The sequence below is a fragment of the Staurois parvus genome, unplaced genomic scaffold (assembly GCF_062004578.1).
Source record: "Staurois parvus isolate SC_StPar_1 unplaced genomic scaffold, SC_StPar_1.0 ptg002020l, whole genome shotgun sequence".
NCBI lineage: Eukaryota > Metazoa > Chordata > Amphibia > Anura > Ranidae > Staurois > Staurois parvus.
In genome coordinates, this window is record NW_028319816.1 from 133,053 (window position 1) to 204,776 (window position 71,724).

Genomic DNA, 71,724 nt, shown 5'->3' on the forward strand with positions numbered 1-71,724 from the left:
CAGTAATAACCCCCAGCATTGGTGTCGGTGGACACAGTAATAACCCCCATCATTGGTGTCAGTGGACACAGTAATAACCCCCGGCATTGGTGTCGGTGGACACAGTAATAACCCCCAGCATTGGTGTCGGTGAACACAGTAATAACCCCCAGCATTGGTGTCGGTGGACACAGTAATAACCCCCAGCATTGGTGTCGGTGGACACAGTAATAACCCCTAGCATTGGTGTCAGTGGACACAGTAATAACCCCCATCATTGGTGTCAGTGGACACAGTAATAACCCCCGGCATTGGTGTCGGTGGACACAGTAATAACCCCCATCATTGGTGTCAGTGGACACAGTAATAACCCCCGGCATTGGTGTCGGTGAACACAGTAATAACCCCCGGCATTGGTGTCGGTGAACACAGTAATAACCCCCGGCATTGGTGTCGGTGAACACAGTAATAACCCCCGGCATTGGTGTCAGTGGACACAGTAATAACCCCCCAGCATTGGTGTCGGTGGACACAGTAATAACCCCGATTATTGGTGTCAGTGAACACAGTAATAACCCCCAGCATTGGTGTCAGTGGACACAGTAATAACCCCCCAGCATTGGTGTCGGTGGACACAGTAATAACCCCGATTATTGGTGTCAGTGAACACAGTAATAACCCCCATCATTGGTGTCAGTGGACACAATAATAACCCCCAGCATTGGTGTCAGTAGACACAGTAATAACCCCCAGCATTGGTGTCAGTAGACACAGTAATAACCCCCAGCATTGGTGTCGGTGGACACAGTAATAACCCCCGGCATTGGTGTCGGTGGACACAGTAATAACCCCCGGCATTGGTGTCGGTGAACACAGTAATAACCCCCATCATTGGTGTCAGTGAACACAGTGAGAACCCCCATCATTGGTGTCAGTGAACACAGTAATAACCCCCGGCATTGGTGTCGGTGGACACAGTAATAACCCCCGGCATTGGTGTCGGTGAACACAGTAATAACCCCCATCATTGGTGTCAGTGAACACAGTGAGAACCCCCAGCATTGGTGTCGGTGAATACAGTGAGAACCCCCATCATTGGTGTCAGTGAACACAGTAATAACCCCCAGCATTGGTGTTGGTGAACACAGTAATAACCCCCAGCATTGGTGTCAGTGAACACAGTAATAACCCCCATCATTGGTGTCGGTGAACACAGTGAGAACCCCCATCATTGGTGTCGGTGAACACAGTAATAACCCCCAGCATTGGTGTCAGTAGACACAGTAATAACCCCCAGCATTGGTGTCGGTGGACACAGTAATAACCCCCATCGGTGTCAGTGGACACAATAATAACCCCCAGCATTGGTGTCGGTGAACACAGTAATAACCCCCAGCATTGGTGTCGGTGAACACAGTAATAACCCCCAGCATTGGTGTCGGTGAACACAGTAATAACCCCCAGCATTGGTGTCGGTGGACACAGTAATAACCCCCAGCATTGGTGTCGGTGGACACAGTAATAACCCCCAGCATTGGTGTCAGTGGACACAGTAATAACCCCCCAGCATTGGTGTCAGTGGACACAGTAATAACCCCCCAGCATTGGTGTCAGTGGACACAGTAATAACCCCCCAGCATTGGTGTCGGTGGACACAGTAATAACCCCCAGCATTGGTGTCAGTGAACACAGTGAGAACCCCCATCATTGGTGTCGGTGAACACAGTAATAACCCCCAGCATTGGTGTCAGTGAACACAGTAATAACCCCCATCATTGGTGTCGGTGAACACAGTGAGAACCCCCATCATTGGTGTCGGTGAACACAGTAATAACCCCCAGCATTGGTGTCAGTAGACACAGTAATAACCCCCAGCATTGGTGTCGGTGGACACAGTAATAACCCCCATCGGTGTCAGTGGACACAATAATAACCCCCAGCATTGGTGTCGGTGAACACAGTAATAACCCCCAGCATTGGTGTCGGTGAACACAGTAATAACCCCCAGCATTGGTGTCGGTGAACACAGTAATAACCCCCAGCATTGGTGTCGGTGGACACAGTAATAACCCCCAGCATTGGTGTCGGTGGACACAGTAATAACCCCCAGCATTGGTGTCAGTGGACACAGTAATAACCCCCCAGCATTGGTGTCAGTGGACACAGTAATAACCCCCCAGCATTGGTGTCAGTGGACACAGTAATAACCCCCCAGCATTGGTGTCGGTGGACACAGTAATAACCCCGATTATTGGTGTCAGTGAACACAGTAATAACCCCCAGCATTGGTGTCGGTGAACACAGTAATAACCCCCAGCATTGGTGTCAGTGAACACAGTAATAACCCCCAGCATTGGTGTCGGTGGACACAGTAATAACCCCCAGCATTGGTGTCGGTGGACACAGTAATAACCCCCAGCATTGGTGTCGGTGGACACAGTAATAACCCCCATCATTGGTGTCAGTGAACACAGTAATAACCCCCATCATTGGTGTCGGTGAACACAGTAATAACCCCCATCATTGGTGTCAGTGAACACAGTAATAACCCCCATCATTGGTGTCAGTGAACACAGTAATAACCCCCATCATTGGTGTCAGTGAACACAGTAATAACCCCGATTATTGGTGTCGGTGGACACAGTAATAACCCCCATCATTGGTGTCGGTGGACACAGTAATAACCCCCATCATTGGTGTCAGTGAACACAGTAATAACCCCCATCATTGGTGTCGGTGGACACAGTAATAACCCCCATCATTGGTGTCGGTGGACACAGTAATAACCCCCATCATTGGTGTCGGTGGACACAGTAATAACCCCCATCATTGGTGTCAGTGAACACAGTAATAACCCCCATCATTGGTGTCAGTGAACACAGTAATAACCCCCATCATTGGTGTCGGTGGACACAGTGAGAACCCCCATCATTGGTGTCGGTGAACACAGTAATAACCCCCATCATTGGTGTCGGTGAATACAGTGAGAACCCCCATCATTGGTGTCGTTGAATACAGTGAGAACCCCCATCATTGGTGTTGTAGCAGTGAAAGGCGCCCAGTAGGGGGCACTGGGGGGAGATGGCGGGTCGGAGGGTCATTGCTGCCATATCTCGGGCACATACCGGGGTGGGCGGGGCTTGCTGCATTTCCCACACTTGAGCTGTGTGGCGGTGTCAGTGGTGTCTCCATGGTAACGGTTGTTTGTCTGCGGCAGGCACAGATATCCGGATCACCTCCCCGTTCCCTCGTGACTCCCGGCCTCGCCTCCTCGGCTCTCAGGGTCCCCGGGCCCCGGACGTGGCGGATCGGCCGTACTCCTGCACCGAGTGTCAGCGCAGCTTCCTGCGTAAGTCCCACCTGACCAGCCACCAGCGCAGCCACGGCGGGGAGCGTCCATACCCGTGCGAGGTGTGCGGGAAGAGCTTCCATTACCGCCACCACCTGGTGGGCCACCGACGGATCCACACCGGGGAGAAGATGTACTCCTGCGACTACTGCGGCATCAAATTCAACCACAAAGGCAACTACCAGACCCACAGCCGCCTCCACACGGGCGAGCGACCCTTCTCCTGCGCCGAGTGCGGGAAAAGCTTCAACCGCAAGGCAGACCTGATCACGCACTGCCGCATCCACACCGGGGAGCGACCTTTCACCTGCACCGAGTGCCACAAGAGCTTCAGCCGCAAGCAGCACCTGGTGATCCACCGCCGCCGGCACACCGGAGAGACCCCCTTCCCGTGCCACCAGTGCGACCAAAGCTTCGCCCACCGCAAGGCGCTAATGAGGCACCAGGAGGTGGTACACTCCGCCCAGAGGCCACACCGCTGTACCGAGTGCGGGAAAAGCTTCGCCTGCCGCTCTCACCTCCTCGCCCATCAGCGGGTCCACCAAAACGGCACGGTGGGCGGAGAGAAGCCCTTCTCCTGCGATCAGTGTCGCCGGAGCTTCGTGGCTCAGCCCCACCTGCACGCCCATCAGAAGTCGCACAGCCGTGGGAGCGGGGAGCGGCCGTTCGCCTGCGCCGAGTGCGGGAAGGGGTTCAGCAGCCGGCAGTACCTGAGCCGCCACGAGAAGATCCACACCGGGGAGCGCCCCTTCCGCTGCGATGTGTGCGGCGACAGCTTCATCCAGAAACCCAACCTGGAGCGCCACAAAGGGATCCACAGCGGGCAACGCCCCTTCCCCTGCACCGTGTGTGGCGGCAGCTTCTTCCGGAAACACAACCTGGTGCGACACCAACGCATCCACACCGGAGAACGCCTACACTTCAGCTGCAAGGTGTCACAGACGGCCACGTCTCCGCAGGGGGGGCAAGGGGCCTGCCAGAGGGCGGCGGGGCCCCTGGAAAATCCCTGCAAAAATGTCTGCTGTAACCGCACACGCTCTGAGCAATGAGGAGCCACAGAGACGGGCGGAGACACCACGCCGGAGTTTACAGTGGCAGTACGAGGCCGTGGGAGGGGGGGTCACGTGAGATGAGGTGACGAGAGAGAGGGGGTCATGTGACACAAGGCTGTGGGAGAGTGGGGGGTCATGTGACATGAGGCGACAAGAGAGGGTCATGTGACACAAGGCCGTGGGAGACGGGGGGGGGGTCACATGACACGAGCCTGTGGGAGAGAGGGGGTCATGTGATACGAGGCCGTGGGAGAGAGGGGGGGTCATGTGACATGAGGCCGCGGGAGAGAGGGTGGGTCATGTGACACGAGGCCGCGGGAGAGAGGGGGGGTCATGTGACACGAGGCCGTGGGAGAGAGGGGGGGTCATGTGACACGAGGCCGTGGGAGAGAGGGGGGGTCATGTGACACGAGGCCGTGGGAGAGAGAGGGGGTCATGTGACACGAGGCCGTGGGAGAGAGGGGGGGTCATGTGAGACGAGGCCACAAGAGATAGGGGGTCATGTGACTTAAGGCTGTGGGAGAGGGTCATGTGACAGGAGACCATGAGAAAGAGGGGTCATGTGACGCGAGGTCACAAAAGAGAGGGGGCCATGTGACACGAGACCTTTGGAGAGAGGGGGCCATGGGACACGAGACCATGCGAAAGAGGGGGTCATGTGACACGAGACCTTGGGAGAGAGGGGGGGTCACCTGACACGAGGCGATGAGAGAGAGAGGGGGGTCATGTGACAAAAGGCTGTGGGAGAGGGGGGGGTCACGTGAGATGAGTTCGTATGAGAGGGGTGTCACGTGAGACGAGGCCACACGAGAGAAGGGGGTCATGTGACACAAGGCTGTTAGACAGAGGGGGGCAACGTAGACCTGTGAACAGTGGGGGAGGGGGAGCTGTGGATATCATGGTGGATACGTGTTCTATATGATCACTCTCAGGGTTGTACATATGTGGACACTGATGGACATTCCGTGGACTGAATTGTCGGCTGGTTCTCGGCATCAGTGAACACTCTTTGTGGGCCGGCTGCCCATGGAGGATCGTTATTGGTTGGATTCTGTGTAAAATAAATGGCTGAGGTTGTGTTCCAGTGTACTGCGTCTTTATTATGGCACCATCCACATCGGGACCGTGGCCAATCAGAGCCAGGGAACAGATAGTAGCCATCCAGTCTGTGGCCATCCAAAGAGCTCACAATCCATGGTCATCCGTATAGTCCATGGTCATCCATATAGTCCACAGTCCAAGGCCATCCATAGAGTCCACAGTTCATGGCTATCCAAAGATGTTTGTAGAGCCTACAATCTATGACCATATGTAGAGTCCACAGTCCATGGTCATCCTTAGAGACAACAGTTCATAGTCATCTATACAGTACATGCTCATCCGTAGAGTCCTCAGTCTATGGCCATCCTAGGCCATCTGTAGAGCACAAAATACATGATCATATGTAGAATTCACAGTCTGGCCATCCATAGAGTCAACAGTCCATGGTCATCCGTAGAGTCAACAGTCCATGGTCATCCGTAGAGTCAACAGTCCATGGTCATCCGTAGAGTCAACAGTCCATGGTCATCCGTAGAGTCAACAGTTCATGGCCATCCGTAGAGTCAACAGTCCATGGTCATCCAAAGAGTTTCCAGTCCACGGCCATCCAAGGCTGTTTGTAGACCCCAAATCCAGGGTCATCTGTATTGTCCACAGTCCATAGTCATCCATTTAGACCATGCTCATCCATAGAGACCTTGGTCAATTGCCATCCAAGGCCATCTGTAGAGCCCACAATCAATGATCATATGTAGAAACCACAGTCTGTGGCCATCCAAGGCTGTCTGTAGAGGCCAAGATAAATGTCCATATGTAGAATCCATAGCCATCCGTACAGTCTATCAGTCCATGGCCATCCCCAACGTTCATGGACAACGGTAGAGTCCACAGTCCATGGTCATCCATAGAGTCTATGCTCATTCAGAAAGTCAACAGTCAATGGCCATCTAAGGATATCTGTACATCCCAAAGTCCATGTCAATATGTAGAGTCCATGACATCCATACAGTTCATGGCTGTCCATAGCCATCTGTGAAGTCCTTGGTCCATGGTCATCTCCAGAGTCCATAGACATCTGTAAAGTTCACAGTCCATGGTCATCCAGATAGTCAACAGTCAATGGCCATCCAAGGACATCTGTAGAGCCCAATATCCATGTCAATATGTAGAGTTCATGACATCCATACAGTTCATAGTTGTCCATGGCCATCTGTGAAGTCCTCAGTCCATAGTCATCCCCAGAGTCCATGGACATCTGTAGAGTCCACAGTCCATGGTCATCCAGACAGTCAATGGCCATCCAAGGACATCTGTAGAGCCCGATATCCATGTCAATATGTAGAGTCCATAGCCATCCATACAGTCCATGGATGGACCTGTTCTGTAATGTTGAAGACGTTTCGCGGCTTGTTCAGTTCCGAGTGTGGGGAAGGTAGGCCAGTATTTAACGGGGGACTCCTAAGTCTTCAGCTGATTGACCCCTTCAAGAATTTTAAGATTTTTAATTGACCCCCAAACATTTGTTAGATGAAAATCGTTTTTTTTATTTCAATGATTTTATAGATAGAATAATTTCATAAAAAACGGTTCAAACCCGTGAAAACCAAACAAGCCCCCTGTGCCACCATCCATGTCAGGGGTGTCCAAACTGGCCCTCCAGGTGTTCAGGAACTGCAAGTCCCATGAGGCTTTGCAAGACTCTGACATCCACAGGCAAGACACAGAGGCATGATGGGACTTGTAGTACTTCAACAGTTGGAGGGCCATAGTTTGGAAACCCCTGGTCCATGTGATTCACATCAGAGTAAACCTGGCAAATGTTCAGACGTTGCACCATCCCGAACCATTCATCCTTAGAGGGGGAAGGAGTCCCAGCCTCAGAAGTCCAGGCAGGGATGAAAGCACAGTTCCTGTGTAGTCCTTGGATCCTTTGTTCCCGAGGAATCCTTCTGTGTCCTTGGCAGTGGGTCAACGTGTCCAGACAAATGCTACCAATCAGAGGTGGCATGATCCGAGTCCAACCAAGATGCCTAGACTCTCAGATTTCAAGGGTTTCCCTCACATTGGTGGCTTTCTAGAAGTATGAAGGTGAGCTATTGTTCACCTCTGACAAAGGTCATACTTCATCCTAGTCTCCCTGATAGTTTGACCCCGGCCCATATAAGTCCCTGGGCCAAAGCTAACTTGTTTCAGTTGGTCCACCCAGTGACCTGAAAGCTTAGACCCTTTACAGAGTTACAAAAAGATACTCAAATGCCTCCTCATCAGCATTGTTTACCTACAGATACGACACTTCTCCAAGATTCCTTCCTTGACCCTAGAGAAACCTACTCTCTTCAAACCCATCTGCATTCAGGGTCCTTACCAACGGGGCCTCATTTCCTCTATAAGTTGCTCCAGGACACTTGTCCCCATTCTACTGATGCCCACCTTTATATGCGAAAGTGGCCCCCAATCCTTCAAGCCATCCCCTGAGATCAATGGGGAGCAGGATCTGGGAGGCCACCTCCACATCTATATGTGTGGTATATGAAGAAAGCACTGATGTTCTGGTACAAGACTCCTGAGGTTCTCCATGCTCGCGGTCCGAGTGTTTCTCCTGTCTGCTGGCGAGGAAACTGGCACCCTTTTCCACATTTTCTGGCTTTGCCGACACATTGCACCTTTCTGGAGAGAGGTCCTCAGCCTTTTGCAGCTACTTCTACAGGTCCATATCCCATTTGGCCCCATTCACTTCTTACTGGACCTACCCTTTCCGGGCCTCTCTAAATCTGCCAAGAAGCTACCCTCTCGTCCTCACCGCGGTCAGGAGAACCATTCCCATGCGTTGGCTGTCTACTACGCCTCCTACGCGGTCGGAATTGGTGAAGGTTCTCGCTGAGATTAGAAGAATGGAGAACCTCACTGCTACACACGCCAACTCTGTCCCCCTTTTTTGGAGCAGTTTGGGAAGCGTGGGATCTTTCCGTGTCCAATATGTCCACCCAACTGTCTGATGCCAACTAATCCACTCACACACTGACATCGTATCTTCATCCATCAGACGATTTCTTGTCTTCTTTTGTTGATTTGTGATTGTTATCTCACAGCTCTGCAGCTTTTTGTTTGTTGTACGTCCTTCAAAACCCCAAAAAACATTAAAAAAAAAGATGAGCTCCCAGCCTGGGGTGAAGGAGGGTCCTTCCTTCCCAGTTTGGAACAATCTTCCTAGATTGAGACAAGAAGTTCCGGAAGGATCCAGCAAGCTGCGGCAGTAGCCGGACCGTCTCCGTGGTTAATTCCGAGGTGGCAGTACATCCAGACACAAGTCTAATAATAGATCGTAATGTCTTCATAAAAACCATGAGATCTCCAACTGTTCTGGGGAGGGGAATGTACCCGTGTGGGGGGAGGGGGGTACTTTCACTGGGAAAATAAGCTGGTGACAACATCCAGCTGATGGACATCTCTTCAGCAGAGCCTGGGGTGACACTTTTTGTCTTGACCTGGCCTGGAGCACATCTCCGGGATGATGTGAACCCCCTCCCATCCCCCCTGGAAGGACGTACCCACCTAAGTCTGTCATCCGGGTCCCTCTGCTAGCAGGTGTGGGGACCACGAACCCAGCACTACAAATGTGCCCACGCTGGACAATTTCCTTCATGGACACTGTGACAGGAGTGACTTTGAGTGGAGGGCCCATGGAGCACAGCCCCCTTTGGAGAGGTGGGGAGACCCCTATCTTAGCTCCCCATATCCCTCTTATGTGTAAGTCCCCCTGTGCCTGTTAGAGGTACAGGGTGGAATGTCCTGATATTGTGTAGACATGTATAGGTGGGGGGGGGGGGAGGGTTGTTCATTGTTTACTGCCATGTGGTCCTATTGTTCTATTGTGTGTCTTGCTTGGGAGCAAACTATTATGGGATGTATGTGTTTGTGCATTGGCTTGGTGGGAGGTGTCTGCTGATGTGTCTCTGTTGCTAGCTTTGGTTTGCCACGCCCTGTTTCATTATGCAGGGAGGGGGGATTGTTCCGCCCTGTGTCCATATGCAGGGAGGGGTTTGTACACCTGAATGTATATATCTTGTGTCTGTGTTAAAATAAAGTAGTCTATTTTCCTGGTTTCGTTCAAGAGTGGTGTCTTGTAGTCTTGTATGGTCAGCGGTGGTGTCCGTGGTCGGTGTTCGGACAGGGAAGCGGAGTCTAACGGAAATACCCCAGTGCAGTCGGGTCCGGTTCCATTACATTGGTGCAGTCTGGGTCCGGTTCCATTACATTGGTGCAGCCGGGGTCGGTTCCGTTACATTGGTGCGGTCTGGGTCCGGTTCCATTACATTGGTGCAGTCGGGGTCGGTTCAGTTACATTGGTGCAGTCGGGGTCGGTTCCGTTACATTGGTGCAGTCGGGGTCCGGTTCCATTACATTTGTGCAGTCGGGGTCGGTTCCGTTACATTGGTGCAGTCTGGGTCGGTTCTGTTACATTGGTGCAGTCGGGGTCGGTTCCGTTACATTGGTGCAGTCTGGGTCGGTTCCGTTACATTGGTGCAGTCGGGGTCGGTTCCGTTACATTGGTGCAGTCGGGGTCGGTTCCGTTACATTGGTGCGGTCTGGGTCGGTTCCGTTACATTGGTGGCAGTGGTGGGATTGTGCTTCCAAGCTGTGAACACGTCCAAACCACCTCCGGGATCCAAGATCAGGTAAGGAGACGTCGGTCGCCCCAGTGGAGATATGGACCTGACATCAGAGTTCCCGGAGCTGCTACAGACCGTTCTTGCACCATACCCCAGGACTGTGTTTACGGATCAGTACCTGGAGCTCAGGCAGCGGATTTGGGAGGTGCTTTGGAGAGGAGCCCTCCAGGTTGCTGGTATGGACAAGGACAAGTGCTATCCAATCCCAGGGGAACGGGCCAGGGACCATCGGAAGTTACAGATGCCATTCCTGGGAGAGCGACCCCAGGAGCAATGGGTGACTGAGTTGGACAGGCTGGTCCAGCAGGCGATAGAGCTGGACAACCGATATCAGGCTCTGCAATGGTACACAGAGCAGGAATATTTCGGGGTGACAACAGAATGCTCTCCGGAGGGATATGACTTTGGTGGCCCTGGATTGCTGTGAGAGAGCCTTACAGATCATTTTGTGTTTGGTGATGAAGGAGAACCTACCCTGGAGGACCTGCGAGAAGACAGAGAGGCTATGTTCGGTCTCACAGGGGTCTCAGAGCTTGAACCAGATCTGGAATACCTTCTGAAGAAAGAACAGGATCTGGAAAGGGCATACAGGCAACTGCTAAGACATGTTCAGCAGCATGCCCAAGAATCGGCAGTGGAAATTCCAGAGACTGGGGATCTGATAGACTTCTCTGCTGAGGAGGAACCAGCCGGTGAGACTCCAGCAGAAGAGCTGGCATCAGGGCCAAACATTGCTGAGCTCTACCCAGCACTGGTAACATCTTCTGGGTTCCACGGACAGGAGATGGTGAACCCCGATCCCCAGACACCAGTTCCAGAGACTGGGGATCTGATAGACTTTTCTGCTGAGGAGGAACCAGCCGGCGAGCCTCCAGCAGAAGAGCTGGCATCAGGGCCAAACATTGCTGAGCTCTACCCAGGACCAACAGCAGCTTCAGTCCCCCTGAGAGAAGAGGTGGATGACCTTTCTCCTGCACCACCGACGGGGACATGGGATTTCCTGCCAGCAGCATCTTTGGAGGTAGAAGAAAGTTCTCCAGCTGAAGCGCTGACAACCGGACAGAGGGTCCAGGACTTCTGCCCCACACCTGTGGTAGTATCAGAGGCCCAGGGGGGGAAGGGAGAGGAGGTTGTTGTCCTCCCTCCCCCACAGTCAGCCAGAGTGGAGGAAACTGTCTTCCCTCCCAAGCCAGGATCTGTGCACCAGGAGGACAGTGACAGAGGAATGCCATCCCAGCAGCAGATCCAGAGTCTGGGAGGGGAGGAAGCCGGCCTCCCTTCCCTGCAGCAGATGTGGGGTCCCCAGCAGAAGTGCTGGCACCAGGACAGAACGCCGCTGGCCTCTGCCTAGCAACTACAGCCACCACCTGGATACCCCAGAGATGCTGGGCAGTCGGCCCAGATCCCCCACCGCATGATAGAGTCGGCCCAGATCCCCCACTGCATGATGGAGTCGGCCCAGATCCCCCACCGCATGATGGAGTCGGCCCAGATCCCCCACCGCATGATGGAGTCGGCCCAGATCCCCCACAGCATGATGGAGCCGGCCCAGATCCCCCACCGCATGATGGAGTCGGCCCAGATCCCCCACCGCATGATAGAGTCGGCCCAGATCCCCCACCGCATGATGGAGTCGGCCCAGATCCCCCACCGCATGATGGAGTCGGCCCAGATCCCCCACAGCATGATGGAGTCGGCCCAGATCCCCCACAGCATGATGGAGCCGGCCCAGATCCCCCACAGCATGATGGAGCCGGCCCAGATCCCCCACCGCATGATGGAGCCGGCCCAGATCCCCCACCGCATGATGGAGTCAGCCCAGCCACTCTGTCTTCTCTCCAGTGGCTGAGAGGACTTCAGGGAGAAGGACCAGTCCGTACTTCTCCCCAGCGGTGGGTATGTTCTACGGGAGAGGCAGAGGTTGGCTGGGTGAGGAATGCTTTGTGTGGGACAATTTGGGGTCCTGTGTGGGTGCCGGCATTGGGGGACTGGAAGTACAGAGAAACTTCAGAGTCCATCCTTCTGGGGTCTCCTCCTGCGTTAGTCTCCTGCCGATAGGGGAGATATGTGACAGGAGTGACTTTTGGGTGGGGGGCCCATGGAACACAGCTCACTTTGGGTGGGGGGCCCATGGAACACAGCTCACTTTGGGTGGGGGGCCCATGGAACACAGCTCACTTTGGAGAGGTGGGGAGACCCCTATCTCAGCTCCCCATATCCCCCTTATGTGTAAGTCCCCCTGTGCCTGTTAGGGGTAGAGGGGGATCTGTCCTAATATTGGGGGGGGGGGTTGTGGATTGTTTGGTGTCATGTGGTGCATCCCATTGTTCTATTGTGTGTCTGGCTTGGGAGCAAACTATTATGGGATGTATGTGTTTGTGTATTGGCTTGGTGGGGGGTGTCTCTGGTTACTAGATGTGGTTTGCCCCGCCCTGTGTCATTATGCAGGGAGGGGGGATTGCCCCGCCCTGTGTCATTATGCAGGGAGGGGGGATTGCCCCGCCTCGTGTCATTATGCAGGGAGGGGGGATTGCCCCGCCCTGTGTCATTATGCAGAGAGGGGGATTGCCCCGCCCTGTGTCATTATGCAGGGAGGGGGGATTGCCCCGCCCTGTGTCATTATGCAGAGAGGGGGATTGCCCCGCCCTGTGTCATTATGCAGGGAGGGGGGATTGCCCCGCCCTGTGTCATTATGCAGAGAGGGGGATTGCCCCGCCCTGTGTCATTATGCAGGGAGGGGGGATTGCCCCGCCCTGTGTCATTATGCAGGGAGGGGGGATTGCCCCGCCCTGTGTCATTATGCAGGGAGGGGGGATTGCCCCGCCTCGTGTCATTATGCAGGGAGGGGGGATTGCCCCGCCCTGTGTCATTATGCAGGGAGGGGGGATTGCCCCGCCCTGTGTCATTATGCAGAGAGGGGGATTGCCCCGCCCTGTGTCATTATGCAGGGAGGGGGGATTGCCCCGCCCTGTGTCATTATGCAGGGAGGGGGGATTGCCCCGCCTCGTGTCATTATGCAGAGAGGGGGATTGCCCCGCCTCGTGTCATTATGCAGGGAGGGGGGATTGCCCCGCCCTGTGTCATTATGCAGGGAGGGGGGATTGCCCCGCCTCGTGTCATTATGCAGAGAGGGGGATTGCCCCGCCTCGTGTCATTATGCAGGGAGGGGGGATTGCCCCGCCCTGTGTCATTATGCAGGGAGGGGGGATTGCCCCGCCCTGTGTCATTATGCAGGGAGGGGGGATTGCCCCGCCCTGTGTCATTATGCAGGGAGGGGGGATTGCCCCGCCCTGTGTCATTATGCAGGGAGGGGGGATTGCCCCGCCCTGTGTCATTATGCAGGGAGGGGGGATTGCCCCGCCCTGTGCCATTATGCAGGGAGGGGGGATTGCCCCGCCCTGTGTCATTATGCAGGGAGGAGGGATTGCCCCGCCCTGTGTCATTATGCAGGGGGGGTTGTTCCTGGAGTGTATGTATCTGTCAGGAATCCCAGAGATCACCGCGGTGCACGAATCTGCACAGGCATAGGATCCTGACAAGACATACAGGCAGGCGGGCACTAGGACCCAGGCGCGCCTGTCGGTGCCGGGCAGGCTATGTAGACCAGCTCGTGCAATGCTCACATTGGTCTTCATTTCCCTGTTCCCGGCTCGTCTGTTCCTGCGTGAGATACCTCGTTGCCGACCCTGCTTGATCCTGACCTCTGCTGACCGTCTCCTGCTCTGATCCCCGGCTCGTCTGACTATCCTTTTGCTTAGTCCTGATAACACTGTTCAACAAATTTTTATTTTTTGCCAGTTTTGGAAACAAAAGGATCCATTTCTTAATGAATTTCACATTCTGAGTTCAAATATAACAATGAAATTTGTCAATCGGCTCTAGTTTTTCTGTAAACGGAAAGTTTTCTACTATAGGCGTAATGACTACATAATGCACAATAATTCTATAGATAGATGTCTTTCCACAAATATAAAGCAAGTGATATGACTACATAACAGCCTAAATGGCATAATATATTGCATAGGATTACCAAGAAAAATGATAGCTATAAGCTAAGTTGAATCATTTTAATACTTCGGATTCTCACTAGTTTTGTCTTCAGTTTTGTGTCGGTTTTGCTTCTCTTGGCTTTTCTCTTGTATTCGAGGAAAGGGGAAGTCCTTGATCATAAAGGCAGTGATATTACCAATATTACTGTACTTGTATGTTGTATTTCCTGCTCCCGATAGAATTTTAAAAAAGATAATAAAAGAGTGTTTTTCCTTTGTATGGTCGTCGAGAATGGAGAAGCTGAAGAGAGAGAAGGTGATGAAAGTAAAAGCGAATGGAGGGAAAGGTGTGGTAAATATTGAAAGATTTTTGGTTGTAAAATACGTAAGTATGTGTGTAAGGATAAGTGGGAAGGAGAGTTTGGCAGGTTGCATGTTGAGATATGCAAGTGGGAGCGTGTTGAGAAGGTATAAGTTGTGTGAGATTGATCTGAGGAAGCCTGTAAGTTTTGGAGCGCCGTGGTTTTACGTGAGGATTGAAAGGTGTATGAGGAGGTATGAATTGCAAGAGGTGGTGAAAGAAGTATGGTGTGAGAGTAAGAAAGTTATGAAAGTGTTGGAAGAAAGAGAGGAGTTGGAGTGGATAGGGGGATTGACTGAAATGCAAAGTAGGAAGGTATGGAAGAATGTGAGTTGTAAGGAACTTGTGAATAGGCAGAAGGATGTGGCATGGATGGTGGTTCATAGATGTATGCCGACGAGAGAATTCCAGAGGAGAAGAAGGATGGTTGATAGTGAGATATGTCCGAGGGAAGGGTGTAGATGTGTTGAGAATGTGGAGCATGTGTTTTGGGAGTGTGGGTATGCAAAGGAGGTGTGGAAGTCGTTGTTGAAAATGGTGGAGGGTTTGTCTGGGGTGGGTAGAATTTTTTAAGTCCGCAAACGTGGAACTGTAACGAAAAAACCCGTAAGTGTCCGCAAAAAAGTGCAAGTGCAGAAACACACACACGAAAAACGTGCACTTAGGGGTGTGTTTGTCCTACCCCCGAAAGGGTTGGACCGTTCACCCGATCCCCCGGGGCACGAAGCTCCTGACAGGGACAAGGTTCCCATTTGGTCCTCCTGGCCAAAAGGCCTGGTGGACCACCGTTCCTTATGCCCAGCCGAAGCCGGACATCCAGTACTAGGCAAGGGGGTTCTCCCGAAGAGAAAACCCCCTAGGGATCAGGGGAGGAAGGAACCGTATGGCCACACATCCTCCCCCTAGACTTCAGGTAAGGCCCGAGGACCCACACCCTCCATCCGTGAAAAAACACACACATAAGAAAGCAAAAAGTGACAAAACGTGGGAGTGGTTTAAATAAATAGAATAAAATAAAAAAGTGGTACCGTGCCTAATAGTGCACAGACCAGGCCCTGAGGCCTGTAGCAAAAATTGCCCTGGACTTAGCCAAAAGGCCTGGTCCTTAGGGCGCTGTGCAAAAAGAGGTGAAAAACAGTGGCCATGTGTCATCTTCACACCGTGGGGTCCCACACCCAAGTGTTACTAGTGACACCCCTGAGAGCGTCTTCCCCAGGGGGCACTGAGTTTGCGGACTTTTTGCGTCCCCGACCCCAGGCCAGACCAAGGTAGCATGCTCAAACCAGGAGGTACTGGGTCTTTCCGGTCTCCCCAGAGGAATTACTCCCAAGGCCCCAGAACGAATCATGGCGCTCCCTGGTTTCTGTCCCTCCGGTACTAGCCTTCCGGACCCCCATCATACCAGTGAGGGTACTATACACCAACCATCCTCTTACCAGAATGGTCGGTAGCACCCCCACTGGACACTGATAAGAACAGATTTTTTGATTGAAAAGATACTTTTATTGCATAAGCATCAAAAACAACATGTTACGTGTAATCGGGGTACATCTCACCCTGTACTGCGACGCAGCGCACCACATAGCAATACAGTTCCAAGCATACGATAAATACAGTCAGGCAAATAAATACATTCGCTCAGCGGTATGATGCCTGACGTGATGTGCACGGAGGATGAATCCCCCGGATCACCACGTCATGCATGACGCCGCTTACCCCAAAAACTGTAGCATCCTAATACGATATACATTTCCTAGTCACTATGTCATGCACGAAAACGATAACTGAAAAGAAAAACACTGTCAACAATAGGCATCGGGTGTGTGGGGGGGGGGGGGGGGTGGAAGGGGAGGGGAGGGGGGAAACACAGGCCCGAAGCTTTATTGAAGGGACAAAGACACGCAAGGGGGAGTAGGGGGAAGGGGGAAATCTTCAGACGTCCTCTTCCTCCTTAAAGTCCAACAAGGAATAGTCTCTGAGCAGACTGAGGATCAGTCTGCGACAGTCCTCAATGGACATCCTCTCCCGCTGGAGTGTGAGGCGCTTTCTGGCGCACCATAAAGCGTCCTTGAAACAGCACAGCACCCGCCAGGCGCCGTCAATGTCCTCCAAAGAAAAAGTTCCACAGAACAGCCCATTCAAAACCCCAAAGTGAGTGATGGCTGTCTGTGGCACAAAGTCCTTGAGTTCAGGTTCCAGGGCCCCCAACAGGGCCTGAGCAAATGAGCACTCCCAGAAAACGTGATACGACGTTTCCTCATGGGTGATGCAGAAGGGGCAGTGTCTGTATCTGCTCAGGTTCCTGGCATGCATAAATGTCCTGAGAGGCAGTCCCCCCTGGATAGCCATCCATGCCAGGTCTTTGTGCCTGTTGGTGAGGATGTTAGAAGAAACATTCCTCCAGACCACCTTGCAGGTGTCTGAAGGCAGGCCTGGAACCGACTCCAAAATGTCGCTGGCTCGGATGAGCTTGTAGATGGTCTTTGGCTTCCACAAGTCCGGCTTGACTCCCTGCAGCCCTTGCTCCCTGATGAACTTGAAGGTATCCAAGTAGAACCAAGGAGTGTCCCAGTTGTAGGGGATGGAACTATCCCAGGTGTCCCACCCCAGGGACCTCCAGAGAGGCAACAGGAAGAAGCGAGACATTGCGTTCCCGCCAGAGTCCGTAGTCCGTCTTGGCAAAGTTCTGCGGACGCAGTTGCAAGCAAAGAACACCCTCAGCTGGGTGGCGATGTCGGGCACGCCCTTACCGCCCTTGAGGGGTTCCTTGAACATGACTGCCCGCTTCACTCTGTCCATCTTGGAGCCCCAGATGAAGTGAAACACCGCCCTGGTGATGGCCTTGCAGGTGTTGACCCGGGGGGGCCAGGCCTGGGCGAGGTACTGCAACACAGGGAGAATCTCGCTGCGGAGTACCAGTGTCTTCCCTTCGATGGTGAGGTCTCTGAGGCTCCAGAGTCCAAACTTTTGGCGCATCTTGGCCAGTCTCTCCTCCCAAGACTTCAGGGCTGCGCCCTCGGCACCAAACCAAACTCCCAAAATCTTCATGAAGTCTGTCTTGATGCCAAAGGGCATGGATGCAGAAGAAGGCAGGAACCACTTTCCGAAGAGCATGACTTCCGACTTCCCGCAGTTGACCTTTGCCCCCGAAGCTTGGCCGAAGTCCTCGCAGGTCTGGACGAGCAGGTCGATGGAGCGCCGGTTGGCACAGAACACCGTCACGTCGTCCATGTAGAGCGAGCACTTCACTTCCCGTCTGTCTGGTCCCGGTGCGGTGATTCCCCCGATCTCTGGATTCCGTCTGATGCATTCGGCGAAGAGCTCTATACAGCAAACAAAAAGCAGAGGTGAGAGAGGACAGCCTTGTCTGACCCCGGAGAGAACCGGGAAGGGGTCAGTCTTCCAGCCGTTCACCTGCACGGAACTACAGATGTCATTATACATGATGTCAACATATGAACAAAACATTTCCCCGAGACCAAACCTGCGCAGGGCTCTGCACATAAACCCATGGGAGACACGGTCAAAGGCCTTCTCCTGATCAAGACTGACCAGGGCCGCGTGCACACGGCGGTCCTTGATGTATTGGACCGTGTCCCGGACAAGCGCTAGGCTGTCCGCAATCCTGCGGCCAGGAATGCCACAAGTCTGATCCGGGTTGATGATCTGTCCGATGACAGCCTTCAGTCTGTTCGCCATGACCTTGGCGAGGATCTTGTAGTCCACGTTCAGAAGAGAGATGGGACGCCAATTTTTCAAGTCACATCTCTCCCCCTTACGCTTGTACAGGATCGTGATCATCCCCTCCCTCAACGAAGGAGGCATCTTGCCCTCCACCACCATCTCCTCGTACAGCTCGAGCAGGTCCGGGCCCACGAGATCCCACAGCGCTACATAGAGCTCCGCTGGGAGACCGTCGCAGCCCGGGGTCCTGCCTTGCCTAAAGGATTTAGCGGCAGAGTGCAGTTCCTCCAACGTCAAGGGGGCGTTGGTGGCCGACAAACCTGCAGGATCAATAGTGTTAGAGATACCTGACAAGAACCTGTCGGCCGCTTCCGAGTTCGTTTCTTTAGGAGAGTAGAGGTCGGAGTAGTAGTCGCTGACCACTTCCATCACGGCCTCCTTCCCCTTCTGGAGTGTTCCAGTCTTGTCACGCAGCTCCGACAGGGGTGTGTGTCCTGAGTGGAGTTTCCTGAAAAAGAAAGAGTTACACTTCTCACCTTTCTCGAGATGCTCCACTTTGGCACGGAAGACAATGTGCCTGGATTCTTCCTCAAAGTGCTTTTTCAAGCACTTCTTGGTGTCCTCCAGGTCTTGCCTCACGTCCCAGCCACAGTGGTGAAGGTCCTGCAGGGACTGCAGCTGGCGCTGCAGCCTCCTGAGTTCCTTCCTCCTGGCACACACTTGCTGGCGTCCCCTGGCCTGAAAGAAGCTGCGCAGCTTGACTTTCACGAACTCCCACCAGTCGCTGACCTTAGGAAAGAAAGCCTTCTCCTCTCGCCAGGCACCGTAGATTTCCCTGAGCTCCGCTAGCAGTTCCTCATCGCCCAGCAGGGTGCAATTCAGCTTCCAGGTGCCTGGGCCCGGGGCAAAGCCCTCTCCCAGATCACCTTGAAAGTGAATGGCCCTGTGGTCAGAGAAAAAGCAGGGAACCATGGAGAACCCGCGGTGCCTGACTGCCCTGGAGGTGAGCACAAAGTCAATCCTGGAGCGCACAGATCCATCGGGGCGGCTCCATGAGTAGTTCACGGAACCGCGCCCCACGGATCCCACTGCGTCTCGCAGGGAAGCCTCTGCAATCATCTCTCGGAGCAGCTTCGAGGTGACGTCGAGTTTTGCGTATATGCTGGAGCTGCGCCCATCCTCCTCTATCGGACAGTTAAAGTCACCGCCGATTACTACTGCTCTCGTTGTGGCGAGTTGCGTCCGCAGGGTTTGGAAAAGTTCCAGCCGCGCGTTCTTCTCCGGGGGGGCGTACACGTTGATGAGCCTAACGGGCTCCCCCGCCCACGAACCATCTATGACCAGAAGGCGGCCACAGACGAGCTCATGGACGGAGTCAACAGTGAAACGTCCTCCCCGGATAAGAACCGCAACCCCTGCGGACTTGCAATCGCCACCCCCAGACCAGTAGGAGGGACCATGGGTCCACTGGGAGGACAAATGAGTGTACCTCCTCAGAGGGGGAAGTGCGCACTCCTGAAGCATGTACACATCACTCTGCTGTGTGGAAAGAAAGGTCAGCACAGTCTGCCTCCTAGACACGTCCTTTATGCTCCTCACATTAATGGAAAAGATAGATATCTCAGCCATCATGGGAAAGAGATGAAGGGGTTAGTCGGCAGGGGCTGTGCCTACCTCCCCTGGGGAGGGGGGGCGACCTCTGTGACCTCTGCAGCCTGACAAGTGTCCTGGCCCAGACCAATCTGATTGAGGACCTCGTTGAGGACCTCATTGAAGTCGGTGGAGAGATCTGGCTCCGACTGGGTCAGAGCCATCTCTTCCTCCACCTCTTCTTCCTCCAGCGTGTCGAGGTCCTCCCCCACGGGGTCGGGGCCTGCGACATTCTGGAGGACGGCAGGTCGCTTGGTGGCAGAGGAGGTGTCCTCCGCCGCCGGGCTGGCCTGCTCCTTCTTCCTCTTCCTGTACCCCGCCGCAGAGTTGCTGACAGGGGTGACAGGGGGAAGGGGCGGGAAGTCCTCCTGGGAGGACAGGTCCGGGGGGGGTGGGACCGGGGCAGGGGCAGGGGGGCAGGGGGGGGTAGGGGCAGGGGGACCAGGGGCCGAGGGGCCGGGGGCCGGGGCAGAGGGACCAGGGGTAGGGGCAGGGGGGCCAGGGGCGGGGGGGCCAGGGGCGGGAGGACCAGGGGCAGGGGGACCAGGGGCAGGGGGACCAGGGGCAGGAGGACCAGGGGCAGGGGGACCAGGGGCAGGGGGACCAGGGGCAGGGGGACCAGGGGCAGGGGTACCTGGGGCCTGGGGGGGGTTCCTCTTACCCGGGTCCTTTGGAGGCTTTTGTGGCGCTGGTTTGGTGGCCGGGCCCTTGCTCAGGGCCCCGGCGTACGTCCTGCTTCTTTCTGGGCAGTCTCTGTAGACGTGCTCGGACCGTCCACAGAGGTTGCAGGTTCTGGACCTTGGGCAATCCTTGGTCTCGTGACCTGCAGACCTACAGAACCTACAAGAAAGCACACTGCATTCCTTACCCTCGTGCCCCGGCTGGCCGCACTTGCGGCATGACTGGGGTAGGTCCGGGTAGTGTAGGAGTCCTGATGACGATCCCAGGGAGAAGCATTGTTGCAGGTGTTGGAGATCTCCAGCGGGACGATCTCTTAGTAGCCTGCAAAACACTGCCCACTTACCAGTCCAGAAGCCGTTGGTGTCTAGTATCCGGACTGGGTCCTTCAACACGACACAAAACCTTTGGAGGTAGGTGGCTATGTCTCTGCCGGGGACGTGAGGGTTCCTCATGGACACCGTGATCCTTCTTTCGTCCCTTTGAATGGGAGAGTTCGCAGCGAACTTCCGGAAGAGGGAGTCGGGTCCAGCGGTCTTCACTGCCTCCCAGTACCTTCTGCACACCTGTAGTGAGACAAAGGTGACCAGGAACATGCCTCTCACAAAGGACTGCACCGACAGGGTCTCTGCCTTGCTGAATCCCTGCTCGAGTATCATCTTCTTGCCAAAGACTTCCGGGGTCATTTCCGGGATTCTGCCATCCACCTCTTTCAGCCGCAGCACGACTGTCTGCTTCATCCAGGGCTCCAAGGGAGGGAGACCGTCTGCAGGGCCGGAGCGGTCTGGGGTGGAGGTGGAGGCGGAGGCGGCTTCTCCCGGGGTCTTGGCGGTGGTGGCGTTCTGTGGCTTCTTCGCGGTCTGTTTCTTCCCCATCTTGGCGCAGAGGAGTTCAGAAGGGCTTCCCAGGGATCTTGGTCGGGTTCCTTCTCCTTCTTCTTCCTCGGCGGCTTCACTCTCGCTAGCTTAGCCTTTGAAAAGGCTATTGAGCGTCTACTGCCCGGAGGTAGTAACGCAGAGTGAACAAGGGGGGGGAAGATCACAAACTCGTTCTGTGTGGGGGCTAAGCCTCAAACCCAATAGCAGCAAGTAGGTGAAGCCGGATTTAACCGACGATCCTACAAGGCCGAGAAGAGGGTACCCCACACAGACCAAATGGCTTGGATAGATGCAAGTGTTTCTCAACGTCCTAGCTGGAAGCCGGGACACCCCTAAAGGCAAGGTCGATACTACACTTGATCTTAGCCAAAAGGCCGAGAAGCGATAGGTGGGTAGAATGTCGGTCGAGATTGTGAAGTTTGGGTTGTGTAATGTGGGAAAAGTGGAGGAACGAGTGCTATGGATGTTGGTAAATTGCGTGAAAGAGAGTTTATGGGATGTACGGAATATATTAATTTTTAGGAAGGAAGAGTTGAGTGTGAGGGAGTGTGTGTCCATGATCCGTGGAAGGCTTTACCTGTACGCATACTGCGATTGTAAAACTTTTGGTCTGGAGGAGGCACAGAAGATTTGGAAATTAAGTAAGTGGAGGGAATGGAGTGGGTGATGGGATGCATATATAATGAAGGGGAGTGAATATGTATATTAAGGGGAAGTGGTGGTGGTTGGGAAATTGTGTTTTTTTGGGGGTTTTTTTTTGGCTAAGTGGGGAGGAGGGAGGTTTTGTTTTCTTTGATGAAGGGTGGTGGGAGGCTAAAATACCTTTTGATGATGTGTGTTTTGTTATAAAAGTGGGAGGTGGGAGGTTTAACTGGTTCTGATGGTGGTAGAATGGTTGCTATGAGTAGGAATAGGAGGGTTTTGAATTGGGTTTGCTGTGATTGAAGGGAGGAGGGTGGTTAAAACCTTTTGGTTTTTGTGGGTTGTGGGGGAGGTGGGAGGGACAGTACTATAAGGATAGATGTGATTGTGCATGATTTTGATTTGTTTTCTTTATTTTTCAGACTGGAACGGTGAAAGGGACAGCGGTGAAGGGAAAGCACAGGATGAAAACTTGTTTAGAAGAAGGGAAAGGAATTGAGGGAGAGTTTGTTTATGTGATTTGAGGGAGGGGGGGTTTGTGTGGGATTTCTTTTGTAATATGATGTGTTTTGTTGTTATGAAATTTTTGTTGTTTGAAAATTATATTTCTGATGGAAAGAATTACTTTCATTTATGTTTGTAAATATTTTTATGACATTTTAAATAAAAGAATTAAAAAAAAATTCGAGGAAAGGGCTATCTCTTACAACTGCACGTGACGACACGCTTCAGGTTCTTCCTCACTTGACTCAACCACGAAGGATTCTGGTGCTTTCGGAATTGGTAGCCCCTCTCCATGAGGAACTGGACGTATTGCCGATGGAATATTTGGATTTTGCACAGATAACTTTTTCTTCTTATTTAGCCCTTTTACAATTGGAGGCCCCATACAAAAGTAACAATTACTAACATGATCTGTTGGCTCTCTCCAAATCATTGGCACAGCGAAAGGCATAGATGCCTTTTTCCATTCAACCATTGCTCCAGTGCCGTCCCACAAGAATTGCAGCATATATGTGGTGCCCAGCTCTTGTCCTGGTCTCCTAACTTGCAGCCAAAATACAAGTTGTAGGCTTTCTTAATCATTCCTGTTATCCTCCTTTTTTGTGAGATAAAAGTTATTTCACCGCAGATATAGCAGAAATTATCTGCTTTATTCACACAAGTTGGAGGCATTACTGAGTAGCCTATATAAGCAGAAAACCAAATGTAAAGACGAACTCCAATCAGCTACAGATACTGCAGCTTTTATGCAGTGAAGTGATGCAATTAAAGGCTAATATTGCATCATCTCAGTATACATGACATTTTCTATTGGTCACCAGTATCAATTGCGCAATATGCAGCTGAAGTTGCATCATCATTTTGAATGGCTTACGTCATTAGATGGGTGAATATATCATGGAAACTAGAGCCAATCAACATTTTTTAGGGTCATTTTCGTTTTCAGCACCCCAAAATTATGTAAGATTAGCTAATTTTATGCCCAAAACTTTTTACCTGTTGAACAGTGTAATCTGACCTCCTGTTGCTGAAACCCGACTACTCTCTGTCCGCTGCTCAGTACCGTTCTGCCTCCGCTGTTACCGACCCGGCCTGCCTGACTACTCTCTGTCCGCTGCTCAGTACCGTTCTGCCTCCGCTGTTACCGACCCAGCCTGCCTGACTACTCTCTGTCCGCTGCTCAGTACCGTTCTGCCTCCGCTGTTACCGACCCGGCCTGCCTGACTACTCTCTGTCCGCTGCTCAGTACCGTTCTGCCTCCGCTGTTACCGACCCGGCCTGCCTGACTACGCTACACGTACTCTGTCATCCATCCATCCTGCAGGGATCCGGTCATCACTGCCCAGGTCTGCCAGCCTCTTCACATCAGGCTCTCTTCCGGTACATACCTCTGGCGGTTCCCTCTACCACAGTTGGGTGCACTCGGGGGTCACGACCTGGTCTCGGGGGGCTCCAAGTCCATCCCCACCATCAGGGGCCCTGGTGAATAAGCAGATTGGGGCTTAGACCCCGCGCCCTGAGGAATCCCGTTCTGTGGGTTGCTAGAGATATCGCCGGGTGGATCATGACAGTATCTGTGTTACAATAAAGCAATCTATCTCCTGGTTTCCTTCATGTCTGGTGTGTCTCGTCCTGTATGGTCAGCGGTGGGATCCGGGGATCTGTGTTCAGACAGGGAAGGGGAGTCTAATGGGAGTACTCAGTGCAGTCGGGGTCCAGTTCCGTTACAGACACCAGTCTTCTGGTTCCTGAAAGACCCCCCCACCACTGGACGGCCAATAGAAAGTCTCCTGGAGATGGCCGAAAGAAGGGCCCCATTTCCCGCACACAGGAGAGAAGATTCTTCATTGGACCACCACTGTAATGTTGGGGGAAGGGTCATAGGAGGAGCCTGGAGGTCAGATTACATTGACCTCAATTCACCTTCCACCCAATGACCTCCCTTTGTAACCTCAACCTCTATTGGAAGTCCCCTCCCCCAATCCCGCCCCTCCTCTAGAGGAAGCACCCTCCCCTAATCACACCCCTCTATAGGTAGACCCCTCCCCTGATCCCACCCCTCTATAGGAAGTCCCCTCCCCCAATCATGCCCCTCTATAGGTAGACCCCTCCCCCGATCCCACCCCTCCTCTCTTAGTAAACCCCTCTGCCAATCCCACCCCTCCTCTATAGGTTGACCCCTCCCCTGATCCCACCCTCCTCTATAGGTAGACCCCTCCCCCGATCCCACCACTCCTCTATAGGTTGACCCCTCCCCAATCCCACCCCTCCTCTATAGGTTGACCCCTCACTTGATCCTGCCCCTCTATAGGCAGACCCCTCTCCCGATCCCATCCTTCCATAGGTAGACCCCTCTCCCGATCCTACCCCTCTATAGGCAGACCCCTCTCCCGATCCCATCCTTCCATAGGCAGACCCCTCTCCCGATCCCATCCTTCCATAGGCAGACCCCTCTCCCGATCCCATCCTTCCATAGGCAGACCCCTCTCCCGATCCCATCCTTCCATAGGCAGACCCCTCTCCCGATCCCATCCTTCCATAGGTAGACCCCTCTCCCGATCCCATCCTTCCATAGGTAGACCCCTCTCCCGATCCTACCCCTCTATAGGCAGACCCCTCTCCCGATCCCATCCTTCCATAGGCAGACCCCTCTCCCGATCCCATCCTTCCATAGGCAGACCCCTCTCCCGATCCCATCCTTCCATAGGCAGACCCCTCTCCCGATCCCATCCTTCCATAGGCAGACCCCTCTCCCGATCCCATCCTTCCATAGGTAGACCCCTCTCCCGATCCCATCCTTCCATAGGTAGACCCCTCTCCCGATCCTACCCCTCTATAGGCAGACCCCTCTCCCGATCCCATCCTTCCATAGGTAGATCCCTCCCCCGATCCCGCCCCTCCTCTATAGGTAGACCCCTCCCCTGATCCCGCCCCTCCTCTCTAGGTAGACCTACCCCGATCCCGCCTCTCCTCTCTAGGTAGACCCCTCCCATGCCCCTCCTCTATAGGTAGACCCCTCCTCCGATCCCGCCACTCCTCTATAAGTAAAGCCCTCCCCTGGTCTCACCCCTCTATAGGATGGAGATGGAGGACATAGACCCCTCCCCTGATCCCGCCCCTCTACAGGATGATGGAGGATGTAGACCCCTCCCCTCCAGTCTTGCACAGGTGTACCGGCTCCTCCCCTTCAGTCTTGCACAGGTGTAGCAGCTCCTCCCCTCCAGTCTTGCACAGGTGTACCGGCTCCTCCCCTTCAGTCTGGCACAGGTGTACCGGCTCCTCCCCTCCAGTCTTGCACAGGTGTAGCGGCTCCTCCCCTTCAGTCTTGCACAGGTGTACCGGCTCCTCCCCTTCAGTCTCGCACAGGTGTACCGGCTCCTCCCCTTCAGTCTCGCACAGGTGTACCGGCTCCTCCCCTTCAGTCTCGCACAGGTGTACCGGCTCCTCCCCTTCAGTCTTGCACAGGTGTAGCGGCTCCTCCCTTCAGTCTCGCACAGGTGTACCGGCTCCTCCCCTTTAGTCTTGCACAGGTGTACCGGCTCCTCCCCTTCAGTCTTGCACAGGTGTACTGGCTCCTCCCCTTCAGTCTTGCACAGGTGTACCTGCTCCTCCCCTTCAGTCTTGCACAGGTGTAGCAGCTCCTCCCCTCCAGTCTTGCACAGGTGTTGGCTCCTCCCCTTCAGTCTTGCACAGGTGTGTTGGCTCCTCCCCTTCAGTCTTGCACAGATGTTGGCTCCTCCCCTTCAGTCTTGCACAGGTGTATTGGCTCCTCCCCTCCAGTCTTGCACAGATGTTGGCTCCTTCCCTTCAGTCTTGCACAGGTGTATTGGCTCCTCCCCTTCATTCTTGCACAGGTGTATTGGCTCCTCCCCTCCAGTCTTGCACAGATGTTGGCTCCTCCCCTTCAGTCTTGCACAGGTGTATTGGCTCCTCTCCTTCAGTATTGCACAGGTGTATTGGCTCCTCCCCTCCAGTCTTGCACAGATGTTGGCTCCTCCCCTTCAGTCTTGCACAGGTGTACCGGCTCCTCCCCTCCAGTCTTGCACAGGTGTATTGGCTCCTCCCCTGGACTGGAATGGTTCCTCTGATGTCACTGCACACTGGGAGCTCCTCACAATGTGCATTAGAAGCTGCAGCCAGTCAGATAGAGCTCCGCCTCATTTCCTGGCTGGAGGACGTCCAGCATCATCTAGTACTTCCCTCCCCAGCCTGACTGTCCCTTACCCCGCCCCTTTTCATTCATCGGATTCCAGTTTTTTCCAACATGTAGGTTCAGCATCACCTGTGGGTGTTACCTGTGCAAATACAGCCTGCCTAGGACCGCCCACTCCTCCAGAGTGACACCCACCCATCAAGGCATTGTGTTATTTTCATAACTCCTCCCACTGCTTACATCAGGGCTGAGGGAAGCTATGTATGCCGCCCACCAGCTATGATCTGCCTGTAATGCATAGAGAAGCACAGAGACCCAGTGATGACATCACAGGGACTAAGATAAGGTAAGTTTTATAGTAGTGATGTCATTGTCATGTTGATGGGGGGGGGGGGGAACAGGGAGAGAACAAAGAAGCGGAATACACTTCCATCCAAACATTTGTGAGATAGAACCTTGAGGTTGGTGTGGAGTCTCCTGCCATGGATGGTTCCTGACCTCCTGATAGGTATGATGGTGTCACCGACTCCCACCGTCTCCAGCCACAATGAAGGGAGACACCATTCATGCCCTTTAGAGTGTCATTGCCCCCCCTCCCCGTATCTCCAGAGACCCCGCCCACCACTACACAAGGAAGACTTCAGAGGATGATGGTCAGGAATGCCGAGGTGCCGCCATGGTAACGTGCGAGAGCAGCTTGTTACCTAGCAACAGAACATTGCAGATTAACCCCATAGAGTCACCACCAAGAGAAGGACAGATCCAGATATTGGAGATTCCCAACCTTCAGACCCCAGAGGAATCCCTGCAACCATTCCCAGGTCCCGGGAACCTCTACAACCATTCCCAGGTCCCGGGAACCCCAACAACCATTCCCAGGTCCCGGGAACCCCAACAACCATTCCCAGGTCCCGTGAACCCCAACAACCATTCCCAGGTCCCGGGAACCACTACAACCATTCCCAGGTCCCGGGAACCCCAACAACCATTCCCAGGTCCCGGGAACCCCTACAACCATTCCCAGGTCTCGGGAACCCCAACAACCATTCCCAGGTCCCGGGAACCTCTACAACCATTTCCAGGTCCCGGGAACCCCAACAACCATTCCCAGGTCCCGGGAATCCCTACAACCATTTCCAGGTCCCGGGAACCCCTACAATCATTCCCAGGTCCCGGGAACCCCAACAACCATTCCCAGGTCCCGGGAACCCCTACAACCATTACCAGGTCCCGGGAACCCCTACAACCATTTCCAGGTCACGGGAATCCCTACACCCATTCTTAGGTCCTTAGAACCCCTACAACCATTCCCAGATCCCGGGAAGCCCTACAACCATTCCCAGGTCCCGGGAACCCCTACAACCATTCCCAGGTCCCGGGAACCCCAACAACCATTCCCAGGTCCCGGGAACCCCAACAACCATTCCCAGGTCCCGGGAACCCCAACAACCATTTCCAGGTCACGGGAATCCCTACACCCATTCTTAGGTCCTTAGAACCCCTACAACCATTTCCAGGTCCCGGGAACCCCTACAACCGTTCCCAGATCCCGGTAACCCCTACAACCATTTCCAGGCCCCGGGAACCCCTACAACCATTCCCAGGACCCAGGAACCCCTGCAACCATTCCCAGGTCCCGGGAACCTCTAAAACCATTCTCAGGTCCCGGTAACCCCTACAACCATTTCCAGGTCACGGGAATCCCTACACCCATTCTTAGGTCCTTAGAACCCCTACAACCATTTCCAGGTCCCGGGAACCCCTACAACCGTTCCCAGATCCGGGTAATCCCTACAACCATTTCCAGGCCCCGGGAACCCCTACAACCATTCCCAGGACCCAGGAACCCCTGCAACCATTCCCAGGTCCCGGGAACCTCTAAAACCATTCTCAGGTCCCGGTAACCCCTACAACCATTTCCAGGTCACGGGAATCCCTACACCCATTCTTAGGTCCTTAGAACCCCTACAACCATTTCCAGGTCCCGGGAACCCCTACAACTATTCCCAGGTCCCAGGAACCCCAACAACCATTTCCAGGTCACGGGAATCCCTACACCCATTCTTAGGTCCTTAGAACCCCTACAACCATTTCCAGGTCCCGGGAACCCCTACAACCATTCTAGGTCCTGGGAACCCCTACAACCATTTCCAGGCCCCGGGAACCCCTACAACCATTCCCAGGTCCTGGGAACCCCTACAACCATTTCCAGGCCCCGGGAACCCCAACAACCATTCCCAGGTCCCGGGAACCTCTAAAACCATTCCATGGGGGATCTGTAGGGAGAATGATCTCTCCTATACTTTTAATTAGAAGATGGCCCCATATAGTCAGCTATGAAGACCATTGGGATCTTGGTGTTGACTCTTCCTTTTGTTAATGACCTCAGAACCACCCACAGGAGGCCCCATCATCAACCGCCCACAGGAGGCCCCATCATCAACCGCCCACAGGAGGCCCCGTCATCAACCATCCTCAGGAGGACTCATCATCAACCGCCCACAGGAGGCCCCATCATCAACTGCCCACAGGAGGCCCCATCATCAACTGCCCACAGGAGGCCCCATCATCAACTGCCCACAGGAGGCCCCATCATCAACCGCCCACAGGAGGCCCCACAATCAACCGCCCACAGGAGGCCCCGTCATCAACCATCCTCAGGAGGACTCATCATCAACCGCCCACAGGAGGCCCCATCATCAACTGCCCACAGGAGGCCGCATCATCAACCGCCCACAGGAGGCCCCATCATCAACCGCCCACAGGAGGCCCCATCATCAACTGCCCACAGGAGGCCTTGACACCTCTGGAGGAGAATGGCAGCTCCATACAGAGTATCATCCTCGTTCTCATGGCTAATCAGTTATGCTGGATGGTGGCCTCTGATTGGAGGAACCTTTCTCAGTCATTGGAGCTCCGCCCCTTACAGGCAGCAGGGAGGAATGATGAGCGAGAACTCTTCGTTAACACCATCCAGTGTGTGATCTGTATATAGAGAGAGATGGCAGGGCCCAGCCTACAGGTGAGTGTCGGCTCCTGGGGTACTCCCCCTGTATAGTGTCAGCTCCTGGGGTACCCCTCTGTATAGTGTGTGTAGTGTCGGCTCCTGGGGTACCCCTCTGTATAGTGTCAGCTCCTGGGGTACCCCTCTGTATAGTGTGTGTAGTGTTGGCTCCTGGGGTACCCCTCTGTATAGTGTCAGCTCCTGGGGTACCCCTCTGTATAGTGTGTGTAGAGTGTCAGCTCCTGGGGTACTCCCCCTGTATAGTGTGTGTAGAGTGTCGGCTCCTGGGGTACCCCTCTGTATAGTGTGTGTAGTGTCGGCTCCTGGGGTACCCCTCTGTATAGTGTGTGTAGTGTCGGCTCCTGGGGTACCCCCTCTGTATAGTGTGTGTAGAGTGTCGGCTCCTGGGGTACCCCTCTGTATAGTGTGTGTAGTGTCGGCTCCTGGGGTACCCCCTCTGTATAGTGTGTGTAGTGTCGGCTCCTGGGGTACCCCCTCTGTATAGTGTGTGTAGAGTGTCGGCTCCTGGGGTACCCCCCCTGTATAGTGTGTGTAGTGTCGGCTCCTGGGGTACCCCCTCTGTATAGTGTGTGTAGTGTCGGCTCCTGGGGTACCCCCTCTGTATAGTGTGTGTAGTGTCGGCTCCTGGGGTACCCCCTCTGTATAGTGTGTGTAGAGTGTCTGCTCCTGGGGTACCCCCTCTGTATAGTGTGTGTAGAGTGTCTGCTCCTGGGGTACCCCCTCTGTATAGTGTGTGTAGAGTGTCGGCTCCTGGGGTACCCCCCTCTGTATAGTGTGTGTAGTGTCGGCTCCTGGGGTACCTCCTCTGTATAGTGTGTGTAGTGTCGGCTCCTGGGGTACCCCCCTCTGTATAGTGTGTGTAGTGTCGGCTCCTGGGGTACCCCTCTGTATAGTGTGTGTAGTGTCGGCTCCTGGGGTACCCCTCTGTATAGTGTGTAGTGTCGGCTCCTGGGGTACCCCCTCTGTATAGTGTGTAGTGTCGGCTCCTGGGGTACCTCCTCTGTATAGTGTGTGTAGTGTCGGCTCCTGGGGTACCCCCCTCTGTATAGTGTGTGTGTAGTGTCGGCTCCTGGGGTACCCCCTCTGTATAGTGTGTGTAGAGTGTCAGCTCCTGGGGTAACCCTCTGTATAGTGTGTGTAGAGTGTCGGCTCCTGGGGTACCCCCTCTGTATAGTGTGTGTAGAGTGTCAGCTCCTGGGGTACCCCCTCTGTATAGTGTGTGTAGTGTCGGCTCCTGGGGTACCCCCTCTGTATAGTGTGTGTAGAGTGTCAGCTCCTGGGGTACTCCCCCTGTATAGTGTCAGCTCCTGGGGTATCCCTCTGTATAGTGTGTAGTGTCTGCTCCTGGGGTACCCCCCTCTGTATAGTGTGTGTAGTGTCGGCTCCTGGGGTACCCCCCCCTGTATAGTGTGTGTAGTGTCAGCTCCTGGGGTACCCCCTCTGTATAGTGTGTGGGTAGTGTCTGCTCCTGGGGTACCCCCTCCTGTATAGTGTGTGTAGAGTGTCGGCTCCTGGGGTACCCCCTCTGTATAGTGTGTGTAGAGTGTCGGCTCCTGGGGTACCCCTCTGTATAGTGTGTGTAGTGTCGGCTCCTGGGGTACCCCCTCTGTATAGCGTGTGTAGTGTCTGCTCCTGGGGTACCCCCTCTGTATAGTGTGTGTAGTGTCTGCTCCTGGGGTACCCCCTCTGTATAGTGTGTGTAGAGTGTCGGCTCCTGGGGTACCCCCTCTGTATAGTGTGTGTAGTGTCGGCTCCTGGGGTACCCCTCTGTATAGTGTGTGTAGTGTCGGCTCCTGGGGTACCCCTCTGTATAGTGTGTGTAGTGTCGGCTCCTGGGGTACCCCCCTCTGTATAGTGTGTGTAGAGTGTCGGCTCCTGGGGTACCCCTCTGTATAGTGTGTGTAGTGTCTGCTCCTGGGGTACCCCCTCTGTATAGTGTGTATAGTGTCGGTTCCTGGGGTACCCCTCTGTATAGTGTGTGTAGAGTGTCAGCTCCTGGGGTACCCCCCTCTGTATAGTGTGTGTAGAGTGTCGGCTCCTGGGGTACCCCTCTGTATAGTGTGTGTAGTGTCAGCTCCTGGGGTACCCCTCTGTATAGTGTGTGTAGTGTCGGCTCCTGGGGTACCCCTCTGTATAGTGTGTGCTCCTGGGGTACCCCCTCTGTATAGTGTGTGTAGAGTGTCGGCTCCTGGGGTACCCCCTCTGTATAGTGTGTGTAGAGTGTCAGCTCCTGGGGTACCCCCTCTGTATAGTGTGTGTAGTGTCGGCTCCTGGGGTACCCCCTCTGTATAGTGTGTGTAGAGTGTCAGCTCCTGGGGTACCCCTCTGTATAGTGTGTAGTGTCAGCTCCTGGGGTACCCCTCTGTATAGTGTGTGTATAGTGTCGGCTCCTGGGGTACCCCTCTGTATAGTGTGTGTAGTGTCTGCTCCTGGGGTACCCCCCTCTGTATAGTGTGTGTAGTGTCGGCTCCTGGGGTACCCCTCTGTATAGTGTGTAGTGTCAGCTCCTGGGGTACCCCTCTGTATAGTGTGTAGTGTCAGCTCCTGGGGTACCCCTCTGTATAGTGTGTAGTGTCAGCTCCTGGGGTACCCCTCTGTATAGTGTGTAGTGTCGGCTCCTGGGGTACCCCTCTGTATAGTGTGTAGTGTCGGCTCCTGGGGTACCCCTCTGTATAGTGTGTAGTGTCGGCTCCTGGGGTACCTCCTCTGTATAGTGTGTATAGTGTCGGCTCCTGGGGTACCCCTCTGTATAGTGTGTGTAGAGTGTCGGCTCCTGGGGTACCCCTCTGTATAGTGTGTGTAGAGTGTCGGCTCCTGGGGTACCCCCTCTGTATAGTGTGTGTAGAGTGTCGGCTCCTGGGGTACCCCCTCTGTATAGTGTGTGTAGTGTCGGCTCCTGGGGTACCCCCCTCTGTATAGTGTGTGTAGTGTCGGCTCCTGGGGTACCCCCTCTGTATAGTGTGTGTAGAGTGTCAGCTCCTGGGGTACTCCCCCTGTATAGTGTCAGCTCCTGGGGTACCCCTCTGTATAGTGTGTGTAGTGTCAGCTCCTGGGGTATCCCCTCTGTATAGTGTGTGTAGAGTGTCAGCTCCTGGGGTATCCCTCTGTATAGTGTGTGTAGTGTCAGCTCCTGGGGTACCCCCTCTGTATAGTGTGTGTAGAGTGTCGGCTCCTGGGGTACCCCCTCTGTATAGTGTGTGTAGTGTCGGCTCCTGGGGTACCCCCCCTGTATAGTGTGTATAGTGTTGGCTCCTGGGGTACCCCTCTGTATAGTGTGTGTATAGTGTCGGCTCCTGGGGTACCCCTCTGTATAGTGTGTGTAGAGTGTCGGCTCCTGGGGTACCCCCCTCTGTATAGTGTGTGGGTAGTGTCAGCTCCTGGGGTACCCCCTCTGTATAGTGTGTGGGTAGTGTCAGCTCCTGGGGTACCCCCTCTGTATAGTGTGTGGGTAGTGTCTGCTCCTGGGGTACCCCCCTCTGTATAGTGTGTGTAGTGTCGGCTCCTGGGGTACCCCCCTCTGTATAGTGTGTGTAGTGTCGGCTCCTGGGGTACCCCCCTCTGTATAGTGTGTGTAGAGTGTCGGCTCCTGGGGTACCCCCTCTGTATAGTGTGTGTAGAGTGTCGGCTCCTGGGGTACCCCTCTGTATAGTGTGTGTAGAGTGTCGGCTCCTGGGGTACCCCTCTGTATAGCGTGTGTAGTGTCGGCTCCTGGGGTACCCCCTCTGTATAGCGTGTGTAGTGTCTGCTCCTGGGGTACCCCCTCTGTATAGTGTGTGTAGTGTCTGCTCCTGGGGTACCCCCTCTGTATAGTGTGTGTAGTGTCGGCTCCTGGGGTACCCCTCTGTATAGTGTGTGTAGTGTCGGCTCCTGGGGTACCCCTCTGTATAGTGTGTGTAGTGTCGGCTCCTGGGGTACCCCTCTGTATAGTGTGTGTAGTGTCTGCTCCTGGGGTACCCCCTCTGTATAGTGTGTGTAGTGTCGGCTCCTGGGGTACCCCCTCTGTATAGTGTGTGTAGTGTCGGCTCCTGGGGTACCCCCTCTGTATAGTGTGTGTAGTGTCGGCTCCTGGGGTACCCCCTCTGTATAGTGTGTGTAGTGTCTGCTCCTGGGGTACCCCCCTCTGTATAGTGTGTGTAGTGTCGTCTCCTGGGGTACCCCTCTCTGTATAGTGTGTGTAGAGTGTCGGCTCCTGGGGTACCCCCCTCTGTATAGTGTGTGTAGTGTCGTCTCCTGGGGTACCCCTCTGTATAGTGTGTGTAGAGTGTCGGCTCCTGGGGTACCCCCTCTGTATAGTGTGTGTAGTGTCTGCTCCTGGGGTACCCCTCTGTATAGTGTGTGTAGTGTCGGCTCCTGGGGTACCCCTCTGTATAGTGTGTGTAGTGTCGGCTCCTGGGGTACCCCTCTGTATAGTGTGTGTAGTGTCAGCTCCTGGGGTACCCCTCTGTATAGTGTGTATAGTGTCGGCTCCTGGGGTACCCCTCTGTATAGTGTGTGTAGAGTGTCGGCTCCTGGGGTACCCCCCTCTGTATAGTGTGTGGGTAGTGTCGGCTCCTGGGGTACCCCCCTCTGTATAGTGTGTGGGTAGTGTCAGCTCCTGGGGTACCCCCTCTGTATAGTGTGTGGGTAGTGTCAGCTCCTGGGGTACCCCCTCTGTATAGTGTGTGGGTAGTGTCAGCTCCTGGGGTACCCCCTCTGTATAGTGTGTGGGTAGTGTCTGCTCCTGGGGTACCCCCCTCTGTATAGTGTGTGTAGTGTCGGCTCCTGGGGTACCCCCTCTGTATAGCGTGTGTAGAGTGTCGGCTCCTGGGGTACCCCTCTGTATAGCGTGTGTAGTGTCGGCTCCTGGGGTACCCCCTCTGTATAGCGTGTGTAGTGTCTGCTCCTGGGGTACCCCCTCTGTATAGCGTGTGTAGTGTCTGCTCCTGGGGTACCCCCTCTGTATAGTGTGTGTAGAGTGTCGGCTCCTGGGGTACCCCCTCTGTATAGTGTGTGTAGTGTCTGCTCCTGGGGTACCCCTCTGTATAGTGTGTGTAGTGTCGGCTCCTGGGGTACCCCCCTCTGTATAGTGTGTGTAGAGTGTCGGCTCCTGGGGTACCCCTCTGTATAGTGTGTGTAGTGTCGGCTCCTGGGGTACCCCTCTGTATAGTGTGTGTAGTGTCTGCTCCTGGGGTACCCCTCTGTATAGTGTGTGTAGTGTCTGCTCCTGGGGTACCCCCTCTGTATAGTGTGTGTAGAGTGTCGGCTCCTGGGGTACCCCCTCTGTATAGTGTGTGTAGAGTGTCAGCTCCTGGGGTACCCCCTCTGTATAGTGTGTGTAGTGTCTGCTCCTGGGGTACCCCCCTCTGTATAGTGTGTGTAGTGTCGGCTCCTGGGGTACCCCCTCTGTATAGTGTGTGTATAGTGTCGGCTCCTGGGGTACCCCCTCTGTATAGTGTGTGTATAGTGTCGGCTCCTGGGGTACCCCCTCTGTATAGTGTGTGTAGTGTCGGCTCCTGGGGTACCCCCCCTGTATAGTGTGTGTAGTGTCGGCTCCTGGGGTACCCCTCTGTATAGTGTGTGTAGAGTGTCGGCTCCTGGGGTACCCCTCTGTATAGTGTGTATAGTGTCTGCTCCTGGGGTACCCCTCTGTATAGTGACTGTAGTGTCTGCTCCTGGGGTACCCCCTCTGTATAGTGTGTGTAGAGTGTCGGCTCCTGGGGTACCCCCTCTGTATAGTGTGTAGAGTGTCAGCTCCTGGGGTACCCCTCTGTATAGTGTGTGTAGTGTCGGCTCCTGGGGTACCCCCCTCTGTATAGTGTGTGTATAGTGTCGGCTCCTGGGGTACCCCCCTCTGTATAGTGTGTGTAGAGTGTCAGCTCCTGGGGTACCCCTCTGTATAGTGTGGGTAGTGTCTGCTCCTGGGGTACCCCTCTGTATAGTGTGGGTAGTGTCAGCTCCTGGGGTACCCCCTCTGTATAGTGTGTGTAGTGTCGGCTCCTGGGGTACCCCCTCTGTATAGTGTGTGTAGAGTGTCAGCTCCTGGGGTACCCCCTCTGTATAGTGTGTGTAGTGTCGGCTCCTGGGGTACCCCCTCTGTATAGTGTGTGTAGAGTGTCGGCTCCTGGGGTACCCCCTCTGTATAGTGTGTAGAGTGTCGGCTCCTGGGGTACCCCTCTGTATAGTGTAGAGTGTCGGCTCCTGGGGTACCCCCCTCTGTATAGTGTGTAGAGTGTCAGAGTCTGCAGGGCTCCCCCGGGCATCAGTGTAACATACATGTGACATACATGTACAGATTTGAGTAGATAAGATGTGATCAGCAGCAATATGTAATGGTAACTGGAGGGACATTCCATTGTCATTAGGGATGTATTCAGTCAGAGGGACTCAGACACAGAGGCATCAATTATCCTCTGAAAAGCTCGGCTTCCTGGATGTGACACCTGAGTGCTAATAAGGTTTTGTCACCTTCTGGGGGAACCAGTTTAGAGGAAGTGGCTCCAGACATTTCGGCTTCATGACACCAGGGGGGCCCCGATCTGTCTGGGGAGCTCTAATGTATATCCATCCATCAAAGGAGTATGTTTCATCTCTCACAAAAGCTACAATATTAGTTGCAGAGAGATGGAAATGCTTCCAGTTCCTGCTGAAATGCCCAAAGTCAATCGGACCAAGACCAGTTTGAACCACCAAGTCGGGGATTGGATTTCTGACACCAGCGCATCTGTCCGATCACGACAGTACCAATCACTGTTCAGCTGTCACCATCCAGCACCACCCAACCATTCCCTGCATTTTCCTGGCCTTCTACCTAAGCCACAAATATGGTTTTTATATGTCGGTGTGACGCACAGAGTGCCCCATCAGAGGGGAGTATTCTCATCTCTCTGCAACCAATATTTTAGCTTTTATGAGGGATGAAACCTTTCCTTTAATCTGTGGATATTCTTTTAGAGCTCCCAGACAGATCGGGGCCCCCTGGTGTCATGAAACGTCTGCGTTCCCCTTTTCAGCTTCAGGAAGATGGCCGAGCCTGAGTACATATAGGTGACAACATCTTATTAGCACCCAGGTGTCACTTCCGTCTCTTCAGATGCTAATTGGTGACCATCTGTCTCTGAACCCCTCCTCTCCCCAATGACAAGGACTGAACGAAATCCACGACCACACAGTGCCACGGGCCACACCCCCTCTCCCCGATCACAAGGACTGGACCAAATCCATGACCACACACTGCCACAGGCCACACCCCCTCTCCCCGATGACAAGGACTGAACCAAATCCACGACCACACACTGCCACGGACCACACCCCCTCTCCCCAATGACAAGGACTGAACCAAATCCACGACCACACACTGCCACGGGCCACACCCCCTCTCCCCAATGACAAGGACTGAACCAAATCCACGACCACACACTGCCACAGGCCACACCCCCTCTCCCCGATGACAAGGACTGAACCAAATCCACGACCACACACTGCCACGGGCCACACCCCCTCTCCCCAATGACAAGGACTGAACCAAATCCACGACCACACACTGCCACAGGCCACACCCCCTCTCCCCGATGACAAGGACTGAACTACATTTAGGATTACATATTGGTCTCCTCTCAGCTACTCACATCTGTACATTTATGTCCCAATTACAGACAGAGGGATCTATATGGAAGCTGCAGCACCCCGCCGAGGCTCCTCTGTACACTGCGGTCCTCTCTCTGTACACTGCGGTCCTCTCTCTGTACACTGCGGTCCTCTCTCTGTACACTGCGGTCCTCCTCTGTACACTGCGGTCCTCTCTCTGTACACTGCGGTCCTCTCTCTGTACACTGCGGTCCTCTCTCTGTACACTGCGGTCCTCTCTCTGTACACTGCGGTCCTCCCTCTGTACACTGCGGTCCTCTCTCTGTACACTGCGGTCCTCTCTCTGTACACTGCGGTCCTCTCTCTGTACACTGCGGTCCTCTCTCTGTACACTGCGGTCCTCCCTCTGTACACTGCGGTCCTCTCTCCGTACACTGCGGTCCTCTCTCCGTACACTGCGGTCCTCTCTCCGTACACTGCGGTCCTCTCTCCGTACACTGCGGTCCTCCCTCTGTACACTGCGGTCCTCCCTTTGTACACTGCGGTCCTCTCTCTGTACACTGCGGTCCTCCCTTTGTACACTGCGGTCCTCTCTCTGTACACTGCGGTCCTTCCTTTGTACACTGCGGTCCTCTCTCCGTACACTGCGGTCCTCTCTCCGTACACTGCGGTCCTCTCTCCGTACACTGCGGTCCTCTCTCTGTACACTGCGGTCCTCTCTCTGTACACTGCGGTCCTCTCTCTGTACACTGCGGTCCTCTCTCTGTACACTGCGGTCCTCTCTCTGTACACTGCGGTCCTCTCTCTGTACACTGCGGTCCTCTCTCTGTACACTGCGGTCCTCTCTCTATATACTGCGGTCCTCTCTCTGTACACTGCGGTCCTCTCTCTGTACACTGCGGTCCTCTCTCTGTACACGGGAGTCTCCAGGTTGGAGCACATATAGTGGGGAGGGATAGATTGGGGGCAGCTATGCCTGGAGGGACACTCCTCCTGGAAGGCACAGGGTCTCCTGGGACGCCCGGCAGGAGCACAATGTGTTTGAACTGTCAGACGGGACAATTGCTGGCTGGTAAGTGTGGCGGGAAATAATGCGCTAAGCCCCTCCCATGTGTGGCGCACTGTAAAGGCCTGTGATAGGTCGAGGTGGTTGCCACTTGTCAGCTGACCAGTACGTGGAGATGCATTGGATGGCTCCAGCCGCCATTGTGCTCCTGCCGGGCGTCCAATGCGTTCCTGCGCCTTCCAGGAGGAGTGTCCCTCCAGGCATAGCTGCCCCCAATCTATCCCTCCCCCACTATATGTGCTCCAACCTGGCGACTCCAATATACAGAGAGAGGACCGCAGTGTACAGAGAGAGGACCGCAGTGTACAGAGAGAGGACCGCAGTGTACAGAGAGAGGACCGCAGTGTACAGAGAGAGGACCGCAGTGTACAGAGAGAGGACCGCAGTGTACAGAGAGAGGACCGCAGTGTACAGAGAGAGGACCGCAGTGTACAGAGAGAGGACCGCAGTGTACAGAGAGAGGACCGCAGTGTACGGAGGAGGACCACAGTGTACAGAGAGAGGACCGCAGTGTACAGAGAGAGGACCGCAGTGTACAGAGAGAGGACCGCAGTGTACAGAGAGAGGACCGCAGTGTACAGAGAGAGGACTGCAGTGTACGGAGGAGGACCGCAGTGTACGGAGAGAGGACCGCAGTATACAGAGGAGGACCGCAGTGTACGGAGAGAGGACCGCAGTGTACGGAGAGAGGACCGCAGTGTACAGAGGAGGACCGCAGTACACAGAGAGAGGACCGCAGTACACAGAGAGAGGACCGCAGTACACAGAGAGAGGACCGCAGTGTACAGAGAGAGGACCGCAGTGTACAGAGGGAGGACCGCAGTGTACAGAGGAGGACCGCAGTGTACAGAGGGAGGAGTGCAGTATACAGAGGAGATTTGTACACGTGCGCTCCACTGTAACGGGGGCTGTTAGATGAGACAATTCAGGTTTGTTGTAGGCTGGCTGGTAAGTGTGCCGGTGTCCCAGGGGCCCCAATACCACCTCCTCCGGGGGGCCCCAATACCACCTCCTCCAGGGGCCCCAATACCACCTCCTCCGGGGGGCCCAATACCACCTCCTCCGGGGGACCCAATACCACCTCCTCCGGGGGGACCCAATACCACCTCTTCCGGGGGGCCCCAATACCACCTCCTCCGGGGGGACCCAATACCACCTCCTCCGGGGGGACCCAATACCACCTCCTCCGGGGGGACCCAATACCACCTCCTCCGGGGGGACCCAATACCACCTCCTCCGGGTGGACCCAGTACCACCTCCAGGGGGACCCAATACCACCTCCTCCGGGGGGACCCAATACCACCTCCTCCGGGGGGACCCAATACCACCTCCTCCGGGGGGACCCAATACCACCTCCTCCGGGTGGACCCAGTACCACCTCCAGGGGGACCCAATACCACCTCCTCCGGGGGGACCCAATACCACCTCCTCCAGGGGACACAATACCACCTCCTCCGGGGGAAACGCCTTCTTTATGAAGCTTTATGATTGGCTGACACTTTAGGATGGGGGAGAATCATTGGTGCATGGCTCCTGAAGTTCATGCTGTGTCCAATCGGCTGAGTTGTAGGTTGTCAGCCATTGACCAGTGGGGGACGCCTGGAGTTTGGGGGCCCCTACACCGCAGGGTATGGGGAAGTGGTGCAGGTTGTGGTGCCATACATTGCCAATATGCTACAAAGAACGAGGTCCTCCCAGGACTATATACAGTATATATTACAGGGGCCCGGGCTGGGGCCAGAGCCGGGGCCCGTCCTATACACTCTGCATTCACATATATATTGGTTGTAGCTGCGTAGTCCTTGGGGGCCCCGCTGCGATCAGTCAGTGTATGTGGTATCCTGGCAACCACAAGATGGCAAATATACTGGCAGTGAGGTTGGGAGACCTTGTGTCTCCTAGCAACTGGCTGGTCTCTTGGCAACTGAGAGATGGACTGGTATCCCAGCAACCACCACAAAGGGGCCGGGCTTGTCTCATGGTCGGCAATCATGAGCGAAAAGTTTCTGGTGGAAAGTGATGGGGAGAGCTGTGTTCCGGTAAGTAGAGGCTTCCTCCTCATCGCGACCGTACGGGGCCTCCCAACGATGGTACTCCATGACATCGCGACCGTACGGGGCCTCCCAACGATGGAACTCCATGACATCGCGACCGTACGGGGCCTCCCAACGATGGTACTCCATGACATCGCGACCATACGGGGCCTCCCAACGATGGTACTCCATGACATCGCGACCGTACGGGGCCTCCCAACGATGGTACTCCATGACATCGCGACCGTACGGGGCCTCCCAACGATGGTACTCCATGACATCGCGACCATACGGGGCCTCCCAACGATGGTACTCCATGACATCGCGACCATACGGGGCCTCCCAACGATGGTACTCCATGACATCGCGACCGTACGGGGCCTCCCAACGATGGTACTCCATGACATCGCGACCATACGGGGCCTCCAAATGCTGGTACTCCATGACATCGCGACCATACGGGGCCTCCAAATGCTGGTACTCCATGACATCGCGACCATACGGGGCCTCCAAATGCTGGTACTCCATGACATCACGACCGTACGGGGCCTCCCAACGATGGTACTCCATGACATCGCGACCATACGGGGCCTCCCAACGATGGTACTCCATGACATCGCGACCGTACGGGGCCTCCAAATGCTGGTACTCCATGACATCACGACCATACGGGGCCTCCCAACGATGGTACTCCATGACATCGCGACCGTACGGGGCCTCCCAACAATGGTACTCCATGACATCACGACCGTACGGGGCCTCCGAACGATGGAACTCCATGACATTGCGACCGTACGGGGCTTCCCGTCCATGACATCGGGAGACTACCATGTGTGATGTCATACCACCATTCTCACCATGGACGGTATGACATCACACACCATTCTCACCATGGACGGTATGACATCACACACCATTTCCCCTCTCAGCATGGACGGTATGACATCACACACCATTTCCCCTCTCAGCATGGACGGTATGACATCACACACCATTTCCCCTCTCAGCATGGACGGTATGACATCACACACCATTCTCACCATGGACGGTATGACATCACACACCATGCTCACCATGGACGGTATGACATCACACACCATTCTCACCATGGACAGTATGACATCACACACCATTCTCACCATGGACAGTATGACATCACACACCATTCTCACCATGGACGGTATGACATCACACGCCATTCTCACCATGGACGGAATGACATCACACACCATTCTCATCATGGACGGTATGACATCACACACCATTTCCCCTCTCAGCATGGACGGTATGACATCACACACCATTCTCACCATGGACGGTATGACATCACACACCATTCTCACCATGGACGGTATGACATCACACACCATTCTCACCATGGACGGTATGACATCACACACCATTCTCACCATGGACGGTATGACATCACACACCATTTCCCCTCTCCGCATGGACGGTATGACATCACACACCATTCTCACCATGGACGGTATGACATCACACACCATGCTCACCATGGACGGTATGACATCACACACCATTCTCACCATGGACAGTATGACATCACACACCATTCTCACCATGGACGGTATGACATCACACGCCATTCTCATCATGGACGGAATGACATCACACACCATTCTCACCATGGACGGTATGACATCACACACCATTCTCATCATGGACGGAATGACATCACACACCATTCTCATCATGGACGGTATGACATCACACACCATTTCCCCTCTCAGCATGGACGGTATGACATCACACACCATTCTCACCATGGACGGTATGACATCACACACCATTCTCACCATGGACGGTATGACATCACACACCATTCTCACCATGGACGGTATGACATCACACGCCATTCTCACCATGGACAGAATGACATCACACACCATTCTCATCATGGACGGTATGACATCACACACCATTCTCACCATGGACGGTATGACATCACACACCATTCTCACCATGGACGGTATGACATCACACACCATTCTCATCATGGACGGTATGACATCACACACCATTTCCCCTCTCAGCATGGACGGTATGACATCACACACCATTCTCACCATGGACGGTATGACATCACACACCATTCTCACCATGGACGGTATGACATCACACACCATTCTCACCATGGACGGTATGACATCACACACCATTCTCACCATGGACGGTATGACATCACACACCATTCTCACCATGGACGGTATGACATCACACACCATTCTCACCATGGACGGTATGACATCACACACCATTCTCACCATGGACGGTATGACATCACACACCATTCTCACCATGGACGGTATGACATCACACACCATTTCCCCTCTCAGCATGGACGGTATGACATCACACACCATTTCCCCTCTCAGCATGGACGGTATGACATCACACACCATTCTCACCATGGACGGTATGACATCACACACCATTTCCCCTCTCCGCATGGACGGTATGACATCACACACCATTCTCACCATGGACGGTATGACATCACACACCATGCTCACCATGGACGGTATGACATCACACACCATTCTCACCATGGACGGTATGACATCACACGCCATTCTCATCATGGACGGAATGACATCACACACCATTCTCACCATGGACGGTATGACATCACACACCATTCTCATCATGGACGGAATGACATCACACACCATTCTCATCATGGACGGTATGACATCACACACCATTTCCCCTCTCAGCATGGACGGTATGACATCACACACCATTCTCACCATGGACGGTATGACATCACACACCATTCTCACCATGGACGGTATGACATCACACGCCATTCTCACCATGGACAGAATGACATCACACACCATTCTCATCATGGACGGTATGACATCACACACCATTCTCACCATGGACGGTATGACATCACACACCATTCTCACCATGGACGGTATGACATCACACACCATTCTCACCATGGACGGTATGACATCACACACCATTCTCACCATGGACGGTATGACATCACACACCATTCTCACCATGGACGGTATGACATCACACACCATTTCCCCTCTCAGCATGGACGGTATGACATCACACACCATTCTCACCATGGACGGTATGACATCACACACCATTCTCACCATGGACGGTATGACATCACACACCATTCTCACCATGGACGGTATGACATCACACACCATTCTCACCATGGACGGTATGACATCACACACCATTCTCACCATGGACGGTATGACATCACACACCATTCTCACCATGGACGGTATGACATCACACACCATTCTCACCATGGACGGTATGACATCACACACCATTCTCACCATGGACGGTATGACATCACACACCATTTCCCCTCTCAGCATGGACGGTATGACATCACACACCATTTCCCCTCTCAGCATGGACGGTATGACATCACACACCATTCTCACCATGGACGGTATGACATCACACACCATTTCCCCTCTCCGCATGGACGGTATGACATCACACACCATTCTCATCATGGACGGAATGACATCACACACCATTCTCATCATGGACGGTATGACATCACACACCATTTCCCCTCTCAGCATGGACGGTATGACATCACACACCATTCTCACCATGGACGGTATGACATCACACACCATTCTCACCATGGACGGTATGACATCACACGCCATTCTCACCATGGACAGAATGACATCACACACCATTCTCATCATGGACGGTATGACATCACACACCATTCTCACCATGGACGGTATGACATCACACACCATTCTCACCATGGACGGTATGACATCACACACCATTCTCACCATGGACGGTATGACATCACACACCATTCTCACCATGGACGGTATGACATCACACACCATTTCCCCTCTCAGCATGGACGGTATGACATCACACACCATTCTCACCATGGACGGTATGACATCACACACCATTCTCACCATGGACGGTATGACATCACACACCATTCTCACCATGGACGGTATGACATCACACACCATTCTCACCATGGACGGTATGACATCACACACCATTCTCACCATGGACGGTATGACATCACACACCATTCTCACCATGGACGGTATGACATCACACACCATTCTCACCATGGACGGTATGACATCACACGCCATTCTCACCATGGACGGTATGACATCACACACCATTCTCACCATGGACGGTATGACATCACACACCATTCTCACCATGGACGGTATGACATCACACACCATTTCCCCTCTCAGCATGGACGGTATGACATCACACACCATTCTCACCATGGACGGTATGACATCACACACCATTCTCACCATGGACGGTATGACATCACACACCATTCTCACCATGGACGGTATGACATCACACACCATTCTCACCATGGACGGTATGACATCACACACCATTCTCACCATGGACGGTATGACATCACACACCATTCTCACCATGGACGGTATGACATCACACGCCATTCTCACCATGGACGGTATGACATCACACACCATTCTCACCATGGACGGTATGACATCACACACCATTCTCACCATGGACGGTATGACATCACACACCATTTCCCCTCTCAGCATGGACGGTATGACATCACACACCATTCTCACCATGGACGGTATGACATCACACACCATTTCCCCTCTCAGCATGGACGGTATGACATCACACACCATTCTCACCATGGACGGTATGACATCACACACCATTCTCACCATGGACGGTATGACATCACACACCATTCTCACCATGGACGGTATGACATCACACACCATTTCCCGTCTCTCTGGCAGGTTCTGCGCACATTTCAGGACACTTTGATGTTCTCGCAGGAGGAGTGGAGGAGTCTGGCCTCCTGGCAGAAGGAGCTCTATAGGACGGTGATGAGGGACACAGCGGAGCTCTTCCATTCTCTGGGTAAGATGAACATCCAATCACAGGAATACTCGTCTAATGACCTGAGTGACCTCTGACCCAGCAGAAGTATACAGCCAGGAGAGGGATATATGATCTGTATAGAAGAATCAGGATCTCCTTCCTCCCCCCGGGGACCCCTCTAGTGATAGGATCTATATAGAGGAATCAGGACCTCCTTCCTCCTGCCGGTGACCCCTCTAGTGATAGATCTATATAGAGGAATCAGGACCTCCTTCCTCCTGCCGGTGACCCCTCTAGTGATAGGATCTATATAGAGGAATCGGGACCTCCTTCCTCCTGCCGGTGACCCCTCTAGTGATAGGATCTATATAGAGGAATCAGGACCTCCTTCCTCCCCCCGGGGACCCCTCTAGTGAGAGGATCTATATAGAGGAATCAGGACCTCCTTCCTCCTGCCGGTGACCCCTCTAGTGATAGTATCTATATAGAGGAATCAGGACCTCCTTCCTCCTGCCGGAGACCCCTCTATTGATAGATCTATATAGAGGAATCGGGACCTCCTTCCTCCCGCCGGTGACCCCTCTAGTGATAGATCTATATAGAGGAATCAGGACCTCCTTCCTCCTGCCGGTGACCCCTCTAGTGATAGGATCTATATAGAGGAATCAGGACCTCCTTCCTCCTCCCGGTGACCCCTCTAGTGATAGATCTATATAGAGGAATCAGGACCTCCTTCCTCCTGCCGGTGACCCCTCTAGTGATAGATCTATATAGAGGAATCAGGACCTCCTTCCTCCTACCGGTGACCCCTCTAGTAATGCACCCCAGGAATTCTTTTCACTTTCCCCAACACTGGACCACAATGTCTTTTCATTTTGCAATTCCTTTGCTTTTAGAACAGATTTCCAGCAGGCGTAGTCCTTGGGACAAACATACTGTAGAGCTTTACTAAAAAAGTACAAAAAATCCCCTAAAAAACACCCCCGAATGTTTAAAGGGGCAGACCTGATGGAGCACAACGTGTTTTTCTGCCATCACTCCTCTGTGTTTCTCAGGTAGACAATATATTGGGGTGATTACACTTCTGAGTGGTTTTCTTTGAAGGATCTATGAAGCTTTCACGGCTCTGATGATGGATCTCATCCTCTGAATGGTTTCATTAAAGATGTCTGCCATGTAGGTTGTGCTCGTTGAATAATATTCGCTTTGTACCTGACAGGCTTCATGTATCAGGTGAAGGAAGAGCTGGAGATGGGAGATGGTTGGGAAGCCCACAAGAGTGCTGTAGAGAGCCTGTCGACTCCAGAAAGTGCCATCATTGAGGAGATCTCTGGGAAGAACTTTATTATCCAAATAACGAAGATGTCTGCAATTCAGGAGGAGAGTACAGTGAGAACTGCCGCTCCCTTCTCTTCTCAACCTTCACAATCCTCCCTCACTTGGGAGACCCTATTTTACCATGACAGAGGCTCCGTTGTTATTCCAGAACGTTCAGCAAATAACTCCATTAGTGAGGGGAATGATACATTCAAAATGTTGGAGAGCCCAGGAGGTGGCTTGTTGAGCCTGGACACTGAGACATCCACAACCCTTGAGAACCCAGGAGGTGGCTTGTTAAGCCTGGACACTGAGACATCCACAACCCTTGAGAACCCAGGAGGTGGCCTGTTGAGCCTGGACACTGAGACATCCACAACCCTGGAGAACCCAGGAGGTGGCCTGTTAAGCCTGGACACTGAGACATCCACAACCCTGGAGAACCCAGGAGGTGGCCTGTTGAGCCTGGACACTGAGACATCCACAACCCTGGAGAACCCAGGAGGTGGCTTGTTAAGCCTGGACACTGAGACATCCACAACCCTGGAGAACCCAGGAGGTGGCCTGTTAAGCCGGGACACTGAGACATCCACAACCCTGGAGAACCCAGGAGGTGGCCTGTTAAGCCTGGACACTGAGACATCCAAAACCCTGGAGAACCCAGGAGATGGCTTGTTGAGCTTGGATAATGAGGCATCCACAACCCTGGAGAACCCAGGAGATGGCTTGTTGAGCTTGGATAATGAGGCATCCACAACCCTGGAGAACCCAGGAGATGGCTTGTTGAGCTTGGATAATGAGGCATCCACAACCCCGGAGAACCCAAGAAATGGCTTGGTAGGCCTTAATACTAAGACTTTGACAACCTTGGTGAGCCCAGGAGATACCTTGGTAGGCCTGGACACTGAGAATTTCACGACCTTGGAGAGCCCAGGAAATGGCTTGTTGAGCCCGGACAATGGGACCTCCTTCATCCTGAGTCTCAGTGGGTCTCATGTGGTTAATAATGCAGATTTTATAAAAACAGAAGACCCGACTAATCCTAATGAAGAGACGTCTGGTCCTGTGTTGGTCTTGTGTAATCCTACAGATGTCTTTACCATCAGAAGTGGAGGACAAGCACTGACCGGTACGCCTCCCTCAGGTAAGTTATGTGAAGTGTTGGCAGCTCTGTAACTTTATTTTGTGTAATTATAAAGAATATTCTTCAGAGAGATGATTGTATGACTGGACACGGGCCCCTCACATGTACGGACCTGTCCAATGTCAAGTGCCAGCCTTTCATATTATTATTATTATTATACAGGATTTATATGGCGGCAGAAGGTTTGCTCAGCGCTGTACATTATAGTGGGGACAGAACATGAGACAAGACAGTAACAATACAATACACGAGGGGTGCGAGGGCCCTGATCCTGGGAGCTTACAATCTAGGAGGGAGGGGATAGTGGTACAGGAGGAAGTGGCTGTGGGGGATGGAGTGGTAGGAAGAGTGGAGGAGATCGGCTGTTAGGTGAGGGTGGGGTAGGCTTCCCTGAAGAGATGGGTTTTCAGGCTGCACCTAAAGTTGAGAAGGGTAGCTGATAGTGTGATGGATTGGGGTAGTGAGTTTCAGAGGATGGGGGAAGTCCTGGAGAAGTCCTGTAGTCGGGCATGGGAGGAGGAGACCAGGGAGCTAGAGAGTAGGAGGTCTTGTGAGGAGCGAATATTACGGGTTGGGTGGTATTTGGGTATCAGGTCGGTGAGGTAGTTTGGGGCGGAGTTATGAATGGCGTTGTATGTCTGTGTTAGTAGTTTGAATTTAATGCGTTGGGCAATTGGGAGCCAGTGGAGGGATTGACAGAGGGGGGTGGAGGACACTGAGTGGAGGCCAGTGGAGGGAATGACAGAGGGAGGTGGAGGACACTGAGTGGAGGCCAGTGGAGGGAATGACAGAGGGGGGTGGAGGACACTGAGTGGAGGCCAGTGGAGGGATTGGCAGAGAGGGGTGGAGGACACTGAGTGGAGGCCAGTGGAGGGAATGACAGAGGGGGGTGGAGGACACTTAGTGGAGGCCAGTGGAGGGATTGGCACAGGGGGGGGGAGGACACTGAGTGGAGGCTAGTGGAGGGATTGGCAGAGGGGGGTGGAGGACACTGAGTGGAGGCCAGTGGAGGGAATGACAGAGAGGGGTGGAGGACACTGAATGGAGGCCAGTGGAGGGATTGGCAGAGGGGGGTGGAGGACACTGAGTGGAGGTTGGTGGAGGGATTGGCAGAGGGGGGTGGAGGACACTGAATGGAGGCCAGTGGAGGGAATGTCAGAGGGGGGTGGAGGACACTGAGTGGAGGTCGGTGGAGGGATTGACAGAGAGGGGTGGAGGACACTGAGTGGAGGTCAGTGGAGGGAATGACAGAGGGGGGTGGCGGATACAGAGCGGTTGGTGAGGTGGATGAGTCTGGCCGCTGAGTTCAGGATAGACTGAAGCGGGGATAGTCTGTGATGAGGGAGGCCAGTGAGGAGGGAGTTGCAGTAGTCCAGACGTGAGATAATAAGGGAGTGTACGAGTAGTTTAGTGGTGTCTGGGGTGAGGAACGTATTTTGGAGATGTTATGGAGGTTGAGTCTGCATGAAGTTGCCAGCGATTGGACATGGGGTTGGAAGGACAGATGACAGTCTAGAGTGACACCCAGGACTTTGGCTTGTGGGACTGATGGTGGTGTTGTTGGTTGTGATGGAGAGGGTGGGGGGGGGGGCTGGGGGGAGACTAGGAGCTTGGTTTTGGAAAGGTTCAATTTGAGGAAATGGAGCGACATCCAGTCTGATATGTCGCTCAGTAGGTGTGTGATTCGGGCAGAGACTGAGGGGATGAGGTGGGGGGCGGAGACCGAGGGGGTGAGGTGGGGGGTTGAGAGATAGATTTGTGTGTCGTCGGCATAGAGGTGGTAGTTGAAGCCGTGAGAGTGTATGAGTTGGCCAAGGGAGGAGGTGTAGATGGAGAAGAGAAGGGGGCCGAGGACGGAGCCTTGAGGGACCCCAACAGAGAAGGGGAGTGAGGGGGAGGTGGTAGCATTATAGGTAACACTGAAGGAGCGCTGTGATAGGTAGGAGGAGAACCAGGAGAGGGCGGAGTCTCTGAGGCCGAGGGAGTGTAGTTTATTAAGGAGAAGGTGGTGGTCAACTGTGTCAACACCAACCACTTACTTTGTGCCACGAGATGAAGGGGTGAGGTGGGACTTTGTCAAGGCTCTGTAATGGGATCCACATCTTGGCCTTTTTGCATGTCTCGTGGGGGGGGGGGGTGCAGACTCCTCCATTGCTGTTCTACGGCTGAAATGTACCATTTAATATTTTCTCTTCATTTCTGCAGAAACAGATTTCCTGACCGTCATTCAGATGGAGGATCTCCATGCTCGCTCGAAGGGAGAGCTGAGCACCATCCAGGCAGAGCTGTGGGATGTCCATTCTGGTTGTTCCAATGTTCTGTTGAATAGAAATATGGAGGCCCACCAGCAGCAGTCAGAGGCCGTGTTTCCCGTGGCCCTGGTGATTCCACACAATACAATTATACCTCAGAATTCCTGGATAGGAGACCACGGGACTCTCCTTGTGGACACACCACAGTGGTGTAGACAGTTTCAAGTGGCAGATTGTCAGCAGGTTGATGGGAAAGGTTATGGGTCGGCTCCACCAGCTGAATGGACAAAGCAAGACGACCTGGGAGCCCCTCTTATAGATAAGTCATTTCAGTGTTCCATTTGCAAAAAAAGTTTCCTGTACAACCAACATCTGAAGAACCACGAGAAGATTCACAAAGAGGACAAGTCATTGAAGCAGCCAACGTGTGAGACACACATCAGTTCCAAACAGAATTTGTCGGGTAACCAAGAGACGCATCCCATTACTTCCCAGAGTGACCACGTTGTGTCCACAGATGGACCTTTGCAGTCCACAAAGCTCTTCTCATGTGTAGAGTGTGGACGGACTTTCTCATATCTCTTCCAGTTCAATCGGCATCAGAAGATTCACGCTCGGGACAGACTATTACTGCGACCTGTGGCCCCTCCACCAAAGAAAGTCTACAAACTTCCACAGTTCCTCCCGGCCAGGAGCAGAGAAGAGGACACAAAGCTGGACTCCACAGGAGACTCCTGCCGGAAAATGCACCAACACCTAGAGCTCTCCACGGCTTTCCTGCAGAACCTCCTGGCCTCCACCTGTGGCTTCCAGTACGATTAGGTGCCGCCAACAGATCAGCTTCTACGAGGACCATCCACTGATTCCCTAGACCCCGCCATTACTATATGTATACATCCCGTAACCATTGGTCTGTAAGCACTACATGGCTTTGATGAATGTTCAGCTTTTCACGGAAATCTTCAAAAAAAAAGTACAGAAAGTGAAATGTGTAAATAGTGTGAGCCAATCCGATTCGTTCTCCTTTGTCTTCATTGTTAAGGTTGTCAAAGAGGTTCTGAAATCAGCCCCAAGGCACAATGTATGTACTTATGGATGGGGGAAGGTGGCCACTGGGTGAAAGGGCAATGTGGTCACCCTGCAGAGTAAAGGGTGGTACTGTAACAAAGTGTGGGTGTGACACCACCTGTGACACCAGGGTGAGGTAGTGGGGTGATAGGTGGGGGGCTGTGGTTTGTATATTCTGAAGTCTGTAAGGTTGGGAGGTACAGTGAGGAACAGAAGTATTTGAACCCCCTGCGATTCTGCAGGTTCTCCCACTTCTCCATCATGGAGGGTCTGACATTCACATTGCAGGGGATTCCCACTCTGAGGACAGAATTCAGGAGATCACATTGCAGGGGATTCCCACTCTGAGGACAGAATTCAGGAGATCACATTGCAGGGGATTCCCACTCTGAGGACAGAATTCAGGAGATCACATTGCAGGGGATTCCCACTCTGAGGACAGAATTCAGGAGATCACATTGCAGGGGATTCCCACTCTGAGGACAGAATTCAGGAGATCACATTGCAGGGGATTCCCAGTCTGAGGACAGAATTCAGGAGATCACATTGCAGGGGATTCCCACTCTGAGGACAGAATTCAGGAGATCACATTGCAGGGGGTTCCCAGTCTGAGGACAGAATTCAGGAGATCACATTGCAGGGGATTCCCACTCTGAGGACAGAATTCAGGAGATCACATTGCAGGGGGTTCCCAGTCTGAGGACAGAATTCAGGAGATCACATTGCAGGGGATTCCCACTCTGAGGACAGAATTCAGGAGATCACATTGCAGGGGATTCCCACTCTGAGGACAGAATTCAGGAGATCCCATTGTATGATTTGTAAAGAATGTATTTGTCTCGCACGGCTGAACAGAAGTATTTGAACCCCTGAGAAGATCCGTGTTAATATTTGGTACAGAAGCCTTTGTCTGCAATTCCAGAGGTCAGATGTCTCCTGTAGTCCTTGGCCAGGTTTGCACTGCAACAGGGATTTTGGCCGACTCCTCCACACCGATCTCCTCCAGATCTGTCAGGTTTCGGGGCTGTCGCTGAGCAACACGGAGTTTCAGCTCCCTCCAAAGATGTTCTATTGGATTTAGGTGTGGAGACTGGCTAGGCCACTCCAGAACCTCGATATGCTTCTTACGGGGCCACTCCTTGGTTCTCCTGGCTGTGTGCTTCATGTCGTTGTCATGTTGGAGGACCCGGCCACGACCCATCTTCAATGCTCTGACTGAGGGAAGGAGGTTGTTGCTGAAAATCTCACCATAAATGGCCCCATTCATCCTCTCCTTAATACAGTGCAGTCGTCCTGTCCCCTTCACAGAAAAGCACCCCCAAAGCATGATGTTACCACCCCCATGCTTCACAGTAGGGATGGTGTTCTTGGGATGCAACTCATCCTTCTTTTTCCTCCAAACACGACGAGTGAAGTTTAGACCAGAAGGTTCTGCTTTGGTCTCCTCTGACCACATGACTTTCTCCCATGCCTCCTCTGACCACATGACTTTCTCCCATGCCTCCTCTGGATCATCCAGATAGTCATTGGCAACCTTCAGACGGGCCTGGACATGTGATGACTTGAGCAGGGGAACCTTCAGACGGGCCTGGACATGTGATGACTTGAGCAGGGGAACCTTCAGACGGGCCTGGACATGTGATGACTGGAGCAGGGGAACCTTCAGACGGGCCTGGACATGTGATGACTTGAGCAGGGGAACCTTCAGACGGGCCTGGACATGTGATGACTGGAGCAGGGGAACCTTCAGACGGCCTGGACATGTGATGACTTGAGCAGGGGAACCTTCAGACGGCCTGGACATGTGATGACTTGAGCAGGGGAACCTTCAGACGGGCCTTGACATGTGATGACTTGAGCAGGGGAACCTTCAGACGGGCCTGGACATGTGATGACTGGAGCAGGGGAACCTTCAGACGGGCCTGGACATGTGATGACTGGAGCAGGGGAACCTTCCATGCAATGCATGATTGGAAACCATGACGTCGTAGTGTTCTACCGACAGTGACCTGTGAAACTGTGGTCCCAGCTCTCTTCATGTCATTGACCAGCTCCTCCCTTGTAGTTCTGGGCTGATTCCTCACCTTTGTTCTCATCAGTGACCCCACGAGGGGACATCTTGCATGGAGCCCCAGTCCGAGGGAGACTGACAGTCGTCTTCAGCCTCTTCCATTCTCTAACAATTGCTCCAACAGTTGATCTATTTTCACCAAGCTGCTTGGCAATTGCCCCGTAGCCCTTTCCAGCCTTGTGGAGGTCCACCATTTTGTCTCTGGTGTCTTTTGACAGCTCTTTAGTCTTGCCCATGGTAGTAGTTGGCGTCTGACTGACTGTGGGGTGGACAGGTGTCTATAGAGCTCAGACAGGGGCTACTAAGTGAGATGAATGAGTGGAGTAGAGGGGGGCTTTATAAAGGCGCAGTAACAGGTCTCTGAGAGCCAGAATTCTTGCTGCTTCTCAGGGGTTCAAATACTTCTGTTCAGCCGTGCGAGACAAATACATTCTTTACAAATCATACAATGTGATCTCCTGAATTCTGTCCTCAGAGTGGGAATCCCCCGCAATGTGATCTCCTGAATTCTGTCCTCAGAGTGGGAATCCCCTGCAATGTGATCTCCTGAATTCTGTCCTCAGAGTGGGAATCCCCTGCAATGTGATCTCCTGAATTCTGTCCTCAGAGTGGGAATCCCCTGCAATGTGATCTCTTGAATTCTGTCCTCAGAGTGGGAATCCCCTGCAATGTGATTTCCTGAATTCTGTCCTCAGAGTGGGAATCCCCTGCAATGTGAATGTCAGACCCTCCATGATGGAGAAGTGGGAGAACGTGCAGAATCGCAGGGGGTTCACATACTTCTGTTCCTCACTGTATAGAGCTTTGTGGAAGGGGAAGACGGGGATGGGGTTGTTGTATGAGGAAGATGAAGGACAGGGCCAATGAGAGAGGGAGACTAGGAAAGGCTGGTGGGAGAGGTAGGCCAAGATGGGGGTGCTGGCAGAGGGAGGTTGGGACAGGGCCGGTGGGAGTGGGAGGTGGTTGGGACAGGGCCGGTGGGAGTGGGAGGTGGTTGGGACAGGGCCGGTGGGAGTGGGAGGTGGTTGGGACAGGGCAGGTGGGAGAAGTAAGCTGGGACAGGGAGGCCATGACATGGCCGGTGGGAGGAAGCGGCTGAGATAAGGCTTGCAGGAAGGGCAATGTGGTCACATAGAGAAAAGGGCGGTAATGTAACAAAGTGTGGGGGTGACACCACCTGTGACACCAGGGTGAGGTAGTGGGGTGATAGGTGGGGCTGTGGTTTGTATATTCTGAAGCCTGCAAGGATGGGAGGTATAGAGTTTGTGGAAGGGGAAGACAGGGATGGGGTTGGTGTAAGAAGAAGACGAGGGACAGAGCCAATGGGGGAGGCTGGTAGGAGAGGCGGGGTGGAAAGGGGAGGTTTGGACAGGGCTGGTGGGTGAAGGAGGCCAGGATGGGGGTGCTGGGAGAGGGAGGTGGTTAGGACAAGGTAGGTGGGAGAGGGAGATGGTTGGGACAGGGCAGTTAGTAGAAAGAATCTGGGACAGGGAGGCCGGGACAGGGCTGGTGGGAGAGGGAGGTGGTTGGGACAGGGTTGGAGGAAAAAGAAAGCTGGGACAGGGAGGCCGGGACATGGCTGGTGGGAGAGGTAGGCCAGGATGGAGGAGCTGGGACAGGGAGGTTAGGACAGAGTCAGTGGGAGAGGGAGGCCGGGACATGGCTGGTGGGAGAGGTAGTCCAGGATGGGGGAGCTGGGACAGGGAGGTTAGGACAGAGTCAGTGGGAGAGGGAGGCCGGGACATGGCTGGTGGGAGAGGTAGTCCATGATGGGGGAGCTGGGAGAGGGAGGCCGGGACATGGCTGGTGGGAGAGGTAGTCCAGGATGGGGGAGCTGGGAGAGGGAGGCCGGGACATGGCTGGTGGGAGAGGTAGTCCAGGATGGGGGAGCTGGGAGAGGGAGGCCGGGACATGGCTGGTGGGAGAGGTAGTCCAGGATGGGGGAGCTGGGAGAGGGAGGCCGGGACATGTCTGGTGGGAGAGGTAGGCCAGGATGGAGGAGCTGGGACAGGGAGGTTAGGACAGAGTCAGTGGGAGAGGGAGGCCGGGACATGGCTGGTGGGAGAGGTAGGCCAGGATGGAGGAGCTGGGACAGGGAGGTTAGGACAGAGTCAGTGGGAGAGGGAGGCCGGGACATGGCTGGTGGGAGAGGTAGTCCAGGATGGGGGAGCTGGGAGAGGGAGGTTAGGACAGAGTCAGTGGGAGAGGGAGGCCGGGACATGGCTGGTGGGAGAGGTAGTCCAGGATGGGGGAGCTGGGAGAGGGAGGCCGGGACATGTCTGGTGGGAGAGGGAGCTGGTTGGGACAGGGTTGGTGGAAAAAGGAAGCTGGGACAGGGAGGCGGGCTGGAGGAGGAGGCTGGGACAAGGCTTTCAGGAAAGGAATATGAGGCTGTTGTAAGCAGAAGACAAGGCTGCACTCTTAGAAGAGTCGAAGGAAGCTTGAGCATATGGCTGAACCCTCAGGGACTTTATTTGGGGTGTATTTGTGACTTTGGAGATCCAGCCAATGGACCTGGAGTGACACATTGTGGTTCCAGGCACCATTGGGCTCCATTTATTTCCAGTGAAAAGTCATTTGCACCCATGGGTAATAGTGGAATGTTCTGGAGATGCTCGTCTTGGTGGTCCTGTTGTTGGCCCAATCATACCTCCACTGTCCTCTGGCCATGACGTCCTATTTCGGGGGTGAGGAGGTCTCCGGTGTGTGCTTCCTCGGAGGGCCACCACCACTCACTGCTACTTATCTGGCTGCCTTTCCTCCTGAGTCATAAGTCCTGTATGTCGGGTCTGAATCCAGATCGGAATCCTCAGGAGGTCGGTGAGGACAGGTTCCTCTGTGTTGGGTGATCTGGGCTATCCAATGGAGGTCTCTCTATGTGCAGACATCAGCCTTACAGTGGGTGTGTCATGGGCGTGTCATGGGTGCTGTATGGAGCAGATTGCACTGCAGGGGGCGATGTTCCTTGACACAGCTCTTCCTTCGTGGGGCCGGCTCCTTCCATACTCCACGAGAGGGAAACCACCGCACCCACGGCAGCCAATCACACGCTCCCAGAAGTGAGACGCCAGTCGGGACATTTGAGTGTAAAATTCTCCTTCGTCACACATTTCTGATCCCATCCTGAGGGATGGAGTGTTATGTCTGCCGTTCCCATACACAGAAATGGAGCTGGGCCAGCACTGCTCCAATCCCATCACCCGATCTCTCCGTCATCGGGGACCCCCCACCCCCTATACTTGTTGGGTGTTTGGTGGCTTTTCTCCTTTTACGTGTTCAGCATCTGAAAGGAAAATTGTCCTTCTGATATTATTCCACCTGTCTGGGGGGAGGTGCCATCCCAAGCAGCCAATCAGAGGGCGGCTGTCATTTTCCTGTAGACCAGTAGATAACAGTCCACGGCTGGACAAATGTTGGGGCTACAGGGGGTCCCGGGGGGGTCTCATCGGTTTCTTTTGGTATCATTTGGATTAAAACATTCAAACGGAAGGAATATCGCTTGTGTATTCTCACCGTCACCCAGCAGGTGGGGCTCCGGCCCTCCTGTCCCCCTATTGTTTACAGAGCTCAGTAGCTCAAACATAAATGCAGTCACTGCTCCAGCCTGAAGGAGTGATTGGGAACCAATCAGCTCAGCCCTCCGGCCATGTGATCAGGGGGCGGTACCATTGCAGCCCCCCGCTGGGATACTTTGTGTCCATTGGTCGGCTCATTAGTATAACAATGTATCGAATGTTTCCAGGATCCCGGGGGGGAGGGGGGGGAGGGGATGGGGGGTCTGTTATTGTCCAGGTATCAGACGCTGCGGATGCGGCCAATCAGCTCTGGTCCTCCGGAGGCGTCAGCAATGGTGGCCTCCACCTTTAAGGCTGAAGACCGAGTTCCTCTTACAGACGGGGGCAGTGAGGACACGGGAGCGCGGCGAGAACATGGGAGCGCGGCGAGAACACGGGAGCGCGGCGAGGACACGGGAGCGCGGCGAGAACACGGGAGCGCGGCGAGAACACGGGAGCGCGGCGAGAACACGGGAGCGCGGCGAGAACACGGGAGCGCGGCGAGAGCACAGGAGCGCAGCAAGGACACGGGAGCGCGGCGAGAACACGGGAGCGCGGCGAGGACACGGGAGTGCAGCAAGGACACGGGAGCGCAGCGAGTGCACCACACCTACACATGTGCAGTTACTTCCATGCCCAACCAAAATTCAGACACATTTTCCATTAGTCGGTGAAAGTAGGTAGGTGGTCTTTTTCCTGTTCCTTGGGGGCCCCCACAAGATACCAACGGTCACACCTGGACACAGCTACGAGATCTGGGAAAGTGAATGCACTCAAGTCACCTCAGTTGCGATTGCAAACACTTCAGTTTTATTGGCATAACATCGGGGTTATTATACTGTAGTCTTTGGGCAAACACACCCTCAGACCATCCAATCAAACACACCCTCAGACCATCCAATCAAACACACCCTCAGACCATCCAATCAAACACACCCTCAGACCATCCAATCAAACACACCCTCAGACCATCCAATCAAACACACCCTCAGACCATCCAATCAAACACACCCTCAGACCATCCAATCAAACACACCCTCAGACCATCCAATCAAACACACCCTCAGACCATCCAATCAAACACACCCTCAGACCATCCAATCAAACACACCCTCAGACCATCCAATCAGATACATGGACATTTTTTTACCTTAACTCAACAATTATTTGTATGAGGTTTGCATTTTCACTCTTCTGCTTTATCTGTCACACCATATCTGACCCAATGCCCAGACCATGACTGTAATCTGACCCAACGCCCAGACCATGACCGTAATCTGACCCAACGCCCAGACCATGACTGTAATCTGACCCAACGCCCAGACCATGACCGTAATCTGACCCAACGCCCAGACCATGACCGTAATCTGACCCAACGCCCAGACCATGACCGTAATCTGACCCGACGCCCCGACCATGGCCGTAATCTGACCCGACGCCCCGACCATGACCGTAATCTGACCCGACGCCACGACCATGACCGTAATCTGACCCGACGCCCGGACCATGACCGTAATCTGACCCGACGCCCGGACCATGACCGTAATCTGACCCGACGCCCCGACCATGACCGAAATCTGACCCGACGCCCCGACCATGACCGTAATCTGACCCAACGCCCAGACCATGGCCGTAATCTGACCCAACGCCCAGACCATGACCGTAATCTGACCCAACACCCAGACCATGACCGTAATCTGACCCAACGCCCAGACCATGGTTGTAATCTGACCCAACGCCCCGACCATGGCTGTAATCTGACCCAACGCCCAGACCATGGCCGTAATCTGACCCAACGCCCAGACCATGACCGTAATCTGACCCAACGCCCAGTCCATGTTGTAATCTGACCCAACGCCCAGACCATGACTGTAATCTGACCCAACGCCCAGTCCATGGTTGTAATCTGACCCGACGCCCAGACCATGACCGTAATCTGACCCAACGCCCAGACCATGACTGTAATCTGACCCAACGCCCAGACCATGACTGTAATCTGACCCAACGCCCAGACCATGACTGTAATCTGACCCAACGCCCAGACCATGACTGTAATCTGACCCAACGCCCCGACCATGACTGTAATCTGACCCAACGCCCCGACCATGGCTGTAATCTGACCCAACGCCCAGACCATGGTTGTAATCTGACCCAACGCCCAGACCATGGTTGTAATCTGACCCAACGCCCAGACCATGACTGTAATCTGACCCAACGCCCAGACCATGACCGTAATCTGACCCAACGCCCAGACCATGACCGTAATCTGACCCAACGCCCAGACCACGGTTGTAATCTGACCCAACGCCCAGACCATGACTGTAATCTGACCCAACGCCCAGACCATGACCGTAATCTGACCCAACGCCCAGACCACGACTGTAATCTGACCCAACGCCCAGACCACGGTTGTAATCTGACCCAACGCCCAGACCATGAATGTAATCTGACCCAACGCCCAGACCATGACCGTAATCTGACCCAAAGCCCAGACCATGGCCGTAATCTGACCCAACGCCCAGACCATGACCGTAATCTGACCCAACGCCCAGTCCATGGTTGTAATCTGACCCAACGCCCAGACCACGGTTGTAATCTGACCCAACGCCCCGACCATGACCGTAATCTGACCCAACGCCCAGTCCACGGCTGTAATCTGACCCAACGCCCAGACCATGACTGTAATCTGACCCAACGCCCAGTCCACGGCTGTAATCTGACCCAACGCCCAGACCACGACTGTAATCTGACCCAACGCCCAGACCATGACTGTAATCTGACCCAACGCCCAGTCCATGGTTGTAATCTGACCCAACGCCCCGACCATGACCGTAATCTGACCCAACGCCCCGACCATGACCGTAATCTGACCCAACGCCCGGACCATGACCGTAATCTGACCCAACGCCCGGACCATGACCGTAATCTGACCCAACGCCCGGACCATGGCCGTAATCTGACCCAACGCCCGGACCATGACCCTAATCTCCGACCCAACGCCCAGACCATGACCCTAATCCGACCCAACGCCCAGACCATGACCGTAATCTGACCCAACGCCCCGACCATGACCGTAATCTGACCCAACGCCCAGACCATGACCGTAATCTGACCCTACGCCCAGACCATGACCGTAATCTGACCCAACGCCCAGACCATGACCGTAATCTGACCCAACGCCCCGACCATGACCGTAATCTGACCCAACGCCCAGACCATGACCGTAATCTGACCCGACGCCCCGACCATGACCGTAATCTAACCCGACGCCCAGACCATGACCGTAATCTGACCCGACGCCCAGACCATGACCGTAATCTGACCCGACGCCCAGACCATGACCGTAATCTGACCCGACGCCCCGACCATGACCGTAATCTGACCCGACGCCCCGACCATGACCGTAATCTGACCCGACGCCCAGACCATGACCGTAATCTGACCCGACGCCCAGACCATGACCGTAATCTGACCCGACGCCCGGACCATGACCGTAATCTGACCCAACGCCCGGACCATGGCCGTAATCTGACCCAACGCCCGGACCATGACCCTAATCTCCGACCCAACGCCCAGACCATGACCCTAATCCGACCCAACGCCCAGACCATGACCGTAATCTGACCCAACGCCCGGACCATGACCGTAATCTGACCCAACGCCCGGACCATGACCGTAATCTGACCCAACGCCCGGACCATGGCCGTAATCTGACCCAACGCCCGGACCATGACCCTAATCTCCGACCCAACGCCCAGACCATGACCCTAATCCGACCCAACGCCCAGACCATGACCGTAATCTGACCCAACGCCCGGACCATGACCGTAATCTGACCCAACGCCCGGACCATGACCGTAATCTGACCCATCGCCCGGACCATGGCCGTAATCTGACCCAACGCCCGGACCATGACCCTAATCTCCGACCCAACGCCCAGACCATGACCCTAATCCGACCCAACGCCCAGACCATGACCGTAATCTGACCCAACGCCCCGACCATGACCGTAATCTGACCCAACGCCCAGACCATGACCGTAATCTGACCCTACGCCCAGACCATGACCGTAATCTGACCCAACGCCCAGACCATGACCGTAATCTGACCCAACGCCCCGACCATGACCGTAATCTGACCCAACGCCCAGACCATGACCGTAATCTGACCCGACGCCCCGACCATGACCGTAATCTGACCCGACGCCCAGACCATGACCGTAATCTGACCCGACGCCCAGACCATGACCGTAATCTGACCCGACGCCCAGACCATGACCGTAATCTGACCCGACGCCCCGACCATGACCGTAATCTGACCCGACGCCCCGACCATGACCGTAATCTGACCCGACGCCCAGACCATGACCGTAATCTGACCCGACGCCCAGACCATGACCGTAATCTGACCCGACGCCCAGACCATGACCGTAATCTGACCCAACGCCCAGACCATGGCCGTAATCTGACCCGACGCCCAGACCATGGCCGTAATCTGACCCGACGCCCAGACCATGACCGTAATCTGACCCGACGCCCAGTCCATGGTTGTAATCTGACCCGACGCCCAGACCATGACTGTAATCTGACCCGACGCCCAGACCATGGCTGTAATCTGACCCGACGCCCAGACCATGACCGTAATCTGACCCGACGCCCCGACCATGACCGTAATCTGACCCGACGCCCCGACCATGACCGTAATCTGACCCGACGCCCGGACCATGGTTGTAATCTGACCCAACGCCCAGACCATGACTGTAATCTGACCCAACGCCCAGACCATGACCGTAATCTGACCCAACGCCCAGACCATGACCGTAATCTGACCCAACGCCCAGACCATGACCGTAATCTGACCCAACGCCCCGACCATGACTGTAATCTGACCCAACGCCCAGACCACGGTTGTAATCTGACCCAACGCCCAGACCGTGACTGTAATCTGACCCAACGCCCAGACCGTGACCGTAATCTGACCCAACGCCCAGACCATGACTGTAATCTGACCCAACGCCCAGACCACGGTTGTAATCTGACCCAACGCCCAGACCATGAATGTAATCTGACCCAACGCCCAGAACATGACCGTAATCTGACCCAAAGCCCGGACCATGACCGTAATCTGACCCAACGCCCGGACCATGACCGTAATCTGACCCAACGCCCGGACCATGGCCGTAATCTGACCCAACGCCCGGACCATGGCTGTAATCTGACCCAATGCCCAGACCATGGCTGTAATCTGACCCAACGCCCAGACCATGACCGTAATCTGACCCAACGCCCAGACCATGGCCGTAATCTGACCCAACGCCCAGTCCATGTTGTAATCTGACCCAACGCCCAGACCATGACTGTAATCTGACCCGACGCCCAGTCCATGGTTGTAATCTGACCCGACGCCCAGACCATGACCGTAATCTGACCCAACGCCCAGACCATGACCGTAATCTGACCCAACGCCCAGACCATGACTGTAATCTGACCCAACGCCCAGACCATGACTGTAATCTGACCCAACGCCCAGACCATGACTGTAATCTGACCCAACGCCCCGACCATGGCTGTAATCTGACCCAACGCCCAGACCATGGTTGTAATCTGACCCAACGCCCAGACCATGGTTGTAATCTGACCCAACGCCCAGACCATGACTGTAATCTGACCCAACGCCCAGACCATGACCGTAATCTGACCCAACGCCCAGACCATGACCGTAATCTGACCCAACGCCCAGACCATGACCGTAATCTGACCCAACGCCCAGACCACGGTTGTAATCTGACCCAACGCCCAGACCACGACTGTAATCTGACCCAACGCCCAGACCATGACCGTAATCTGACCCAACGCCCAGACCATGACTGTAATCTGACCCAACGCCCAGACCACGGTTGTAATCTGACCCAACGCCCAGACCATGAATGTAATCTGACCCAACGCCCAGACCATGACCGTAATCTGACCCAAAGCCCAGACCATGGCCGTAATCTGACCCAACGCCCAGACCATGACCGTAATCTGACCCAACGCCCAGTCCATGGTTGTAATCTGACCCAACGCCCAGACCACGGTTGTAATCTGACCCAACGCCCCGACCATGACCGTAATCTGACCCGACGCCCAGACCATGACCGTAATCTGACCCGACGCCCAGACCATGGCCGTAATCTGACCCGACGCCCAGACCATGGCCGTAATCTGACCCGACGCCCAGACCATGGCCGTAATCTGACCCAACGCCCAGTCCATGGTTGTAATCTGACCCAACGCCCAGTCCATGTTGTAATCTGACCCAACGCCCAGTCCATGGCTGTATTCTGACCCAACGCCCAGACCATGGTTGTAATCTGACCCAACGCCCAGTCCATGGTTGTAATCTGACCCAACGCCCAGACCATGACTGTAATCTGACCCAACGCCCAGACCATGGCCGTAATATGACCCAACGCCCCGACCATGACCGTAATATGACCCAACGCCCAGACCATGACCGTAATCTGACCCAACGCCCAGACCATGACCGTAATCTGACCCAACGCCCAGACCATGACCGTAATCTGACCCAACGCCCAGACCATGACCGTAATCTGACCCAACGCCCAGACCATGACCGTAATCTGATCCAACGCCCAGACCATGACCGTAATCTGATCCAACGCCCAAGTTGTGGTTAAAACTTTTCAGAAATGAGAGTAAACCATATCTGCTTTTTTGTAAAGTTTGCAAAAACACTTATTTCTACATGAAGCTGACATGGACAGTTTTGTTAGTGTGTACAAATGTCATATATGTATGTTAAACAAGCATCTTGTATTAGTGTAATCAAAATGGATTCAGTTATATTCCATTTAATCCTTTCAGTCGGAGATTCAGATGTATCCAAATTATAGGGGGGCTGAGACAGGTTATATGGGGGCTGAGATGATTTATAGGGGGCCTGAGATGGGTTATGGGGGGGCTGAGAGATTATATGGGGGCTGAGATGATTTATAGGGGGCCTGAGAAGGGTTATGGGGGGCTGAGAGATTATATGGGGGCTGAGATGATTTATAGGGGGCCTGAGAAGGGTTATGGGGGGCTGAGAGATTATATGGGGGCTGAGATGATTTATAGGGGGCCTGAGACGGGTTATGGGGGGCTGAGATGGATTATATGGGGGCTGAGATGGGTTATGGGGGGGCTTAGATGGGTTATAGTTGGGCTGAGATGGTTTATGGGGGGCTGAGACAGATTATGGGGGGGTGAGACAGGTTATGGGGGGGTGAGACAGGTTATGGGGGGGCTGATACTAGGTCTATGAATGTCCTGGACTGGATACATTACATCCGAAGTGGGCGGTCTTAGGCAGACTGTATTTGCATAGGAAACACCCACATGTGATGCTGAGCCTCCACGATGGAAAGAACTGAAAGACAGTCAGGCTGGGGAGGAAAGCTATAGATGATGTTGAGCGTCTTCGAGCCAGGAGGCGGAGCTCTGTATAACTGGCTGCAGCTTCTCATGCACATTGTAAGAAGCTCCCAGTGTGCAGTGACATCAGAGGGGAGGAGCCGGTACACCTGTGTGAGACTGAAGGGGAGGAGCCGGTACACCTGTGCAAGACTGAAGGGGAGGAGCCAGTACACCTGTGTGAGACTGAAGGGGAGGAGCCTGTACACCTGTGCGAGACTGGAGGGGAGGAGCCGATACACCTGTGCGAGACTGAAGGGGTGGAGCCGGTACACCTGTGCAAGACTGAAGGGGAGGAGCCGGTACACCTGTGCAAGTCTGGAGGGGAGGAGCCGGTACACCTGTGCGAGACTGAAGGGGAGGAGCTGGTACACCTGTGCAAGACTGGAGGGGAGGAGCCGGTACACCTGTGCAAGTCTGGAGGGGAGGAGCCGGTACACCTGTGCAAGACTGAAGGGGAGGAGCCGCTACACCTGTGCAAGACTGAAGGGGAGGAGCCGGTACACCTGTGCGAGACTGAAGGAGGGATTCAATGTTCCTCTCTGCTCCTTCTGGTTCCAGGGATCATGTGACAGTGTTGGACCAATCATTGTACAAAGTGGTGGGTTCTCCTCCCCCGAGGGGCGGAACATGTCGGGTAGGTTCACCCAATAGATGTGTATGGTGGACACCTCAGTCTCATCATTCCTGGACGTAGTGTACACTGAAGAGGGTGAGATGGGCGGGTGACCGGGTGTGTGGGGGGAGGGGCTATATCTGAACTCTGTGCAGCCAATCATTAGCATTCCCAGTGACACCAACACAGAGATCAGTGCTAATAAAAGCCCCGACACTACTAATGACACCAGGCAGGAAGGGGGTAATGTGAGGGGGCATCAGAGGGTTACCTGTGTGCTGGGAGTGTTACTAGGGGGCGGGGTCTGTTACCAGGGGGTGGGTCTGTTACTAGAGGGCAGTGTCTGTTACCAGGGGGTGGGTCTGTTACTAGAGGGCAGTGTCTGTTACCAGGGGGTGGGTCTGTTACTAGAGGGCAGTGTCTGTTACCAGGGGGTGGTGTGTTATTACGGGGCAGGGGTGTGTTACTAGAGGGTGGGGGGGGGGGTTACTGGGGGGGCGGTGTCTGTTACAAGGGGGTGGTGTCAGTAATTGTCACATATTTCTCTGGATTCCCATGAATTGGTAACGAATATAAGAAATTTGAGTATATCGGCACAGAACACTGCGGATCCAATATCCAAGGGGGAGCGGCATTTTTTGAATAGTACAGGGCTGCTTTCACACTGATCTGCTGCGGTCTACCCACATCCGGGTGCAGGACAATGTACCTGCATAAGCTGCGCTTAGCCATCGCCGTCGATCCAGCGGGTCCTGAATGCGGCAGTTTTGGGGTGAGCTCAGACAGCGCTCCACCCCCGCAGCATAGAGGTCTATGGCAAAGTGCAGCCAACCCAGGAAAGTGGCAGATGCAGTGCGGGCAGACCGCAGCACATCCATGTGAAAGCAGACTGATGAGAGATCGGGACAAAAAAGGGTTCATTTACATGTACAGAGTGGTAAAACCCGATCATTAATACATGTTTTTACCTCCCTCACTCCAACCACACCCCCTTTAGCCACAGTGGCCAGAGGTGTAGATATAGACACAGCAGGAGTCATACGTCCCCCATCACAGTTGGTGGGCGAGTCGTACACTGTCATGGTCGGTGGGCGAGTCGTACGCCCCGTCATGGTCGGTGGGCAAGTCGTTCGCCCCATCACGGTTGGTGGGCGAGTGATACACTGTCATGGTCGGTGGGCGAGTCGTACGCCCCGTCATGGTCGGTGGGTGAGTCGTACGCCCCGTCATGGTCGGTGGGCGAGTCGTACGCCCCGTCATGGTCGGTGGGCGAGTCGTACGCCCCGTCATGGTTGGTGAACGAGTCGTACGCTGTCATGGTCGGTGGGCAAGTCGTTCGCCCCATCACGGTTGGTGGGCGAGTGATACACTGTCATGGTCGATGGGCGAGTCGTACGCCCCGTCATGGTCGGTGGGTGAGTCGTACGCCCCGTCATGGTCGGTGGGCGAGTCGTACGCCCCGTCATGGTCGGTGGGCGAGTCATACGCCCCGTCATGGTCGGTGGGCGAGTCGTACGCCCCGTCATGGTCGGTGGGCGAGTCGTACGCCCCCTCATGGTCGGTGGGCGAGTCGTACGCCCCATCACGGTTGGTGAATGAGTCGTACGCTGTCATGGTCGGTGGGTGAGTCGTACGCTGTCATGGTCGGTGGGCGAGTCGTACGCCCCGTCATGGTCGGTGGGTGAGTCGTACGCCCCGTCATGGTCGGTGGGCAAGTCGTACGCCCCATCATGGTCGGTGGGCGAGTCGTACGCCCTGTCATGGTCGGTGGGCGAGTCCTACGCCCCGTCATGGTCGGTGGGTGAGTCGTACGCCCCATCATGGTCGGTGGGCGAGTCGTACGCTCCGTCATGGTCGGTAGGCGAGTCGTACGCCCCATCATGGTCGGTGGGCGAGTCGTACGCTCCGTCAGAGTTGGTGGGCGAGTCGTACACTGTCATGGTCGGTGGGCAAGTCGTACGCCCCATCACGGTCGGTGGGCGAGTCGTACACTGTCATGGTCGGTGGGTGAGTCGTACGCCCCGTCATGGTCGGTGGGCGAGTCGTACGCCCCGTCATGGTTAGTGGGCGAGTCGTACGCCCCGTCATGGTTAGTGGGCGAGTCGTACGCCCCGCCATGGTTAGTGGGCGAGTCATACACTGTCATGGTCGGTGGGCGAGTCGTACGCCCCGTCATGGTTAGTGGGTTAGTCATACACTGTCATGGTCGGTGGGCAAGTCGTACGCCCCGTCACGGTTGGTGGGCGAGTGATATACTGTCATGGTCGGTGGGCGAGTCGTACGCCCCGTCATGGTCAGTGGGCGAGTCGTACGCCCCATCACGGTTGGTGAATGAGTCGTACGCTGTCACGGTCGGTGGGTGAGTCGTACGCCCCGTCATGGTTAGTGGGCGAGTCGTACGCCCCGTCATGGTTAGTGGGCGAGTCGTACGCCCCGTCATGGTTAGTGGGCGAGTCATACACTGTCATGGTCAGTGGGAAAGTCGTACGCCCCGTCACGGTTGGTGGGCGAGTGATATACTGTCATGGTTGGTGGGCGAGTCGTACGCCCGTCATGATCGGTGGGCGAGTCATACGCCCCGTCATGGTCGGTGGGCGAGTGATATACTGTCATGGTCGGTGGGCGAGTCGTACGCCCCGTCATGGTCGGTGGGCGAGTCGTACGCCCCGTCATGGTTGGTGGGCAAGTCGTTCGCTCCATCACGGTTGGTGGGCGAGTCGTACGCCCCGTCATGGTTGGTGGGCAAGTCGTTCGCTCCATCACGGTTGGTGGGCGAGTCGTACGCCCCGTCATGGTCGGTGGGCAAGTCGTTCGCCCCATCACGGTTGGTGGGCGAGTGATATACTGTCATGGTCGGTGGGCGAGTCGTACTCCCCGTCACGGTTGGTGGGCGAGTGATACACTGTCATGGTCGGTGGGCAAGTCGTACGCCCCGTCACGGTTGGTGGGCGAGTGATACACTGTCATGGTCGGTGGGCGAGTCGTACGCCCCGTCACGGTTGGTGGGCGAGTGATATACTGTCATGGTCGGTGGGCGAGTCGTACGCCCCGTCACGGTTGGTGGGCGAGTGATATACTGTCATGGTCGGTGGGCGAGTCGTACGCCCCGTCATGGTCGGTGGGCGAGTCGTACGCTGTCATGGTCGGTGGGTGAGTCGTACGCCCCGTCATGGTCGGTGGGCGAGTCATATGCCCCATCATGGTTAGTGGGCGAGTCGTACGCCCTGTCATGGTTAGTGGGCGAGTCATACACTGTCATGGTCGGTGGGCGAGTCGTACGCCCCGTCATGGTCGGTGGGCGAGTGATATACTGTCATGGTCGGTGGGCGAGTCGTACGCCCGTCATGGTCGGTGGGCGAGTCGTACGCCCCGTCATGGTCGGTGGGCGAGTCATACGCCCCGTCATGGTTAGTGGGTGAGTCATACACTGTCATGGTCGGTGGGCGAGTCGTATGCCGCGTCATGGTCGGTGGGCGAGTCGTACACTGTCATGGTCGGTGGGCGAGTCATACGCCCCGTCATGGTTAGTGGGTGAGTCATACACTGTCATGGTCGGTGGGCGAGTCGTATGCCGCGTCATGGTCGGTGGGCGAGTCGTACACTGTCATGGTCGGTGGGCGAGTCCTACGCCCCGTCATGGTTGGTGGGTGTAACACCCACCCAGCATGCCCCATCTCAGTGAAGGAGGCCGCTCTGCACTGTGACAGTCCAGCACAGAAGGGATTAAACAGACGGCAGTGTCACACCCCCCCCCCCCCCGCTATAACCCCCTGGACCCCGCAGAGGTGTGCAGTTGTGGGGGAACGCGTAGTGACCCCATTTACTTGAACAGATCACGATTGGCCGGTGGTAGCACCCACCAACAGGTGGCGTCATTCCTGCCGCGGCATCTGTACACCTTTCATGCCTCAGCAGCTAAAGGGGGGGGTGATAAAATCGTGACTCAACCTCAGGGCTTTACCACCCCCCAACTACATGTCAGCAAGCCCTAAGGGTGCCGCTGCCGAATGCAACTACGGGCTCATTCACAAGTGCAGCAGGCGCTGCCGCTCCTCTGAAAAGCGATTCGAGTGGGCGTGGCAGGCGATGTGTTGCCTCCTCACTACCCAATATATACCGGCGATTGCATGTGATTGGACCGGCTGGGACGGCGATTAGAGGGTTAAATCAGGTGTGAGGGGGTGACACCGCGCCCGGTGTGCTGACTCCTCCCATATTGTTCAGGTATATCTCCGCCTCTACCAGGTTGCCTCCCCCTGCCGGTACTAATGGTTGGAAAGGGGGGGAACATCCAGGGGAATGATGGGGTGACCTGTGTGCCTGGCCACGTGCCCCGCCTTCACTCACCCGTCTGGCTGTGTGCAGGGAGGAGTCAGCCAGATCGCTGTCCTAGTCTGACCACACACATTCCAATCTGACTGGAAAACCAACATGGTGACATGGGGGGAGGGGGATTGACCAAAACTGGGACCCGGGGCAGCTCTGCAGAACAACCAATCAGCTTCCAGGTTTGATTGTCAAAGCTTCAGAATCAGAAGCTAGAAGCCGATTGGCTGCCGCGCACAGCTGCATCGGGTTCCAACTGCTCCAATCCTCCCCCCCCCGAGCTAGCCAATTAAGTTGTAGCCCATCAGGCCTGTCAGTGGTTCTAACAGAGATTGTCTCAGATCCCCACGTGTGTGGAAATCTGAGAGACCTACTGATGGTCGGGACACGAGGAGGGTTATAGAGGGTTTCAAGGCAGTCACAGGGAGCACCGACCTTCCAAGTCAGCATGCCAAAAGACGTTGTCCTGTGTACAGCAGGAGCTGTGTAGCTGGTGCTGTTCTGACCACGTGTGTTACCACGTCTGCTGCTTCATCATGGACAGCAAGTTAGAACAAAGCCAACGTGAAACCGGGCAGATCTTCCACAGAGACGTCTAACGGGAGTCGGCAAGATGACGGTGATGCTGCAACGAGTCGTTCGAGGTGTTCTGAGCGGCACGCGTGCTTCATGAGCAGAAGAACATCACTGGAAGGCGATGAGAGGTCAGGAAGACCTTCAATAAGCTCAACCCCCGAAAATGTCTTCTCAAAGATGAAGGTCTAGCTCCACGGTCGCTGTTTTGACAACAAAGAGCCAACGTGAAATTCTGTGTGAAACCGGGCAGATCTGCCAGAGACACGCGACATGATTCGGCAAGTTTACGGAGATACTGCAACGAGTCGTTCGAGGTGTTCTAAGTGGCATGTGTGCTTCGTGAGCGGAAGAACATCACTGGAAGGTGAGGAGAGGTCAGGAAGACCTTCAACGAGCTCAACCCCCAAAAATGTCCTCTTCCTGAAGATGAAGGTCCAGCTTCAAGGTCGCTGATTTGACAACAAAGAGCCAACATGAAATTCTGCAGGAAACCGGGCAGATCTGCCAGAGATACGTGACTCGATTCGGCAAGTTTAAGGCGATGCTGCAACGAGTCGTTCGAGGTGTTCTGAGCGGCACGTGTGCTTCATGAGCGGAAGAACATCACTGGAAGGCGAGAAGTCAGGAAGACCTTCGATGAACTCCACCGCTGAAAATGTCCTCTTCCCGAAGATCAAGGTCGCTGTTTTGACAACAAAGAGCCAACGTGAAATTCTGCGTGAAACCGGGCAGATCTGCCAGAGACATGTGACACAATTCGGCAAGTTTACGGCGATGCTGCAACGAGTCGTGCGAGGTGTTCTGTGCGGCTCGCATGCTTCATGAGCGGAAGAACATCACTGGAAGGCGATGATAGGTCAGGAAGACCTTCAACAAGCTCAACCCCAGAAAATGTCTTCTCAAAGATGAAGGTCCAGCTTCAAGATTGCTGCTTTGACAACAAAGAGCCAACATGAAATTCTGCGAGAAACCGGGCAGATCTGCCAGAGACACGTGACACGATTCGGCAAGTTTACGGCGATGCTGCAACGAGTCGTTCGAGGTGTTCTGAGCGGCATGTGTGCTTCACAAGTGGAAGAACATCACTGGAAGGCGAGAAGTCAGGAAGACCTTCAATGAACTCCACCGCTGAAAATGTCCTCTTCCCGAAGATCAAGGTCGCTGTTTTGAAAACAAAGAGCCAACGTGAAATTCTGCGTGAAACCGGGCAGATCTGCCAGAGACATGTGACACAATTCGGCAAGTTTACAGAGATACTGCACCGAGTTGTTGGAGGTGTTCTGAGCGGCTCGCATGCTTCATGAGCGGAAGAACATCACTGGAAGGCGATGATAGGTCAGGAAGACCTTCAACAAGCTCAACCCCAGAAAATGTCTTCTCAAAGATGAAGGTCCAGCTTCAAGATTGCTGCTTTGACAACAAAGAGCCAACGTGAAATTCTGCGTGAAACCGGGCAGATCTGCCAGAGACATGTGACACAATTCGGCAAGTTTACGGTGATGCTGCACCGAGTCGTTCGAGGTGTTCTGAGCGGTACACGCTCTTCACAAGGAACATAACTAGAACATAACTGGAAGACGAGAGATCAGGAAGACCTTCAATGAACTCCACCCCATGAAAATGTCCTCTTCCCGAAGATGAAGGTCCAGCTCAGAGGTTGCCGTTTTGACAACAAAGAGCCAACGTGAAATTCGGCATGAAGCTGGGTAGATCTACTGCAGACATGTGTGACACAATTATGGTGGAAGAGCAGAACATCACTGGAAGACCATGAGAGATCAGGAAGATCTTCAACGAGCTCAACCTCCAAAAACGTACTCTTCCCGAAGATGGTCATCATGTTGACAACATGGCGGAGATCCAGCGATTTGCCCGGTCTCACAACGAATTTCACGTATGAAGTTGATTTTCAGGCAGCAAAATGGCCAAGTGTAACATGGCTCTTCAACTGGACCGTTCATTGCCATGGAAAGTCCGCTTTGCCCTCAGACCCCAACATGTAACATGGCTCTTCAACTGGACCGTTCATTGACATGGATTGTCCGCTTTGACCTCAGACCCCAACATGTAACATGGCTCTTCAACTGGACCGTTCATGGACATGGAATGTCCGCTTTGCCCTCAGAC

General features: G+C 54.4%; 3 protein-coding genes and 1 pseudogene across 7 annotated transcripts in view; 2 read left to right on the plus strand and 2 right to left on the minus strand.

The window, feature by feature from the left end:
• LOC149433022 (uncharacterized) overlaps positions 1 to 4,556 on the plus strand; it is a 13,757-nt gene extending 9,201 nt beyond the window's left edge. For all 4 annotated transcript variants that reach the window (XM_089664745.1, XM_089664748.1, XM_089664747.1 and 1 more), the window contains one exon: positions 3,197 to 4,556. In XM_089664745.1, coding sequence (XP_089520871.1) covers positions 3,197 to 4,377 — 1,181 coding nt within the window. In that variant the 3' untranslated portion in view covers positions 4,378 to 4,556. The remainder of the gene's footprint in view (positions 1 to 3,196) is intronic.
• Positions 4,557 to 15,927: 11,371 nt separating this feature from the next.
• Positions 15,928 to 21,733, minus strand: LOC149433023 (uncharacterized). The gene is made up of 3 exons (XM_089664752.1): positions 20,350 to 21,733; positions 18,473 to 18,844; positions 15,928 to 17,764 (listed from the first exon to the last, which is right to left on the minus strand). Exons 1-3 carry the CDS (start codon positions 21,326 to 21,328, stop codon positions 16,374 to 16,376), a joined length of 2,742 nt encoding a protein of 913 aa, XP_089520878.1. The 5' UTR covers positions 21,329 to 21,733; the 3' UTR covers positions 15,928 to 16,373.
• On the minus strand, positions 21,625 to 21,717 carry LOC149433024 (U2 spliceosomal RNA; annotated as a pseudogene).
• A 7,552-nt stretch (positions 21,734 to 29,285) lies between the features above and the next one.
• Positions 29,286 to 50,946, plus strand: LOC149433025 (uncharacterized). Of its 2 annotated transcripts, none has more exons than XM_089664751.1 (4): positions 29,286 to 29,652; positions 45,135 to 45,258; positions 46,439 to 47,680; positions 49,886 to 50,946. In XM_089664751.1, the coding sequence occupies exons 1-4, from the start codon at positions 29,632 to 29,634 to the stop codon at positions 50,752 to 50,754; spliced, it is 2,256 nt and encodes a 751-aa protein (XP_089520877.1). In that variant the 5' UTR covers positions 29,286 to 29,631; the 3' UTR covers positions 50,755 to 50,946. The 2 variants fall into 2 exon arrangements, with proteins under 2 accessions (XP_089520877.1, XP_089520876.1); XM_089664750.1 differs by lacking the exon at positions 29,286 to 29,652 and adding an exon at positions 39,258 to 40,323.
• Positions 50,947 to 71,724: the final 20,778 nt, after the last annotated feature.

Coding starts and splice junctions, on each gene's coding strand:
- LOC149433025 (XM_089664750.1), top strand. CDS start 40,216: ATGGACTGGTATCCCAGCAACCACCACAAAGGGGCCGGGCTTGTCTCA. Junction 40,324..45,134: donor ATGGGGAGAGCTGTGTTCCG/GTAAGTAGAGGC, acceptor TCTCTCTGGCAG/GTTCTGCGCACATTTCAGGA. Junction 45,259..46,438: donor GGAGCTCTTCCATTCTCTGG/GTAAGATGAACA, acceptor TGTACCTGACAG/GCTTCATGTATCAGGTGAAG.
- LOC149433023 (XM_089664752.1), bottom strand. CDS start 21,328: ATGGGGAAGAAACAGACCGCGAAGAAGCCACAGAACGCCACCACCGCC. Junction 18,845..20,349: donor CCCTGGTCCCCCTGCCCCTG/GTCCTCCTGCCC, acceptor GACGCCAGCAAG/TGTGTGCCAGGAGGAAGGAA. Junction 17,765..18,472: donor GGCCGACAGGTTCTTGTCAG/GTATCTCTAACA, acceptor TTTGCTGTATAG/AGCTCTTCGCCGAATGCATC.